This window comes from Bidens hawaiensis, unplaced genomic scaffold, assembly GCF_021521415.1.
Source record: "Bidens hawaiensis isolate Kalapana, Puna unplaced genomic scaffold, B.hawaiensis_p1.1 tig00006390_1, whole genome shotgun sequence".
Lineage (NCBI taxonomy): Eukaryota > Viridiplantae > Streptophyta > Magnoliopsida > Asterales > Asteraceae > Bidens > Bidens hawaiensis.
The window spans coordinates 1,093,984-1,166,072 of record NW_027491431.1 but is presented as its reverse complement, the minus strand read 5'-3'; the positions used below and the strand labels follow the sequence as shown (position 1 = coordinate 1,166,072).

The 72,089-nt window shown below is 35.6% G+C and overlaps 3 protein-coding genes and 1 pseudogene across 4 annotated transcripts; 2 read left to right on the top strand and 2 right to left on the bottom strand.

Moving 5' to 3' along the window:
* The first annotated feature begins 19,427 nt into the window (after positions 1–19,427).
* On the top strand, positions 19,428–24,269 carry LOC143632441 (mannosyl-oligosaccharide 1,2-alpha-mannosidase MNS3-like). Its single transcript, XM_077100963.1, has 6 exons — positions 19,428–19,508; positions 20,049–20,938; positions 21,825–22,077; positions 22,926–23,123; positions 23,201–23,349; positions 24,011–24,269. Exons 1-6 carry the CDS (start codon positions 19,428–19,430, stop codon positions 24,267–24,269), a joined length of 1,830 nt encoding a protein of 609 aa, XP_076957078.1.
* Positions 24,270–24,621: 352 nt separating this feature from the next.
* LOC143632440 (potassium channel KAT3-like) lies at positions 24,622–30,515 on the bottom strand. The gene is made up of 11 exons (XM_077100962.1): positions 30,342–30,515; positions 30,050–30,265; positions 29,822–29,977; positions 29,653–29,710; positions 28,884–29,201; positions 27,326–27,565; positions 26,647–26,745; positions 26,506–26,538; positions 26,252–26,437; positions 24,913–25,504; positions 24,622–24,805 (listed from the first exon to the last, which is right to left on the bottom strand). Exons 1-11 carry the CDS (start codon positions 30,512–30,514, stop codon positions 24,675–24,677), a joined length of 2,202 nt encoding a protein of 733 aa, XP_076957077.1. The 5' UTR covers position 30,515; the 3' UTR covers positions 24,622–24,674.
* An 18,351-nt stretch (positions 30,516–48,866) lies between these two features.
* On the top strand, positions 48,867–49,833 carry LOC143632439 (membrane protein PM19L-like; annotated as a pseudogene). The gene is made up of 4 exons (XR_013153515.1): positions 48,867–49,261; positions 49,336–49,554; positions 49,619–49,664; positions 49,740–49,833. The product of XR_013153515.1 is annotated as a membrane protein PM19L-like (transcript).
* Positions 49,834–50,134: 301 nt separating this feature from the next.
* LOC143632475 (uncharacterized) lies at positions 50,135–53,219 on the bottom strand. Its single transcript, XM_077100990.1, has 4 exons — positions 53,147–53,219; positions 51,847–52,394; positions 51,013–51,104; positions 50,135–50,236 (listed from the first exon to the last, which is right to left on the bottom strand). Exons 1-4 carry the CDS (start codon positions 53,217–53,219, stop codon positions 50,230–50,232), a joined length of 720 nt encoding a protein of 239 aa, XP_076957105.1. The 3' UTR covers positions 50,135–50,229.
* Positions 53,220–72,089: the final 18,870 nt, after the last annotated feature.

Here is a 72,089-nt window from a genome sequence, read left to right as displayed (position 1 = left end):
TGTATTAATAAATATTGACACCAATAGTGTCGCGAGTAATGAAGCAATATGTGGCGCCCCGATGTATAATCCGCCTTTGGTCGGGGTGTTACACTTTCCACCTCACCATTACCTTGCGGGTGTGCCACTGAGGTAAAGGTGTGGGTGATTTGAAGTTCTTTTAGCCACTGTTGTAGCTTCTTGTCAGCAAAGTTGGTGCCATTATCGCTCACCAAATTCTGTGGAAGTCCAAAACGACAAATAATAAATTCCCAAATAAATTTTTTGATATGTTTCGCGGTTGTTTGGGCTAAAGGTTTTGCTTCTATCCACTTAGTGAAGTAGTCGATGGCTACCACTAGGAACTGAACATTTCCTGCTGCTGTAGGAAATGGGCCTGTCACATCGATGGCCCACTTCTGAAATGGCCATGAAGAAGTGACTGGAACAAGTTCATTCTTCGGGCGGTGCGTGTTGGGTGCGTAAAGCTGGCAAGACCTGCATTTTCTGATGTATGCCAGTGCATCCGTATGCATTCCCGGCCAAAAGTATCCCGCGTTGTTTAGCTTGGCTACAACAGCGCGGGGACCTGCGTGTACTCCACAGATGCCTTCGTGTACTTCCCTTAGGAGGTAGTCAGCATCTTGGTTGTCCACGCATCTCAAGAGTGGGCCAAGAAAGTTACGTCTGTAAAGGATGTCATTGACAAGTTGATAATTCAGTGCTTTACAGCGTAGTTTTCTTGCCTGTGTTTTTGATTCTGGTAGTGTTCCTGCTGCAAGGTAATTTATTATTGGTGTCATCCACGTTTCTATACCGATTTGGATGACACAAATTTCCTTGTGCGGGACTGATGGTGCTTCGAGGAGTTCAATGCGGATGTCCTTTCCCAAGTGGGTGAAGGCTAGTGATGCAAGCTTGCTTAACGCATCCGCAGATTTGTTTTCGCTGCGCTTGACATGTATGACTTTACAATCATTAAAATCACGCATTAGGGTTTTTGCCTGGGCGAGGTACAGGGCCATTGTGTCGTTCACAGCCGTGTACGTCCCATTTATTTGGTTAGCCACCAGCATGGAATCCACGTGGGCTTCCAAGTTTTTCACTCCCATCTTACGCGCAATTCTCAATCCGGCCAAGAATGCTTCATATTCGGCTTCGTTATTCGTACTTAGAAAATCCAACCGAATAGCGTAAGTATATTCTTGGCCTGTTGGGTTGGTTAATTTTAACCCTGCGCCTGAACCCTCGTTACTGGCGGCTCCATCAGTGTAGAGTCGCCAGACATCATTGATGTCCTGTGCTGGGGAGGGTTGAGCCTCCTCCTGGCACTCTTTCTCCCGCGAAGCGGGGACCTCTGCAATAAAATCGGCCAGGACCTGGCCTTTTATGGCTGGTCTTGGCTTGTACTTAATTGCATATTCTCCCAATTCAATTGCCCATTTGGCTAGACGTCCCGATAATTCGGGTTTGCTTAGAACGTTTGAGAGTTTGAAGTTGGTGAGAATGGTGATTGGGTGGCCCTGGAAATATCGTCTTAACCTGCGTGAAGCGTGTATAAGTGCTAAGACTAATTTTTCGAGGGTAGAGTACCGGGTTTCTACGTCTGTTAGTACACGGCTAACATAATAGATTGGCATCTGGATGCCTTTTCGTTCTATTAGCAGGACTGCCCCGGTTGCTCTATCTGTTGCGGAAAGGTATAGGATTAACTCCTCTCCCGCTTGTGGTGCTGTAAGTGTTGGGAGTTCGATCAGGCGTGACCGAATCTCCTGAAAAGCTGCTTCCGCTTCTGGTGTCCAGCGGAAGTGCGTTTTCTTTAAGCAGTTTCTCAATCTTGACACGAAAGGAAACGACTTATCCGCATGGTTTGCCAAAAAACGATTAAGTGCGACTAGTCGTCCGTTCAGTGTCTGAGCCTGTTTGATGGTGGTAGGTGATTCCATTTTAACAATGGCTTCGACCTTTTCAGGGTTCGCTCTGAAGCCATCTTTAGTAACAATAACTCCCAAGAACTTCCCTTCTTCCATCCCAAATGAACACTTGCTCGGGTTGAGCTTCATGTTTATTCTTCTGAGCGTGTTGAAAGTTTCTTCAATGTCTTTCAACATCGCTTCTGGCTCGGGGCTTTTGATGACCAAATCATCCATATAGACTTCCAAGTTTCTCCCGATTTGGGCATGAAACTCTTTGTCCATCAGTCGTTGGTACGTGGACCCTGCATTCTTAAGTCCGAATGGCATCATTTTATAACAAAATGTACCATCGGGCGTCCGAAATGCGGTTTTGTCTTGGTCATCTACGGCCATGTGGATTTGATGGTACCCCTTATACGCATCCAGGAAGCATTTAAGGCGAAATGGTGCCAACGAATCCACCTTAAGATCAATTTCTGGTAACGGATAACAATCTTTGGGGCATTCTTTGTTCAAATCTTTGAAATCTATGCACATGCGCCATTGTTTGTCATTCTTCGGTACCATTACGGGATTTGCAACCCATGTTTGATATCTACTAACGCGTACGATGCCTGCGTCAAGGAGTTCCTTGACTTGGGTTCTACACGCGTTAGTTTGTTCAGGCCCCATTACTCTGCGCTTTTGTACGACCGGCGTAACAGCCGGATCGCACTTGAGCTTATGCTCCGCCTTACTTCGGGGTACACCAGTCATGTCAGCTGGTGCCCACGCAAAGATGTCAGCGTTTTTCTGCAGTAAGCGTTTGAGCAAGGTGCGTGTGGGATTAACGATTGTTGGTCCAATGGTAACGGCCTGGTCGGGGTATTTGCCATTGAAGGCCCATTTTTCCGGTTCGGTGATGGTTGGTTTAGCCATTTTCGGTTTGGGTTTAGATGAGACAGATGCAATGCATACCTGGGGAATGCCAGTGATCATCGCTACACCCTCAGCTGTTGGCCATCCCATCATGCCGTGGACTGAAGATACCACGGCGTTGAATCTTGCCATCCCGTCTCTCCCGAAGAGAATGTCGTACGTGTGGTGTGGCTTCCTCATCACGACAAAGTCCACATCCTCTGTGCGGGAGTGTTTTCCATCTGTAAGAGTGACGGGGAAAGATAGGATACCCAGGGGGGTTTCTGTACTGCCGTCAAACCCTTCCATTGAAGCGTAGACCGTTTCCAAGCGTTCTTTGTCTTCATCATCCAGCTTGTCAAAGAACTGCCTGTACATCACTGTTGACGAAGCGCCGTTGTCAACAAGAGTGCGGGAAGTGATGTAATGCCCCAGCTGGCTTTTGATGACGATGGGGCCTTCTTTGCTGGGGCCTCCTGGCACTCGCGGGAAGCGCACCTCAGCTTCCTTCCACGCGCATGGTTCTGTCGCTCGTCTTTTTCTTCCTCCGACCTTGCCGTGAACCATGTTGATGCTGATGTCGACGGGCTTTCGTCCGTTACCTCTGTACCGGTTGTCATTCCTTCCTCCCTTCCTGATTGATGCCACGAGATGTGCAAGTCTTCCATCCTTGACAAATGCTTCAACAATGTCTTTCAAGGATGTGCACTCTTCAGTACCATGACCCTTTGTCCCGTGGAAATCACAGGATTTGCTTTGATCCGCATTAGGTTTCTGCCGGATCAATGGGGCTTTTGGCCATGGCAATTTTTCCGTGGCAAATATCTCCGTGACACTCTTGGTGAGTGGCGTCCACCGGTGTTTTCGGTTTGAAGGGTGTGTGTTGTCCCTTCCGCCAACAAGAGGGCGAGAGCTGGATGAGGTGTCAAAGTTTACCCTTGACTGCCAAATACCTAGCCGCCTCTTTTTGTTCTGCCGGGCGGTCCTAACGTTGTTCTCCCTTGTCCTCTGCGTGTAGAGGTGTGTACTCTGGGGAAGATCTCTTCCCAGCTGCTTCTCCGTCTCGGCAAAGCGCTTGGCTGCCGTCATAATGGCATCCCATGTCGATGGCATGCCGTCCTTACCCGTCAATGTGCGGATAAGCTCTGGGTACTCGGCGCCCTGGATGAAAGCGGCGCGAACAAGATCTTCACTTATGTTGCCCAGACTCAGCTTCTTGGAGTTGAAGCGGGTGATGAAGTCTAGTAAAGATTCATCCTCCTCTCTAACGCAGTTGAGGATCGTCCACTGCTCTTCAGTATACTTCCTCTGCTGGCTGAAGTGCTGGCTAACCTTGTTCTGAAAGTCCGCCCAGTCATATATGTGGTGGACCGGTAAACGATCGAACCATGCCCTGGCTGCTCCGACCAGAGTCATCTGGAACATGTAACACCACGTGGGTTCCGTCCAGTTACTGACGGTAGCCCCCGCAATGAACCTGTTCAAATGGTCGTCTGGGTCGGATAGACCATCATAAGTACCAATGTTGGACATTTGTTTGGCACTTCTTGGGGCGATTGCTTCCGCAATGTCCCTCGCAAATTTTGACTTTCCTGCATTCGTAGCAGTTGGTCTAAAGGTTTTGGAGAAGTCACGCGGGTTTCTCTCCGCATTTGTTGGTTTAAAGGCTTCCCCAAAATTCCTTTTTGGCTGGGAGTCCGTTTCCTTACGCTTCCCTTTCGCCTTATGGCGAGGGTTTGCGTCGGTATCGGACTCCTCCCTTTCGTCTGAGTACTCGCCCTCGCTGTTCATAATGAGGTGTTGGCGAGTACTGCCGAATTCGTCAGCCTGTTGAACTGAACGCAAGCGTTCGTCCAACTCAGCTTGGAACTCTTTCTGACATTCTTCGGCCCACGCCTTCACTTGATCTAGTGTTTGGCGAGGGACCCTCGTTCGTTTTTCCAGCTGGGTATCGGTGAACCCCAGTGGAATATTTACTGCACTTGCCACGGCTTGGGTAGTCGGGGTAGTGTTCATAAGGATTGTATAACCGCCGGTGTTCCCCCCAATTGCTGGGGTTGTTACCGGGGTTTCTTGGTCGGTTACTGGCCTTTGGATCGGAGTAACGTTAACCATTTCTTTAGAAAATTTGAAAAAACTAAATTAGTTCTAGCTTTTATGCACGGATGGCGCCAATGAAGAAACACTAAGTGAACCCTGGACAGATTATAGATAATCTGGGGGTTAAGTAATGTTTCCCACGGATGAGGTCTAGCTGAGAAGGTTGTTCTTCAGGAGACCTGCAAAACAGACACCGTAAGCTCGTCACTGAGAAGGGGGGGTTCCTCCTTGTGACCACCCTCCGGCGTGAGAATCAGACTAGATTGCTCTGAATATAAATGTATATTAAGAGATTGCTAGATAACAGGATAGCAGATGGTCTTACCATTCCAAGATGTTGGAGTATTTATAGCCGAAGGTAGGTTTCCTAGAAGGTACAGCCGGCTGAATAGTATTCCTGTTCTACCAACAGTGGACTGTGCACAGGCCATACTGGTTGGTGGATAGGTTACGGCCAACAGTAACAAAGTCGGCTGCACTATTCCACCAACTGTAGATTATGCACGTCCCACCTACTGTGGATTATACGCCGGCCATGCTGGTTGGTGAATAGGTTACGGCCAACAGTAACACTATTCCACCAACTGTAGGCTGCGCACGCCCCGCAGTAAGGGTTGGTGAGTAGGCAGCGGCTAATAGTGACAAACAGTACTAGAGGGTGCTCCTCATCGTACTGTTGTCGGTGAGCTGTCACCCTGTGATTGGCTCATGGGCTGTTCTGGTCAGATTGTCTGTCCTATCCATACCTTGATAGGTATAGTACAGAAGATCTTTCAGAATCATACGGACTGGCTCATTTTGGCGGGATTGTTCCCGCCTTGCTCATTCCTTCATGTGACTACTGAAGTGTCTATTGTCTTGTGCGTGTAGCCCTGCTGTCTGCGGGTAGCCTTCCCTGATGGCTTGTATCCGCAACTGCGGGAACAGGCGGGGTACTTCACCATTGGGAGGCTTTCCCTGCGTGTACAGCTTGCATACTGCGCGTAAGGTTCTCTGAGCATGGTGGGTCCTGCGGGAGCAGATGGCCTTTGCGCAGACGTCCCTGTTCAAGGTGAGTCTTGCGGGACCAACTGGGCTCTGCTGGGACCTACCTCTTCAGGGGTGAAATGGTTGTTTGGATTGATAATTGGATTGAGGAGGTACCGTTATGGTATCAATTCCCGGCATTATTCTCTTTGGAATGATCGAAGATGTGCAGCGTCTCATAACGGTTGGTTATACACGAGGGGGTGTTATGTGGTGTTTGGACAATTTTTTGGCTTGTGTGAAGGAGTTACGTACTATTGGTTCCGGAAGTGATAGGCTAAGTTGGGGTCTTCACGAGTCGGGTGGGTTTACGATTAGTAGTTTAAAAACCAAACTGGGGAACTGTGTTGCACGGACCCGATTTATTCATTCATATGGAACAATTGAGTCTGAAAGAAGGTTTGAGTTTTGGCTTGGAGAGGGTTATCTAGTTGGTAGAGTTAGCAAAAACATACATGTGGGTCGATGTTATGTCCGATATGTGGGGAGCAGGATGAATCGGTAGAGCGCGTGTTCGTGCCATGTGGGTTTGCATAATACGTGTGGCAGGTTATATTATCTATGGTGTAGAATCCCTACGGCGTACTTGTTTAACATTTGGGACCTTCTGGAGCTTCATTTGTATTCGGGCCTATCTAGGGGGAAAAGGCTAAGTGTTGCATACGGGGTGTCTCATGAAATAAGGTTATCTAAGCATGATATTGATAGAAATAGAGAATAAGATGTGAGAGGTTTTTAAAAATTAAACAAATTTTGACAAAAAAATTATCCTTTTATTATTATTTTTTTTTAGTATAATCTTTAAAGACCTTTTGGATTACATCGAAACAGAAGGCAAGCGGGTAACAAGCTGCGCCGCTACCCCTTTTGAATCGCAAATGGAACGTGAATACCAACATATGCATTAGAATTCTAAATTGTTAGCAAACCCCAAACAAAGTTTCAATATTTATCTACTTCATAACATTAGTTATCCAAAAAACGACATGCATGCTACATTGCTACCCTTGACATTCCATCCAAAGGAATTAATCCAAAAGAACAACACGATATACAACTAAAGAATTGGTCCCAAAGGTTTTTATTTTTTTCTCTCTCTTTTAGAAAAAAAGGGTATTTCTAAGATAAATTAGAAGTGACTGAAAAAAAAGAATCTAACATTTTAAAAGCGATATCAAGTGAAGGGAATGATAGTTTGGCAAGTAGCAATTTAAGAGGATAGCAACATACAATTGTTCATATCATAAAGCTACTTTTGGGAACATTAGTATATTTCTCTAAAGCAAAATATTGATCTACACGTATAGGAAGCAATACTTGCTAACATGCTGCAACTTATTCAGCTTAGATCATAAAACATAATGTATTCAAAATCAAATCAGTTACATGTGAAGTTCATAAAATACTGATTACGTTTCCAACGATATTACAGTTTAGACCACCATCTGTATGCCAAAAGAATTTTACGTGGGAACATGAAATTAAATGCTTCTAATGTATTTGACAACCTAGTTTAGCTAAGGGTATGATAATCATTCACTGATATAATGTTAAATATACATGTTTTCCCCCGTATAAGTTTATTTAATATTTTATTAGTTTTTGTTCGTTTTTCATTTAGAATGTGTATATTACTAACTTAATAATGTTTTATAGTTCTTGGGTGTTAAACACGGTTCAAAAGAGACGAGAAGAAACGAGCTAAAATCATAACCCGAACAAACCAGGATTGAACCGTTTGAACCGGCACGCGAACCAGACAAAATGGAGCAAGTCGCGCTACGCGACTAGCCTCCCCTTTCACATCCGTAACGCGGCGTGGTGTTTTTATGTGTGTGTTTGGTTTTCTACTACTCCGCGCTACATGTCCAATTAAACCATGCTCGTCGCGTGACATGTAGAGGCAAAAATTCCAGAAATTTCCCATCATATGAAGGGTTTGGAGGCCTAATTTTCCCTATATAAACATATTATTATAATCTCAACATAACACACGAACTAGAGGATGCTAGAGATGAATTTGAGAGTAAGTATTGCATATTTTGGAGCTTTTGGAGGTTGATAATCATTCGGTGAAGTGCTAAATCAAGAGGGATCGAAGACTTACGGGTTTTATCATTTTTAATCTTTCGATTTGTATTCTTAATATGATGTTCACCATGATTTTTATTAGTGTTTTGTTTGATTTACCGATGCTAGGCTAAACTTAATAGACTGCCTAGGCTTTTATTATAAACCATCATTGACGTTTGATTTTTATTGGAAGAAAAAATTACAATTTTTGTCCTTTTGAATTAGCAATTCATGGAATGGGTCTTTTTTGAAAATGGCTTTCACCTTTTATCCTTTATTTGCATATTTGACTCGGTTTTAGTCCTTTACACTAACGGTCATCTAGAAACTCAGTTAAGTTTTGGCATGTGGCAAGCATATGAGGGTAAAATAGTAACTTTCAACTTTTATTATTATTATTATTGTTGTTGTTATTATTATTATTATTATCATCTACCTATTCTGATAAAGTAAAATAAATGTAGACACTTGTCATCTTTTGGTTAATTCTTACAATTTTTTTCCCTCCAAAACTAATATACCTTAATATATATGTAATAGATTAACAATTATTCACTTTCCTTTTACACTATATTTATATAATATCTATATATTTTTATAAATATAAATATTAACATATTATTTTACTATATATTTCAAAATACTAGGTAAATTCCAAAAATTAACAACAAATCATGTTTCTCAAATGAAAATTGTTCCGGGTTTGTTGTGAAACTTAAATTTGATTTTATGGGTCAAAAGTTGGTAAATAAATTGTTTGGTACAAGTTAACTACATTTAGGTCAAAATTTGTTACGGGTCAAAAATGAAAATTTTGAGTATTTTTAAAAGTTTGAGAATGCAAAATAAATTTATTTGACTGTTATGGGTTCAAAGTGTTAACTTGAAAATATCAAAAATATGAAAGTTAGAATTTTATACATGATTCGGGTTTTAAATTTATTTTTAAGGGCATTTTTTGAAATAATCAAAAGGTTCGGAATTTGACAAATTGACTATTTTTCATCAAACTATTAAAATTTAAGAAAAGATTGCTTATCAATGCTTCTAACTTTTATCAAATTTGCAATATTTATGTCAACATTAAATTTTCCGTCAATGGTGATCAAAACGTTGTACGGGAAGCATGACATGAAAAACTACGCTCAAATGAAACAAAATATTCATAAAATTGAATGGGTTAGCATGTTAGTTTTTATGTTGTCATTATGACAAAGTTAAGTAGCTCTCGGAAACTTATCAAAATCTTTTTCATGGTGTAGCTCAGAAAACATAGTTCTTGAAAAACATTCATCGTTACAATTTAATGTTCTACTTTCCTTTGATGGGTGGTAAATTGAGAAATATATCAATAAATGTAACGCTCCTTTTGTATTTAGGCTGAATGGTTAGAACTACTATCGTATGAGAAGTCTTATTTCCAAAATTGGTTCATAACCAAAATTCTTTCAATTATACATATATGACACCGTGAATGAATTTTTCAATAGAAGCATTCTCAGGTACGTTTTTGCACGGGCATTTTTTTTATTAAGTTCATTTAAAAAAATCATTTTATGATATAAATAAAATCAATTTAGACGGAATTACAGAAATTGTCCTTTATCTTTCACCCAAATTTCACTCGTTGTCCCTGATTTTCAAAATTGATTTTTTTTGTCCTTTACGTTTCAAAATCCAACAGCGTTTGTCCTTTTCGTCTAACCCGGTTAGATTTTCTCGTTAAGTCAGATAACATGAGGGCAAATTTGTCATTTTACCTATTTATTTAAAAAATAATTAAAATTTCACTAGGCTCGGCCCTGATTGGCCTCGAGGTGCCTCATTTCCCCTCGTTTGGCTGCCTACACCTCTCCTCTCCTCGCTTCCTCACAACACACTCCCTATCCCTCTGATGTCTTATATTCGATTATGGCAACACAAAGGTAGCTCCTATATCCTTTCATAGTTGATCGAAAACATCCCCACGAGGATGGTCTCCCACGAAATGTTACGTCCAGTTTCGAGATCTGGTCTTGGGTGCCGGTGGCCGGAATCCGGCCGATGTGGCAGTCGCCGGCGGTGTCAACGGTTGGGATTGAGACGATGATGACGTGGGTGATGAGGAAGAGAGCGTAAATCACGAGCAGATTGACGGGTTTGGACATTTTTGCAGGGGTTGAGGCTATGGTGTTTTAGGGTGAGATAATTGAGAAAATTGGGGAATGAAGAAGATGAAGATGTCCGGATCTTAGGAGAGAGCGAAAGAGAGAGAGAGAGAGATACACAGTATAGATACAAACATAAATGTAATACATTTTTTTCATATACGCTATGTAATTATTTGTTTTACTTGTAATTTTGAAATTTGAGTTATCCCGTGTATGACACGGGCTCTAAAACTAGTTATTATTATATAAAAAATAAATATTGTATTTTAGGTGTTAACCATCTTCATCTCCATTCTCCATCACCGTTCACCCTAACCAAACCCAACCCCAACCCCATTCTCACCGACGGCGACCGTCATGACGTCTCTGTCGCTCTCGATCCAAATTTGCCACTTTTCTATATCAAATTGATCCATCCACCTCATAAAAATTCCGAAAAAACGAATCACCGATCACCGAACAAGAATGATCCTATATCTCTCCACCATCACAACACCTTCGTCCCCTAACACACATCACCACCACCATCGATGCATATTTATGGTGTGTAACAAGAAATAAATAAAATGAATCCTTCATCAGATTAAAGGTGGAGTTAAGAAGCTGTGATGTCGTGGTTAGGGATTGTGTTCGGTGATGAAACCCTCATTTAATTATGAGTGTCGATTAACAGATTTGAGTCGGGCACCGGTGGTGATAAACGAGGAGGTGATGGGCATCTCTGATTTGTCGTTTGGAGCGCCGTTTAAGCATACACGGACTATATATATATTTTTGACAAAGATTTTATTTTGGTACCTAGTGTTCATCTTCTTCGTGAGACAAGAAAAAGGAGAAACAGAGCAGCTTGGAGATGGTGATTGGGAATGTGAAGATAGGGACCCACAACCTATATAGCATTTAATAATTTTTTTCATATTAACAATAATAGCTGAAATTAACATTTTATCCTCACATGTTTGTCACATGTCAATACTTAACTGAGTTTTTGGATGACCGTTAGTGTAAAGGACTAAAACTGAGTCAAACATGCAAATAAAGGGTAAAAAGTGAGTCATTTTCAAAAAGGACCAATTTCATAATTTAGATAATTCAAAAGGATAAAAATGTATATTTTTCTTATTGGAATTTGATTTTGTTTATGGGTTTTTATGAATCAAAAAGAAGTTTGATATTATTTATTTTATGCATATGTGTACTTGGTTTCATTTGATGGGTTTTATTGTTTCACAAAGTCTTTAGTGACTGTTTCATATGATAGGATATGTTAAGTCATTTACCGTGTGTTCTTGACTAGTTTGTGATTGATTTATAATAAGATCGTATAAACAATATTATTAATCAAATAAGTAAAAGTGTGTTGCTAATCTAAAAAGCTGTAATGTGAGATTATTTGATAGATCTTTGTTGATTAAGATTTCTAGATTTATTTCTTCGTAAGGAGTCTGTCTATGTTTGATTTGTCAACTTTGTCCATTAAATCGAATGAATTTATTAAACTATCTATGATTTCCGTGCTGTAAGGTTAGATTTCATTTAAAGGTACTCGATCATAATTAGTTGGACACTCTAATATTAGAACTTGTGTTTTTAAGAATTTAATAGAAATCCATATGTGTCTTCTTGAGAAGAGTCAACTTTCCTATTCAGGTTTTCTTTTAAGTGACTATTTTATGATCCCAACTCCATAACAAAGCATTTTTCGATCAACTGATAACTAGGACTTTGGGAATTCTAGCCTATGTGATTTTTCATCATCATCTGATTTAAATCAACCAAATGTCTTTTGTTTATTTTATTTGTTTTCTTAATTAGTTTAAATTTAAGTTTTCAGTAAAAACCCTCTTAAAATAATACTAATTAAATAGTCATGTCAGTCAGTCGAGTCTAGTTAGCAAGTTACGTAATTTAAAGAGTCTCGTGAGTTTGATATCCGGACTTACTTAACTTTACTAGAGTCGATCAGTTCACTTACCGGTTAGTAGTGTAGTCGAGTTTTAAAGAGTCGAGAGTATAACTTAGTGTCTATTTTAGGTTAAATGAGTTAATATTTATTAAACTACTTTTAGCACATCATTCACATTTCACAATGGATATGCAAAATATTTACGTTGATCATATAGTCAAAGATGCTAGTCACTTTCAATAATGAATTATCCATCAATCACTAAAGTTGCATTCATGTTAACTAAGAGATAAACAATGATTAGTCTTCATTTTAACTAAAAATAACTCATATAATTTACCTGTGAAGTCCACAAATAGTTGGTAGAACCGAAAACTTGAAAATTGAAAGTAAAGAATTGGTAGATGCTCAGGTTAAAATAGTTGAATTGAATAAAAAACTTAACAATTAAGAAGTTCATCATTGGTTTTAGACCAAATGATTAGTTCTCAATGATCTAACAAAGACACACAAGGGTTGGGATTTAATGAAGTTCCACCTCCTTTTAATGGGAACTATTCATTTATTTCTAATCATAGAATTTCTTGAATATGATTCTAGTGCTATGGGATTGTAAAAGCCCATGCTACAAGTTCAACAGATTCTCTGAAACTGGTGTTAGCAAAGATGAATAGGTGAACCTTTCCAAGTTCGACAACACTGAACCAGCTAATATGCCTAAGTTCTCCAGTACGTTAACCAGTGAATCGGTCTAAGTTCGCTGGTGCTAACCTAGCTCTAGCAACTCCTCGAAACATAAAATTTTTGAACCAATTAAATTTGTTAGAGGAGGTGAAATTAAAGATGAAGTTACTAAACTAAATAAAAAATCAAATGTAACTTTTGTTGAAAATAAATGGGTATAAATCCATTTGTTCAACCATATTATCAACATCAAAAGTTACAACTTCATCATCTAATCAAACTAGAGCAGAGGATGTTAGTCCTAGAGATATCAGTGACAAGAGATTTAAAAGACGATCATATTTTCATTGCTACAACACGGGTCATGTGGTTAGTGTGTGCCCGTTCAAGAATGGTGATAAAGGAATTAAAACTGAACCTAAAATATCAAATTCTCAAAAGACAACGGTTCAGAAGCAGCAACAGGGAGTTGTTGTTAAGGAAAAAGGGGCCAAGGAAGTAAATTCAAAATTTTACTCCTGAATTCAAAAATTATAAATACTTTAACTGACTTAGAAGTACTTCACCGATTTATAATAAATTTAAAGGTCAATCTAATTTGTCTCGATAAAAAAGTTGTGATCAACCAAGATGATTGTGAATAATGGGAATCGTCATTTTTCAAATAATAATAATAAATAATAAATAATAATAAAAGATTTAGAAATATGGGTTTTTATAAATCAAATTCTCAAAATTCAAATTTTCAAAACAGAAGATCGTTTAACATTGTAAGCAACTATGCATCATCAAACAAATCAAGGTAACGTGACCAAGACACAAGGAAAGTGTGACTCCTATTTGAAAGAATTTTCATACGTTAATGAGTTTGGACAAAACAAGATCGTAATGGCTTGGATACCTCTTTTTAACTAATTTGTTTAGCAAGTGTAGGAGTAGTAGTGTCACAGCCCCTGACCCCTATACCGTGAACATCGAGTGGTGGTATCAGTGTTTATTAAAATAATTTGCAGCGGAATATTTCATCAGGACTGTAGTTAGGAAAAATGATCAGAGTTATAAAAATACCATGATTCTTATTTCATAAATTGGGTTTAAAACCTATTTTTATACAAACATAGGTTTTATAGGGATAAACCCTAATTTAGAAAACACGTTTATTTATTCTGGTGACAAGCCACTTATTTAAGCCGGAAGCCCGCATGCATCATTATTTTGAATCTAACAAGTCACCTGAAACATGTTAAAAAATATTTGATCAGCAGGAAATACTGATGAGTACATTCATTTATAAATGACACATTTTACAGTTACAACATTAAGATAAGATGTTTTTACATCTGCCTGCTTACAAATTACCAAAAGGTACTTGTCACTCGATCTCTTGAGAAGACGTGATGTCAACAATCTTTACCTCTATCCCCGTATGTGTGTTAATTATCCCAAGTTAGGTTGAAACATGCCATTTTTGGTCAATTTATTTGATCTTTAGTATATTGTTAAGTGTGAGAATTGTGATTACAAAGATTTAGAAAGTTGTGCGAGCATCAACTATATTTAGATTTAGATAACACAATAATTTTTGAATAAATTGATTTAGGAGATTTTCAACATATGAGGCATTTTTGTTTTAAGCTTTTCACGGGTACTCTAAGAAGCTCGGTAATGTAAATCTTAGAATTCATTTCATTCCACTAGTTACTCGGATAATAAAAACTTGACTTGAACTTTCAAGACTATTTGATAAACACATAAAATACATTACCAATCATGTAGTTTGGTCATATTTCCTGCATCAAGATGACTCCCCATATAAAATCCATCTTCTTTAACCAACCAAACGCAAAAACTTGACTTGAACTTTCAAGACTATTTGATAAACACATAAAATACATTACCAATCATGTAGTTTGGTCATATTTCCTGCATCAAGATGACTCCCCATATAAAATCCATCTTCTTTAACCAACCAAACGCATCTTCGTCTTGTGAGAAATCCATATGGTGAGCAATATGTTATTAGACTATTTCTGAAAACAACAAAAGATGCAGTCTTTGACTGCCAATAAAAATGGGCATAAAATAAGGTATTGCCGATATTGCAAAATCCCCAATTTTGATTGTTGTTCAAAGCAAGTGTATGATTTCCTAGATCATCATCACCAGACTGTACATGAACGGTGATAGGATCTTTAATTCCGTTGTAGATAGTAACTGTGTAGTATCCACATAGCTTGAATTTTCTTGTGTTAGATATCGGAGTTGTTGTTTGAGTGTTTGTGATCAAAGACGCATTTGTTGTGATAAGAAGGTAAAAGAACAAGAAAAATAAACTCTTCATGACTATAAGTTTTGTATTGGTATACGAGTAAAAGAAAACAACTTTGTCATATAAAAAAAAGTTGTTATATAAGGAAAAAAAGTTGTTTTCTAACCTAACTATGTGTGTTTATTTTATGTCTTATTTAAGAAGATATAATTTAGTCAATAAAAAAAATGCAAATTAGGAACTGTTTGTATTTAATATGTGTCTTGTTTTAAGAAAATCATAAAAAAAAAACCTTTTCACTTAAAAAAAATTCATTTTCTTACTAAATGGAAATTAGTAACTATTTGTAATTATTATAGGTCTTGTTTTAAGAAGATATGTTTTAGCCAACAAGGAAAAAGAATATGTAAGCAAATAACTTTTCTTATTAAATGCAAATTAATAACTATTTGTATTTATTATATGTCTTGTTTTGTTTTAAGATGATAGGTTTTTCAACAACGTCTATTAGTAACCAACATTAATAGTACATAAATATAAGAAGCTAGATAGTATATGAGTCCGGGTCTAGGGTTTATGTGTAGAGAAAATCAGTATAGAATGGTGAATTACCGCGGGGGGGGGGGGGGGGTCTTCTCATTGTGTATGTAAGATTAAATATAAGAACCCTCTATTTATGTGGTCGCAATATTAATACAAACCTAATGGTAATCTAGGGGTTGGAATGTGGGTAGTTGCCAAATTATAGAAGTTTATAGCGTTCCCCCTTAACTATCTAAGTGATAAATCTACTATTCTAATAAAACAAACTTTATATGGATACTCAGTGACGGGTCTAAAATTTTTTTTTCATAGGAGGACGGAAATTTATTGGAGTCATTTGTTTTTGGCCATGTAATATTTTTTTATTAATTCGGTTCGGATGGGTCATATAAATGAAAATGAATGCCACATTTAGTAATAACAAATCAAAAACATGTTGATACAACCTCTCTCATGCAATCACACTTGCTAAAAAAAAATAACATTAAAAAAAATGTATTGTCAAATCACTTATATGTATTTTGAGTAAAGTAAGCATATAATGAAATATTAGGTTTAGGATAAACAAACGTTTTTACATAGATCCAATAAGTTAGCTTTTTTTTTTTTTATTATTTTCACTTTAGTGATCTTCCTCGCTCAACTTGAACCAGAGATTCATTGTAACTGGAAAATTCTTAGTGCTTCATCTTTCTTATTCATTTTTTTTTTCCTTTTCTCTTTATGCAGAGCATTTTATGGTGTTGGTTGCCAACCTTCATCAAAGCCTCGGTCCACCCCTACGGGCACTTGGCCCCTTTCGAGGGTGCAAAGTAGACTTCTGTCCATATATACAACAAAATCCAGAATTCCTTTTTATCATAATAAATAAAATAATTTCCAATACAACACGAACACGAACTTGCTTACTTCTTTTAAACCCATAACCCGGTAAAACCCATGATATCAATGACCCGTTTATGAACTCTAATTGATAATTACTTTTATATTAAAATATTAATTAACACTGACAATTCTCGGGGATTAAATGCACGGGTATTGGTTTACAAAATATATATTTTCATATTATAACTAATTAAATTTACCAAAGTTCGAGCCATCTTCAAGTTGCAAGCATCTATCTTCATTAACGTTCCTAATCCTTGTACGTGTTGCTTAATCCTAGTTACCTGAAATGCTTACGTCAACTATATGCTGGTGAAACGTTGACAAACTCTAAAATAATTTAACAAACTGCTCGTTAAATACGAAGATGGTGTTTTAGTATAGTGAAGCGGGGATATCTGATTTCTTTTCCCCGGGATAGTGTCACTGCCCTACACACACAATTCAAGGGTTTCCTAGGAGTTGCACCCAGTAGAGAACTGGTTGAGACTGATATGTAGCATCTCTGCTAGTCAGTTATGTTTGGATCAAGAGATATGTGTATTCGGTCTGAGTATTTTTATTTTCTGTTTTATATTTTAAAGGTTTAGAGAGCATGCAATCTCATGTAAATGTATTACAGACTCTTTAAGACAAACAATCCGTTTATTTTGTAGAGTATAAATCTATTCGACTGCTTGTAAAACTTTAACCTATTCACATGTGTTGTTGTCTGTTTGGTGTCTCGTTTGAAAACCTTCTTGTTTAATTGATGCTTAACCTATAACCGATAGGATTAAGTAAATACCCAAATCGTGTAATTGATTCAGCTGCAGACCACACTTGTTTGATTTTATCGTTTCGAACCTCATTTATAAAGACCGGTTCATTTTATACGCTTAAAACTCAATTTTAAATAAAATACTAAAAGTTATGTAGAGACAGACCATATCAAAATGAGAGGGTCCATATAAATTGTCTTTGACCCTTTTTATTGAACCTTTGTTGTGACTAGGTGCCAAAAGGATTTGACGGTCCATTTAGATGAGACAGACCATATCACTATGAGACGGTCCATATGAGCTTGTGACAGGTCGTCTAATCTTTTGACCTTAACCTGCAAGAAAATAGTTTGAGATGGACAGTATCATTGGTTAGACGGTCTGTCTAACCTTTTGTTTTGGCCAATTAAGTTTATAATCATTTTAAACATGTCTTCAAGATCCATTTACGTGTTTTATGATTCTAGACATACTTAAAAAAATACTTATGCAACTTTTATAACTTAACTTTACCGAGTTTCGATCAATTATAGCTCAATCATTTGCTAAAACAAATGAAAAATAAACTTAAACAAGTTCTAAATGTGTTATACATATTAACATATCTTATAGATTCATAAGATATATATAATTTTCTAAAATACATAGATTAGTAAGAATAATTTGTATACGCATTTTAAAAGTAATAAAATGGAAGGCTGTGAATCTATACTAATTAAGAAGAAGAGAAGACTAACATCAATTTATCTTAGTTGAGTTGGTAAGCCATAAACATTTTAGAAGCAAGGTAGTGAGCTCAATTCCCACCAACAACATATTTTTCATTTTATCATTCATGAATAAAAATTGTAAAAATGGAAACTTGTACACTTGAAACCTATGTGGAGCAGATTATATATAATTAGTATGCATAATAATACAAATGTTAGTATACAAAATAAATGTTAGCGTGCATAAACAAATGTTAGTTTCCAAAAAAGTAAAAGTTTAATGCATAATTAAAAGCTAGAGACGTAAATAAATGTTTGATTATAAGTACTTTAATAGTTAATAAATTTCATTTATAAGATGTCTTTTATATTTGTTGTACATACCATAGCGCTTTCCTTAATGTCTTTTTGCTTGGTCGACTTCTTGATTAAGATATGAGCGCGTCGTGCTGATAACGTGTTTTGGTATAACCATAATTAACACAAGATTGGTGTAGATTGGTCAAAATATTTGGGTGTATCTTTCATTGAACACAAAGGAGTATTTATACTATAAAATCCACCAAGATGCATTGCATATGTATACACATGTTTGAAAAAGAGTTACTCCACCTAACACCTATGGTGGTGATTCATAATGCCTTTAGTGGTGATTCATGTTGCCTACGTAGTGATTCATAACACCTAGTGATTCATAGCACAACACATTTCGGGTTCAACCTGGTTTGATAAAAAATGATTTCAAAAGTTAAGTTGTAAACTATACTAATATCTATCTGTCTCGGGTTGAACCGGTTCGGTTTTAAAAATTTGAGAGAAAGAAGTAGATCGGAGACAATGATAAGAATTTCTCGGCACGAAAATTACTCGAGCAATGTGGTTCGGGTTAAAAGGAACATTCGAATCCCGTTGTTTAACCCAAAACATCTCTAACTATCAAATGTCGTGCCAAGTAGGGGTATGCTCACCCGACTCGGATCAGACCCGGTTATTTACAATAGGTTCGGTTCTCAGGTCCTAAAAATACCATTTAACGGGTTCGAGTCTAGGTCGGGTTTGACCATTTTCTCTTTATAGAAACCGGGTTAGTTACAATAAGGTCGAGTCAGGTCCTAAGTTCTAAGAATACCACTAGCCAAGTGAATAAAAAATGATTATTTATTATGTCATTGACGATCGCAACCCGAACCGAATTAAACCAAACCAAGGTGTATTATAAATGTATTATAACTTAGGTCATAAGAATACCGCTAGCCAAGCGGATAAAAAATGATTATTTATTATGTCGTTGATAACCTCACCCGAACCCAACTAAACCGAACAGGACCTAACCTGACCTAACGGGAGCGTATTATAATTTATTACTGTTAACTCTGCCTGAACAACCAGCAGGAGGCACACAGCATAATAATAATCAGGTGATAATCGTCCGGTGATCGGAACTTCAGATCCACCATATCTCAGCTTGACTTCCGATTACGTTCGTCATATATAATATACATAGATCTGGAATCCAAAACCCTAGCTAATGTCATCCAAAACACTGCCGTACTCGATGAAAGATGTCCAATACGATAATGCAAAGTTTCGTCGTCGATCCTTCTTTCAGGTACCTTTGTTTTCTAGCTGATCTGAGAATTTTCAGCGGTTATTTCATAATTCGATTGAATCCGAACGTATTGTGAGCATTTGATTGTAACAGTTTGATTGACTATATGAGGTCAATGATTTTTTAGGTGCTGGTATTTTGTTCTAATTGCAGCAGGTATTAACTTTTCGGTCTGTAAGTTGAAAGTTACATGAATTGATGCTATGATTATTATCATAAATGATGAATCCTTGATTTATTATTAAAGTGTGAGGCGCTTCGAAGCGTTTAGGTACCGGCAATCACATGTTATATAATGTTTAATAGTTGAACCAAGGATCAGTCCAAATTGAATTGTAGATTTGCTTTCACTTTCCTGGAACAGTTGGATATACATTAATATGTGTAAACATGTAATACTAAATAAGCATTGAGTGATGTATAAAGCTAAATATGGTGATATTAGTCACAGAAATTTTTCTGATAATATGGATTCTTATAGGTTTGATATCAATAAATTACAAGTTGTCAATTATTAATGGTAATCCTATATTTATGCAGGTTATATCACAGACTTTTTTCACTAAAAAAGTGAAGCGTGAATGTATGTCTTGTAGTACAGGAAAGTTTCTAGCTTTATTGATGATCTGTGGGTTAACATATATTATGCTCAATCACACAACTCCTATACATTCTATAACTAATCATGTATCTGATGGTGGCATTGGAGTTAGAAGGTTTTGGAGAAAGCCACCTCAGCTGCCACCTAGATTATCTCCTGATGAAGTAAATAATATCAATAAAACAAATATGGGATCTGAATCGACAGCTAGACAAGAAAGTGTTAAAAACGCGTTTATACATGCGTGGTCCGGTTACAAAAGCTATGCAATGGGTTATGATGAACTTATGCCATTAAGTAAACGAGGTGTTGACGGTTTAGGTGGTCTCGGGGCTACTGTTGTAGATGCTTTAGATACCGCCATGATAATGAAACTCGATGATGTCGTGTCGGAAGCGGGTTCATGGATCGAAAACCATCTTCCCGAACGAATTTCCAATAAAGGTCAAGTCAATCTGTTTGAAACCACGATACGTGTTGTTGGTGGTCTTTTGAGTTCTTATCATTTGAGTAGTTTAAATTTTACAAAAGCGGGACCGAAACTGTCTGTTTATTTAGAAAATGCTAAAAACTTGGCGGATAGGCTTTTAACGGGTTTTACGGCTAGTCCGACTGCGGTTCCGTTTAGTGATGTTGTTTTGCATGATCGGACCGCACATGCGGCTCCTGATGGACTCAGTAGCACCTCGGAAGCTACCACTTTGCAACTCGAGTTTAATTATCTTAGTTTTGTTACGGGGGATCCGAAGTACGGGTTTGAAGCAATGAAGGTTCTAGAACATGTGAAGAATCTTCCAAAATCTGAAGGACTTGTTCCCATCTACATTAGGTATGAACTTTATGAACATTTTCTATATTAGGTATGAACTTTATGAACGGTTTTCGTTTTTCACAATGAGTTTGGTTTCGGTTTTTCAGTTGGGCTCAATAATCTTGGGCTGAAAAATGCCCAAAATTATGAATTTGGGTCTGAAACTTTGGGCCTAAGTTTTTTTATGTTTATTAATTATCAGGTGATTATTACATATTCTGGATCTAATCTTTTGGGTTGCACCTTTTATTAATATTATTTTTTTTACAAGTGACTTCAAATCGGTTTTTTCGGTTTGGTTTAGTTTGGTATTTGGTTAATGCAAAATCAAAGTTGAACCCAAAATTCGATTTTTAAAAAAAAACATAAAACCAAAACTTAGGTTTTTGATTGGGTTCGATTATTTTGGTTCACTTACATCTAGGGGTGCAAAACGAGCCAAGCCACTCGTGAGCTACTCGAGATTGGATCGTTTAATTAATGAGCCTGAGTCCGGGCTTCACTTATTGAGCTCGAGCTTGCTTGCAAGACCAAACGAATTTATTATTTGTTATCTAATACATTAAATATATATATTTTTTAATTACTATTATTATAAGAAATTCTGATAAAAATAATATATATTATGCTTTGTTTTAAAAGTTATAATGAAAATATGTATACAAATAGTTCTAAATATATATAAATCAATTAATAAATAATAAACGAGCTGAGCCGATCTTTAGAAATTAAGTTGGAAACGAGCTGAAATTGACTCTCATAAGTTAAACAAGCTGAGCTCAACCACAAGCCCTAGTTACATCAGTTATTCCGGTTTTGGTTGTTTCAGTTACTGTACAACCACAAGCCCTTTTCGTTACTACACCCTGACTGAAAATATTGGTTGACTTTTATTAACTGCCAGCCCATCATCTGGTGAATTTTCTGGAAGCAATATAAGATTAGGTTCTCGAGGTGACAGTTATTATGAATACCTTATCAAAGTGTGGCTTCAACAAAGACAAAGTAATTGGACATCTTTACATGACATGTATGTAGAAGCCGTTAAAGGCATCAAACATCTTCTTGCTAAAAAGTCAAAGCCCAATGGGCTCGTTTTTGTTGGCGAGTTGCCTGATGGGCTTGATGGTGGATTTAGCCCTAAAATGGATCATCTGGTAAGTTGTATATTGTCTTCTGGTTGTCATTTGTCACATAATACCATTACATCTGCAAAGATACCGAACGTTCAGTGAACTGTTCGGCTGGAAGTTTGTTTATGTACGAATAAACGAATGAACATTAACAAAAATTTTTGTTCATTTAGTTAAATGAATGAACATGAACACATGTCTCATTCGTTCATTAACGCTCGTGTATGCTCATTAGTATACATTGTTTTAAGTTTATTAGTGTATTCTCTTTTATGACTTTTTAAAACAGATTGATTTTCATGTTTACTTTTAGTCGGTGTTCCCTCTGTTACGTTGGTTTATCTAAGTTCAGTTATGTTCGTTCGTTTGTGTTCGTTTAACTTATTTACAAGCGAACGAACATGAACATTTTTTTTTCATTTAGTTAAACAAACAAACATGAACACGTTCTTGTTTGTTTGTTTATGTTTATTTAAATTCGTTTATGTTCTTTCGGTTACGCTTATTTATGTTTGTTCCTTTATACATTCATTTAAATTTGCTGGCTCATTACAGCCTAGTGTTTTTAATATTTTTTTAGATCCCACATGTTGTTCTTCATGTTACTCTTAAGTCTTAACTGGTTTTAGCTTAATTAGGTTCATCTATGTTCAGTTATGTTCGTTTACGTTCATGAACCGTTCGCTTATACTGTTAACGAAGGAACATAAACGAACATGAACATGCTCATATTCTTAACGAACAAACACGGACCAGAAATCCCCGTTTGTCTAACTGTTTGTGTTCTATCATTTGTTTGGCTAAAGTTAAACAAATGAACATGCTCCATGCGTGTTCATTCAGTTAATAATTTAATAATCTCACATATTCAGGTCTGCTTCTTACCCGGCACCCTTGCACTTGGAGCCACCAAGGGTTTGACCAAGACAAAGGCTATGGAAAATAATTTGTTAACTTTTGAAGACCTTGAAAACCTTAAACTAGCCGAAGAACTTGCTAAAACTTGCTTTGAGATGTATGCTGTCACATCCACTGGGTTGGCTCCTGAGATTGCTTATTTCAATTCCGAGGTTTGTTGTTTTTATTGTCCTTTTTTCCCAATAGTTTATTCTTCAAAATATTATGTTTCGGCATCTACTTTTACCAGGGCTATTCCGAGAACGGTCTTGATGGAGGAAACAAGACTTCTGAGTATGTGCATGATATTGTTATTAAACACCCCGATCGACACAACCTTTTGCGTCCTGAAACCGTAGAATCATTGTTTATCCTATACCGTATAACCGAAGATTCAAAGTACGTTTTAACACCTTTTTTGGAGATTATAAATTTATAATATGCGTTACCATTAGGCCTGTAAACGAACCGAACGAACATGAACGGTGCATGTTCATGCTCATCATCGTTTGTTAACTTTAACTGAACAAAAAATGATAGAACATGAAAAAAAATAAACGAATGAATTTTTCTTGTTTGTGTTCGTTCGTTAAGAAAATTAACTTGTTCATGATTGTTCATTAACTGTGTATAAACGAGCAGTTCATGAATGTAAACAACAAGCATAACTGAAGATCAAATAAAAGTAAACGTGAACATCTTATTATTGAGACTTAAAATTAATAATATTAGACTAAAATGTGATGCACCTAAAACTTTTTAATGAATATATAAACGAACAAACTGAAACAAACATAAACTAACAAGCATAAATTAAACGAATGAGCGTTACCAAACGAGCATAAACGAACAAAAATGAATGAATGAGACATGTGCTTTTAATTTTCATTCGGTTAACTAAGTTAACGAAAATTTTTGTTTGTGTTTGTTCAAACATAAGCAGACTTCCCAGTAAATGGTTCACTGAACGTTCGGCTCGTATACGGTCCATTCATCATAATTTGAATACCTGGTCATTCCAACATTTATTAATATTTTTTTTGGGATTCTGTTATTATAGATATCGTGAATGGGGTTGGTCAATCTTTGAGGCGTTTGAGAAGTACACAAAGGTTGATTCTGGTGGCTACAGTTCTCTTGATGATGTCACCGTGATTCCACCTAGACGAAGAGACAAAATGGAAACGTTTTTCTTGGGTGAAACGCTTAAGTATTTATATTTATTATTTAGTGACAGTAACGTGATCCCGTTAACAGAGTTTGTGTTTAACACCGAAGCACATCCCATTCCTATTATTACAAAAGACCAAAAGGAATGAAATCATCTATATTATACAAAGGATAGCCAAGAGAATTTAGTGAGCACATCATGATACAGTGAAGGATTTGACCATATTGATACTCAACTGCTCAAACATTTTGATAAACTGTGAACCTAAAGAACCCTTTGATGCATTTTTAACCTTCAAATGTGTATTATCATTACATATGTTTATCTATGATATTTTTACCGGGTGAAAAAGTAGACAGAACATATATTGTTGTAACTGTTTTCAAAGGCAATCAATGAGTCGGATATACTTACTGTCAAGATCACATCTTTTTAATCACTTTTGTTTGATTTTGATTGAATAGAGTTATAGAAACTTGCTGAAGACGTGAAGTACCCGTTCTAATTTCTCTTAATTTCTATTATACTGCGTCTAATGCTCAACAGGTGGCATTCAATTCTTACATTGACGATCATTTGGAAGGAAAAACAAGTGGTCATCATCTTGAATAACACTCAAATCATCTACTTCCGCACCCTCTGAGTTCACAACTTTTGCAAAATTTTGGCCTCCAAACTTTTGACCTGCAGTCGCACAATGCACAAGGTAATGAAAAAATATCACACATTATGTTTTTGCTGCGTGTTTACTGTCACTAAAACGTGTTTATGATTGATTATATAAAGCTTACCTGCAATGATCAACAATTCTTCTAATGAATCTGGTAGGATTATGAGCCTTGGAAGCTTCTTTTCTGACATGTTCTTCTGGAAGCTTGCATGAATGGTAACCCTTTTCATCTGTTTCTTAACTTTTGCATCAGTAGGCTCTGTGCATGAAGTGGAACAACACGGGTCCTTGTTTGTTGTTGGTAAGTGCCTAGTGTCATGCTCGATAAATTCTATTTTGTGTTCGTTTCTCTTATTTTCATGACTTAACAGAAAATCATATAAGTTTTTGTTTTCTTGCTGTTTAGCTAGAGATTTTGGTGTGCACTCTCGTACATCAGGCTTGTTTACATTTGCTCCTCCTTCTAGAGGGAGTCTTACCATTTCTAAATGGCCTTTGTTTACAGCAACATGAAGCGCCGTTTGACCTTCCTCTGCTGGTATGTTGACGTTCATTTCATTCTTATTTGATATATGATGGTTTATCTGTTCTTTCTTGTTTATATCACTCGCATTTAAATACTCCACATCACTTGATTCCCATGTGACCTGATTTTCATCCCGATAATTATGTAAATCAGTAGAAGAATTCTCCATGGATAGTCCTTTCATTTTCTGCAAATAAATAGATAAACACAAAGGTGTACATATTTCTTAGATTTATAATAAACTAAAGATATATGACTTTAAATTAGACATGACAATTGTGGCCCGTTTGAAACGGGTCAAGTAAACAAGTTTAGCTAAAAAGGGAAATTGTCAAATGGGCTGAAGGAGCTGAAAGTTGCCCAAAACCAAAATAGTTGAACCGTAACCGGAATAACTGATGTACTCGAACCAAAATAGCTGAACAGTAACCGAAATAACTGATGGTTAGGTTTAATGTTTGTTCAAAAATTATTTTTTGGTGGTTTTCGGTTTTACTATCAACCAAAAACACGAAAACACGGAACCGAATCAGTTGGAACCTAGCGGAACCAAACAAACCGATTTTAAGTAATTTGTAAGAAAATAAAGGATGTAGCCCAAAAGTTTTGGGTCCAAATGTTTAATAATCAATTAATCATCATTTAGTAAAATATTTAGATCCAAAGTTCAAGGCCCAAATTTCATTAATTTGTGCCATTTATTTTTTGGCCTAAAATTTTCAAACCCAAATGATAAAACTGAAAAATAGAAACTAAACCGAACCCATTGTGAAAACCGAAATCTGAAACCGAATGGTTTTCAAAAACCTAAAAATCAGGTTCGATTTATGCCCAAAACCGACCTGTGCACACTTAATTGTACATACAACATCCTAAATCTTAAGGGCTTAGATTATTATTGTAATAACACTGTTTCTGTTATCATATTTAATACCTTGTAAAAATTGTTCAAGATAATAAAACCGTCTTGTGTATTTGTGTGAATAATCCGCAGTAGCGTAGAACCTTCCATCCTTAGTATCTGAGAAATCTCACTTGTTTGATATGTGAATGGCTGAGGTGTGTTGTTTAAAACTCCTGTCTCTCCAAACATTTCTCCCGGCACAACCTTTCCTATGATCTGCAAGTTAACGTTTCAAAATTAAGGTGGTTTTCTTGTTTCTGAACCGATCAATAGGAATACAGTACCTGATCTTGCCCGTCTTTTTGTGCAATTATATCCTGCCATTGGAAAATAAATTACCAACCCATATGCTTTCTATATTCCTCAAGTTAATAGAAGATTTGAGATACTATGCATTATGTATTTAGCTAATTATGCTAACTTACCACTGCCCCGGTAACGAGTATGCACAAATTAGTTGGAATCTCATTTTGTAGAATGACGACTTCCTTAGGTGGAAAATACTCTGCTTCCATTTCAGAGACCTGTTCAATATAGCCAAACCCTACATTATTGACCATAGACTTGTAAACGAACTGAACGGAACATGTTCATGTTCGTACATTAAGAAATTGAGTGTGTTCGTGTTTGTTTATGTTTGTTTGTTAATAGTATACACAAACGGTTCACAAACATAAACAAACGAATATAACCGAACATAGGTGAACAGACATTACTAAGCGAACAACAGAAATTAAGCGTGAACATCAATCTTTCGAGTGTAAAAAATTAATAAAACTAGACTAAATTTAGTGGGTCTAAAAAATTTCAATGAATGTATAAACAGACGTCACGAACACACTTAAACACACATGAACTAATGATCATAAATTAACATAAACAAGTGAACATAAATGAACTAGACATGTGTTCACGTTCGTTCGTTTAACTAAATGAACAAGAAAATTTGTTCATGTTGGTTCATATATTAAATCAATGAACATAAACAAACTTCTTGCCGAATAGTTGATGAGCGGCTCACTGAACGTTTGGTTCGTTTAGAGGCCTAGTTAATTATGAAAAATGTGCATTGATATTATTATTGAATAACGAAAAGAAGATTACCAGCTGAAAAAGGCACTCGTGGGAAATGCCATTAAACAAATGGACTTTTTGTACGATTGGGTAAAATAAATGGCGGGATATGCTTGCACGTATGGCTTTTGGCAAACAGTTTAAGGTATCTTGCTGTTTTAGCCCGCGTGTTTTGTAATCTAGGCAGATGTGGGACAGTACTTGCTCTCTAATCTGTGGTGGAAGATGATTCCGTTTTGCAAATTCTGAAGCTGCAGTTACTTTATCTCTCTGCACCAAAAGGTTCGACTTGTAAGTAAAATTTTATGGTTATATCTCATTACAGTAGGTTGATATCCTTGTATACTAGTAAAATAAATATATAATGTTTTTTCTTTGCTAAGAGTAGGGGTGTAAACGAGCCGAGCTTAAGCTTGACTATTCTCAAGCTCGGCTTGTGAGTAGTTTTTTCATTTTGAGCTCGGCTCTTGAGTAGTTTTTCAAGCTTGATTTCGAGCTCGGCTTGATTATTATTTATTAATTAATTTTATATATTTATAATTTGTGTTTGTGTGTGTGTATTATAGCATATATATATATTATGCATATAATAAAAACCAAACGTGGATTGTGAGGGGAAATCACTATTAGTTGAATAGTGATTTTTAATATTCAAATAAATAATAGTTTTCTTTAGTTTCATTTTCATTCGCTGTATTATAAATAATATACTCTTTAACCCATTTAATTTTTAGTAATTTTATTTTTCTATGATAATTGTGTTCTTTAACTTAAAGAAAGAAAGTGAAATACATGGTTGTGATTATTTTTCTTCTCAACATTACAATATAAATTCTTTTAAATACGGAGTTGTATTCGAGATAAACATTTTTTAGTATTGTAAACTATACCGTGTACCGGTACCATACCACTATTGTGACAAACTGATATATGTTTTTATCATAAAAAGTTATATAAATAGTAGGCTCGTTTAGCTTGCGATGCAGCTCAAGCTCGATATTTTGAAGCTTGGGCTCGGGGTCATTTATTAAACAACCAAACAAGTTTATTTTTGGATCGAGCTCATTTAAGTTCGGTTGATTCGAACTTTTAACGAACCGATGTCGTGTCGGTCACGAGCGGTTTGACTTGTTTACATGCCTAAATTTTTTTTTTTTTGGAACGACCAACTAAGTAACGCCGGGTACTCTGTACGCGGCCCCCATTGGCTAAAGGTAGCCCGAGCCGGCCACGAGTCCGGACGGACGGAGCCCCTAGCGGTCCACCTAATGAGGGATTCCCCGGATAAAATCTGACCCCCACGCCCGCCAAACGGCACGACAACGAGGAACCAGTAAAACCGGGTGAGATCAGGACTCGAACCCTGGCAAGCTAGGGTCATCCCTCATATCTCCCATATAAATTGGTGATAGTGAGGTTTGAACGCTCTACCTCTCACTAGTAAAGAGTGCTCTATCATTGAGCCACATCAAATTTATATTTACACGCCTAGTTAACTTCTGATTAACATATGAATAACTTGTGACTAAACATTAATTATAGCTTTTCAACATCTTGAATATATGATCAAAAAACAGAAATGACTTACGAAATCTCTCGTGTTTCCCGTCCAATGAACAACAAGATTTGTCATGTTCCCAATAAGGTAAGCCGTTAATCCCAAGTTGAATAACATATAGCAGATACCAAACACCACCTCTTGTGTATTCTCAGCATGAAGATCCCCATAACCGGTAGTTGTTAAAGTCACAATTGACCAATACAATGCTGTTACATACCTATCCCAGATGCTTTCGGTTTTGAAATTCGGATAAACTGCACCGATCCATGTTTTATTCGGGTCCGGATATCTATCGGCTATTAAGTAGTGAAAGCATCCCGCACAATGCATCGAAAAGAGAGTCACCTATGTTTAAATATAATAGCCTAAATATAATTAGAATTTAGTTATACAAAGATTAAAATGATCATTTAGATGATTAGTGTTTAGGCCTGTAAATGAACTAACGTTCAATGAATAGTTCATGAACTGTTCGGCGAGAAATTCATTCACTTTAAAAACGAATGAACATAGAACGAAAAAAAAGTTGTTTATCTATGCTTAGTTGTGTTAGTTTGTTTATGTTTGTGAACAATTCGTTAATACTATTGATGAACGAACATAAACAGCCACAAACATGTTCATGTTCTTAACAAACGAAAACGAACAAGAAAATTCTGTTCGTGTTCGATTGTTTGTTCGATTAAAGTTAAACGAATGAGCATGAGCATACTCCATTTATGTTCGTTTGGTAAAAAAAAGGAAAAGACTAGGTAAGCGTTTATGTTCGTTTGCTAAAAAAGATTAGGTTGCTTACCGATATCAGCTTGGTGCATCTGACCCAGAAATAGTTAAACCTGATGTCCTTTTCAAGCCTGATTTGAACCATGTGGAGATTTTGTCACTTATTGTGTTTTTAGGTATGCTTTACACCCTAATAATGCAAAATTTTATGTCATCAAAAAGTTAATATATACACGTTATACCTTGCAAATAAGGAGCTAACCCTTCTAAGACGCCACAATCTAAGCATACTGAGTAATTTGAATCCAATCTCGCTTTTCCTATTTGTGCATAGGAGGATGAGAGACCGAAATGGTATGGTTGAGCACACATCGAGTATAAACCATGTTGACAAGTACCTGTTCACCATGCTACATTATTGTTATTAATAACGTGCATTGAATTTTAGAAAAAAAATGTGAAAAAATGACCTCACTGCTATTTTCTTGTGATCATCAACAAGAGCATACGTCTGGCTATCGAGATATGCAACAAAGAAAGTTAGAATAATATCAATGGCAAAGAAGCCATTGACAATGTTGTCAAAGATTCGTAAGGCGCCTTCTTTTTTATCAAGAAAGGCTAAATCAAATGGTGAAATCCATGCTGAGTAAATGACTAATATGATCAGAAACATCTCCCATGCCCTTAAGAAGAAAATAAAGGTTAGAAAGTGGAAAAAAAGGTGTCCATTACTACATAACCGGTTTATCGTATGCTCACCTATAGCGTCTATCAAACGGGTTGATTGTGTATTTTCTTAGAGCAACCGAACGGTTATAATTGGCTCCTAGAGATGGGAGTAGATCACTCGAGAAGAAGCCACTGTGTGTAGACTTTCCCGTTTGACAATCCTCGATACATATACATCTTATCAAGTTGTTGGAAAACGACATTTTGTAGCAACTAATTACTAATTAGAGAGATAAGGGTTAAAACTTAAAAGTTTGGTGATTGGTGAAGTTTATATACTACTACAAAAGTGGTGGCTGCTGAAATGATCACAAGATTTTCATGGGTTTTGGCCTTTTTTATTGGTGGAAAAAGAGAAGATGATGGTTATTAATTGAAGTGGTGGACATGATGCAGTTGAGAAATGGTCCTAGAATTGGTGTGGTGTGAGGTGAGGTGATTTCATGTCAAATTCTAGATATAGACCATACAAGAAGCTGCAAGTGTCTTGATATAAAAGCTATTTATGGGCCAATGGAATTGTCTTCTAGAGATGCTTCTCACCTCTCTAAAGGGCAAACCGGTACAGAAAGAGCAGGGGGTTCCACGAGCCGAATCCGTGACCTTCAGGCGACATGTCTCATGACTAGCCCCCTCTCATCTCCACATTCTAAAAAGTAATGGGTTTCGATATTTACTCTTAAAACCACGTCGTCACTTAACTTGATGGACTCCCGTGACCATTTCTTTACCGTCGTTTGTAGCTTTGTTCTTGTTTGTTTGTTTATTTGTTTTAGTAATCTGAATGGCCGAAGCATGCTACCATTTGGTAGACTGATGTTATATTTTGTGCGGTCTAAGGTGTGTTTGATAGACATAATGAGAGTATGGTTACCAATCCGTCCGGAATCTAATTGTACGAAGACATCAACACACAACTTTACGTTCTTAGATGCTCCAAGTCTTTGAAAATTTTCAAATTTTTTAAAAAAGGGTGTCTATGTCTGATTTGAAAAAGAAAAGATTATTATAAGGATCTTGTAAAATTAGGAAATTGGGGTGTTTGGAATATAAATTTGGTTTAGAAAGCAATGATGCATCCATCTTAGAATAAAACAAAAAAGAAGAATGTGACATGGTTTTGGCTACACCCTCTCCACTTAATCCTCTTTTTAAGTTTTAAACGTTATGCCTATCAACTTCAAGCCAGGCAAATCAAATTAATGGGTATCAAACGTATTCGTTTTTAGTTTAATCCTACAAACTATCGGCCTAGTGACAGGAGGTTTTGGTTCTTTCATGGAGACCTAAGTTTGATCCCCACTAATGGCACTCTGGTTGGATATTGACAATGAAGGATTTGAGCTAAGCCTTGCGAGGGTGTCCATTCGAATCCCGAGCCCACCTGGGTTTTAGTCCCGCCTTATGTTACGCCAGAGAGTTCTGCTTTTGTGATGTCACAACGACTGTCAAGTGACAATCAACGGTATGGTTTCTCGGGGGAACGCCCAAGCTAAACTCTGAAGCTAGCGTGGGCCCGGTTAAGACAATATAGCCTGATCAGAGTAAAGCAACGGAGCTCTCTAAATTGGAGAGTGCGGTAGCCCAATACACAAGAAAGTCGTCATTCCAAAAAAGAAAATTGAAACTAGTTGAGGTAGACACTGGTCAAACTAGGAGTGTTCATCATTTCGGGTCTCTATTTCCTTGTTTTTTATTAGCCTTTCACTTGAACCGAAAACCTTATCTAGGGGTGTTCATCTATTTAGGTTCCTTGGTTCGGTTTTCTCGTTTTGTAAGGGCCACATGTCTAATAAGATGAATAAATGGGAAAAATTCATAGCTCAATATCTTAATTTGGTTTTCGGTACAATCAAATTAAATTTGTTAAAGCCTGACCGAAAAATGAATAACAAGCAACCGAGCCAAAAACTAAATATGTTTTGGTTAGGTTTTAAATGGCTTTTGTTCTGTTTGATCAGTGCTTTAATTCAAACGTTGTTCCAATTCGATGTGTTACTTGAAATTACATATCACTTAATATTAGCAAAGTTAAATGAATACATAGAGGGTCTAGCCATGAATTAACTTCAGAATTTTACAAAATAAATCATCCTAAATATTCATTAACCAATTTAGTTAGCTGCTTTGCATATATTTTAGACATCATATGATTTAAACTCACAAAAACCATCAAATCTAAGTGTAGGGCAACTTTAAGATTAGGAAGACAATGCTGTATGAGTGTGATAATTATAACACTAAAAACTACTAAGTCAAAATGTGCCAAACCAAACTTAATTCAACCAACTAAATTCTCACCAAGTGCAAATCAAGTCCTCGCAATCCGAAAATCGGATGCTCCCAATTTAGTTGTGGGAACTGCAACTTGAGAATCGAACACCTTCAACTTAACTTTAGGAATGTAAGTTTCTGCCGTTTGAGAAATACCGAACTACATGTCTAACACATAAGGTCTAAAATTAGCACATAATTACATAGCATTATTTAATGTCCTTAAATGGATGATATGAGGGTATACTAACTTTTAAAAGTCTTATGTATTGTGACTATATGGTCCTAGCCAAAGTTAATTACAGATGTAATACTAGAAAACATCCAAACTATTTACAATGAAGTGGTAGATAAGTGGGCAGCAAGCTACGCGACAACCAAAATTTCAATAAGCGTAGTATCTTTCATAATAGTTATCAAAAAATGAATTTATGACCAAACAACTATTCATTGTTTCTAATCATTTATATATAGGATAGAACTAAGCTTAGTTGACTACTGGGTCCAAGATTTATAAGTTTATTTACATGACAATTTTATGACATTTTTGTTAAAATAATTTACACATTTAACCTCAAATTTTGACATTTTATGACATTTTTGTTAAAATTTTAAAATAATTAATTGAAATCACATTGCATTACACTAACCTAATAAAGTGGGATTTTGTCACCACTCTACGAATCATAGTATTCTCATCACAACAGGTTGGTAAAATCGGAATGTTACTATTCTTATACAATTATTAATAATGTCAAACATTAATATCTACCAACTACCAAGTAATTATCTTTTATGGGTTGTTTGGTGGTCTTTTAATCTTTGAATCGGTAACAGGTTAAGTTTCATGGAGCCTCTTAATGGTTAAGTTTCAGAGTCATGCTGAATGATTCAGAAGCTACCTCTTAATTAGTTAGGTCTTTTAGTGATTCAACACTTTGGCAGCAAAACCTTTAAACATCTTGAGTTGGAAGGGTTTGAGAGATCTTGGATCACAACAAAAACTTAAAACAAATTGGCCGTTAAAAAACAAAAAAGATTCAACACAAGATACCAAACAGTCTCATAGACTTTTTACTTCCTTTTCTTACTAGATAGATACCAACCAAATTTGTGATTATGATGAACATAATATGAGATACATACATCAACACATCAAAAGAGACCCAAGAAGGACGACTTCTAAGGTCCTGTTCGTTTCAAGGATTTGAAAGGAATTCTAAGAAATGGGATTTTAAATCTCATGAATTGATATGTTCGTTTCATTAAATGAAAGAATGAGAATGAAAACTAAATCCCATCAAATCCTACATTTCATGGGATTTCAAAATCCCACCTATTTTAAAGGATTGTTATGGAAAATAAAAACCCCTCAAAAAAAATTCAAAAAAATTAATAAAAAAATCATAACTCAAAATATAAATCAAAAACGAAAAATATAAAAAAACTAAAACGCTTCCTTCGTTGTCCTCGTTCTTCAAAAAAAAAAAAAACCCGAGAATGAAGAAGATTCCAATTCCAATACATATTAACCAACCAAACACATGAAAGGGATTCTCAAACATTCCAATTCCAAATCCAATTCCAATTCCAAATTCTTTAAAAAAAGTCCGTGAAACGAACGGGCCCTAAAAGTTTTCCAAGTTTAGAATAACAAAAAGCTTATAATAGACAATATTTGATTATTTGATGCGTCAAAATCATAAATTTGAAATAATATTCTTTTTCTTTTTTAGTGCTTTGAGTACGATGTTCTGTTTCATCAATGGAAATAGCAATCATCACATATTTTCGGTGGCGCTTTTCATTATATCCAACCAAAAAAGAATAAAAATATTTTGTGATAAGTATGTATAAGTTTCATTTTTTGACTTAGAAATACGATTGTGTATTATAAAATTAATGTACATTAGGAAACTATGCTCTATTGGTTTAGTGGTATGATTTTAAAAGTAAATTAAAGATTAGTATCGAGTAATAATTTCTTGTAAATCTTATCTCTAAATAAAAGATTATATTGTAGCCTACATAGGGGAAGAGAAATATTCATTCAAACCAATAATTCTTTTAGTGTGAATTATATTTTTGTATTGAAATAATTTAAAGACATCTATACTCAACTAGAAAAGAATTCAGAAGATGGGGTGGTCTAAAAGTTTTTTTCTAAAGGGGTTTGTCATATCTTTTATAGAATTAAAAATGTTGGTTGTCTAAAAAAAAGTCATGAAGATTTTAGATCGTATAAAATGTTTTAAAACTTTTTTTTATTTTCTTTAAATTAAGGGTTTGAATCCGTCTACTTTCGGACTTTCGGTTGGTGAATGTTTTTCCTTATTTGGATTCTAATTGAGCAACCTAAGTTACTAAACATTTAAGTGGATCAAGCTGTCATATGATCACAAACTTATGGCGGCCAAGAAGTTAAAAGAAAAAAAAAATTAGTCCCTAAAATTGGAATTGTTACGGTTATGTCAGGTTAGGTTGTAACTGAAGCAGCACGGTACCAAAGAAGCCGCACTTTGATAGCTAGATTAGCGACTATTGAAGTTCCAAAGTTGCTATCGAACTTCAAAGTCACTATTGGCCTTTTGTAACCACCAACCTATAGTAACTTTTAAAGATCATTTTAAAGAAATTTTTTCCTATTCACAAAATCTGGTCCCTTGATCCTGCTTGGGTATTGCCCCGGAACCGTCAAGGGGCAATGCCCCTTGGAATCCCCTCATGATAAAGTTATAGAGGTTCCTTAATACCGAAGTCATAATAGTGTTGGATAAATGTGTACTTCATATCTCCTAACTTGTATCATTTTATGCATTGTGAATACTTATTTCGTTTACAACTTAACCCAGGCTATCCGATTGCTTGATGCTACTAAAATCACTAACATTGTTTTCTCGAGAAAGAAAATAAGAATATAGAAGTGGGGTTGAGAAAAAAAAATTGAGTGAAGAACACAACTTTAGGGTTTAGAGAGGGTAAGATGGTCGGAATGTTACTAAAAGCCGAGTACTATCTTTGTTACGAGCTATCCTTATAACCTACCAAGTTGTGAAAATAATAGCTCTGATCACACTCTTAAATTTAGAAAACGAAGCCAACTCCAACCGCTCATAATTTGTCGAGGCTTCTAGCAGTCGATAAAATAATATCAAGCCACCTACCAATGTCATTTCAGATTCTACATGCAACACTACATTCCCCAAAAATATGGTCCAAAGATCGATTCCACCGTCAAAGAACACATCGGGCAAACAACGAACGGAATATCAAACGCTCTCTTATTCAAATTTAACTGGTAGGAAGACAATCAAACAACAATCTTCACACATGCCCGATTTATTCCACCCCATTGCATGATTTCCATTTGGAAGAATTACACTATCAAAATATCTTATAACACTAATAACCATGATTTTTTTCCCTCATGATTATATCTTTGGAATCAATCAAAATAACATCCAAAATCAACTACAAATAATTGACTTGAGATTCTTCAGAACCAAACCACCCCCCCCCCCCACCACCACCGCGGGCACGGCAACAACATTTTATCATCTCAATAACGAGGATTAAGTTGGGCATCAAGAGAGCAAACCTTACCTGATTCTATTATTTTTGTGTTGTTTTTGTGGTTTTCTAGTTGTTAGCTGGCTGGGTATGTTTTATGTTTGTCTTTAATAAAAAATAACAAGTGTTATCTATCCTCTTTAATTTATAGCTAGTCTGTAGACTCCGGTTGGTAAAAAAAATCAGGTTCTGTTTAACAGATATTATTATTCCCTTTTCATAAATAGATTTCTTAAACTACACACTTCATGCAAGATTGTTCTATTAAAAGTAATGCTTATTTAACGAACCTTTTTGTTATGGGCCCTTTTATTATTCCATTCAACCAATAATATATCCATACATACATACATCCATAAATAGCCCGAATCAAGATGGGTTCGATGATATCTCCATCACCGGAATTTGTTAATATTACTTTCTTTGTAAAATTACGTTTGCTTGTTTGTTGTTTTTATTATTATCTTTTTTTAGTTTTAATTTGAGAAGCGTGAGTTAGACGCCTTTAAGAAGAGAACTTTATGTTGACCCAATCAACAAGATCAGATTTATCAATAACCTTAACACATGATGAAAAACGACAATAAACCTTTAGGTCACATGCTTGTTACAACGGTCTATTTTTACACTTTCGTATAATGTAATAGACGTCAAAGTTACAACTCCTTTCCGTGTCAATACATCAATATATATGGTACACGCACTATATGTAACCTAACATATAACAATAATAATAATAATAATAATAATAATAATAATAATAATAATAATAATAATAATAATAATAATAATAATAATAATAATATACTGACGAGAGTGATACAGCCATATACGTAACTCTCCCATTTGCAATTCAAGTCAATCCGGTTGGTCAAATACGTGACCAATAGTTTAAAGGAACAATAGGTGGTGGAAAATATTAATAATGTTTTATTTGTGAGTGTTTCTTGTAAATTATAATTCGTTTTAAATTAGGAAGTATTTCATGGCTGGTCTAAATATCTAATTGTTTATGGTGTACTCTGTCTCGTTTTTGTTTCATTGATTTTTTATCTTGAGGTTTTTGCTAGTTTCCCACTAACGTTTTTTTATAAAATTTGCCATGCAACATAAAAATATATCTAACTATTTACTTTCAGTCGTTCCAAATTAATCTATCATATGATAAAAGTTAGACTCAAATGAACCCAAATGTAACACACTTTATTCAAATCAATCCATCTATAAATCGATCACTAATAACTGCCACTTTTTGCACCGGTTCATGTGTACTTGAAATTAAGAGGGTGTATATATGGATTTGGGACGGTTTAGGATAACCGAACCAAACCAAAATTTCACTGTTTAAGTTTTTAAATGTTTGCGGCTTTGTCGGGTTTTGGTTTGGGTTCCCTTCCGCTATAGTTTTTTTCTTTTTTTATTTTTTAATATTATCATTTGAGCTTGAAATTTTTAAGGCATAAAAGACTCCATGCATGATGAATTGATGATACTTTTAATTGTATGCAAAATTATTATATATTAAAAGGCAAAGTGGAAAGTTTAAAACTTTACACTTTGCCCACTAAATGTTTAGAAACAAAATTTTAAAGTTTAAACTTTGGCCACTAAATGTTTAGAAACAAAATTTTAAAAGTTTAAAATCTTTCAATCTGGCCACTAAAGGTTTAGAAAGAAAAGTTTTAAATTTTCAACTTTGGCCAACAACGTTACCTCTTCTTCAAACTTTAGCCACCTAAGTTTCACGCATTTATAGTTTTGACACAAAATTCTTAGCGTTTCAACTTTGTTCACAAAACTTTTATTTTGACGGTACCATAACAAATCGGCCTGATACCAACCGAGTTACCGTCTTGTCCCCACCGCAACGCGCCGGTTTAAAGCATCTATAGAGAGAGGGTGCGAATTGTAATGGGTTTTCTAACGTGGTAACCTGCGTAGACGTTAGGGAATTCATTTGCGAATAAAGTTTGAGGCGACGCGGGACGGAGTCTTTAACTAGTTTTTACTTTAAAAGATGAACACATGTTGAAAGTGTCACGATCACTGCTCTTTAACTTGACCTTTGGAAAAGGGAAAAAAAAACTCTTGATGATTCTCGTGATGAAAAGTATGGCCACGAGAAAATTGGTGCATGTACGTGGTCCTTTTTACAATCCTGTCTTTCGCAAACCTTCCCTTTGGAATACGCATATTTTCTTTCGTTTCAAAACCAACGAAACGCACCTCGTTAACAACGGGTTTGACTCCATATTTTCACACATCTAGATTCTAAACAAGAAGACTTCGTTGAGGTCCGCATAATTGCAATGAAGCAAGTCATGTTTTGTTAAGATATTAATTTTGTGTTGGAAATAAATAATGCCTTTTGATTCCATTATAATTACGCGGAAAAAGTTTTATTGTTTTGTGGTTGTACATGTTGCGTATTTTGTAAATCGAATTTTGATAGAAGAAAATTTTTCATCATCATTGAGTCCATTGGCCTGCAAAATAAGGAATGAGAAGAACTAATATCCAATCGTATGATATATAAAACTCATGGAGATTTAGAACAAATGATGGTTGATCGATCAACGACTTGGGTTGGTGACGGAGTCATAAATGTTTTTATCAATAGAGGTGTTAAATAGGTTGTGTTTACTGGTTTGCAAGTCCAACCCGGCACAAACCTAAACAAGGCCCAAACCTAAAAATCATGTCAGACACATGAATATAAAACCGACACAAATATTCACGAGGATCCAAATTAACTCAAAACTGTTTGACTCAAAAGACGCTTTTTTTTAATTAATTTTCACATGTTAATATTATAAGGGGACATTTTCACAGTAAATATATAAGTTTATATAAAACAATTATTATTATTATTATTATTATTATTATATATTTTAAATTGTAACTTTCTTATCACACTCATAATAATAATAATAATAATAATAATAATAATAATTATTATTATTATATATTTAGTTTTTATACTTATGGCTTCTTATTATGTACATTTTTCGTTCATTTTGGATGCTCCATGTGTTAACCAACTTTACACCTGCACACGTTTGTTGTGCTTTTCTTGAAAACATACATCTTCATCTTAGGGTCACTGCAAAAACATAAATTACAGCCACCTCACTCTCTCTCTCTCTCTCTCTCTCTCTCTCTCTTTTCTACTACCGGTTCAACCTCTACCGCTCTTTCTCTCCATTCTAGCGGTTCCACCGTCTCATTGCCGGTGATTTCTAATCAACCCCATAACCGTCGTCTTCCACCGTCGTCACCATCGGCTTTAGCACCACCTGATTTAGGGTTGTGGTGTTGCAGCGCTGGTCCGGTGACCTTTTGTGGTGGACACAGTCGGAAGGGGTTTGGTGGTGTGTTCACGGTGGTCCAGTGGCCGGTTGTGTGGCGGGGGCGTGGTGGTTTTTTGCATGTTTCGTTGTGTTGCAGCGGAAGAAAGTGGGGAAGGTGGTTGACCACTGTTTCGAAACCCTATGTGGCGGTGGTGGTCTCTTACTGTTCCTTTTAATGGCAGTTTTGTTGTGGGTTGTTTAGCTGTGGGTGGTTCTTGACCTATGTTGTCGGTTTCTGTTAGGAAATCCTACGTGGCCTCAAAACGTTTACTTTACACATCTGGGATTGTTAAATTTTGCTCAAAACTCAAAATTCATTCGGTTTAGAGTAAAAAACTCAAATTACTAGAATGTGTGTCATGGATTATTGGACTTATTCTACTGTTGTTTTAGTGATGGCTGAATTGTAGGTCGTAGTTGAACTAAATATTTATTTAAAGGGGATGGGTTAAATTTTAATTATGCAGGTTATAGTGCAGGAAATTTATAGTTAGTTTGGGAACTGTAGAATGCTAATTGCTTGATAAATAATTGGTAATTAATTTAAGCTTTAAACTTTGTTAAAAGATTGTGACTTTCATATGTTCTGAATCGAATCTTATGCAATTGTGAAAAGAAAATGCATCACTTTGATAACCTAAACCTTTGATTATATGCTTTATTTTGTACGACAAAAACACTTTGGATTTACTTATAAATTAATGTTTCTGATTCTGGATCTTTATCATCATTATTTCTGATATTTGGTTGTAGTTCACAGTTACTATAACTAAGATTTGTGTGGCTCAAAGGTTGATTTGGTTGTGGCTCCCTGTTTGGTGTGACAAGATTTGGTTTCTTTCTCTTTTAGTCGGTGATGATGGTGGCAGGTGGCGTGGCAACTTTAGTTGCACCCGTAGAGGCGTTGCGCCATACTTTGTTGATAATGGCAAAAATGAGAAATTGTGTAACGACTATGATGATCTATTAGTTGTTGTAACCGGGCTCATCCCTACTCAGCACAACACGCGGGGTTCTAAACTAAGCACCCGTTGTATTTTAATTATAAACTCTCATATAAATTTCTATTTTAGTTTTAACTATTGTGTTACCCGGCGCTTTGCACCGGATAGGTCAGAGATAACGCGTCGGGTAGGTCGGATTTGTTTATATCCCGTTGCTTTGTAGTGGTGCACTAATGTGGGTTCGGTTGATTAACATATAAAAAATTAAAGTAATTAACAAGGCATTTATTTGGCCGATAAAACCCGAGCCATAGACATAAAACGTTAACAAATTATAATTATAACTATTATTAATAATAATTATAAATTGTAAGATATTCATAAAAGTATATGTCTTCCTTTAAAATAAATAAAGGAATACCTAATAACAAAGCAAATACACATGTAATACTAGCTGAAGAAAGAGAAGACCACCACCTACTTGAAACCGGATTCTAACCTGCGTCCCACACCATCATTGTTTTAACACATAGATCGACAACCACTGGACCAAAATATCATATTGGTTAACCTCCCAAATAATTTATCTAAAACCTAAAACAGCAAGCTAAAGTTTGTGACATCAATCACCACTTTTACTCTATAGATAATATCACATAAGATGCCTTACTAATTAAACTTATTTCATATTTTTTTAGCAAACTAAAATAAAAAAAAAACATGGGCTGGACAAGTTGTGTTAAACAGATTCATGGGTTGACCAGATCCAAACCCGAGCCTGACTCGTTTAATTAAACGGATTCATGGGTTTGACCCGAAACTTATTCGAACCCATTTATGCCAAACCCAAATCTTCGAATTTCTTGCTAGGTTTGTGTTGTGTTTTCTTGTTGTATTAGAAATTTACATCCCTAGTAAAAACGCTATTCATCGATTATGCGGCTATCATGCTATCCACCACAATGGGGTGGGCCTTGATGAGATTGGGCGCCTTGGAAATATATGAAATATATAAAGATCTAATCTAACTAATATATTAAAGGAAAACCAATTTATCCACTTGTCTTTCTCCGAGGATGTCCATCTAATGTTTCATGTCATTCACTTTCTATACATATAATTTCCACATAATTAATCAAATAATTTTAATTCTAATGCTAATCTTCTTACTATACTATTAAAGCAAAACAAGATATTCACATGGCCATCAAATAGGATGTCCACATAAGCTTACAAGGTTTCTATCTCTAGAATTGCAACATAATTCACTAATTAATATTTTCTAGAATCATAACCTCACTAACTAATGTTTTCTAAAATCATAACCATCTATTTCTTTTTCAATGATTTAAAAACCGATTTTGACTATTAATTATTTATAACTAATTAAAGAATTCTTATGATAGCTATATATATATATAAGGTTAGGTTAGGATAAAAACCCACTTGAGTTGTGAAAACTCTAGATACCCATTCTCAACCACATGTTTTTAATTAAAGATCAAATCTTGTGGTCACAATTAAAGTTAATAAAAAATGTAAAAGTTTATTTACATTTTCTCTCTCCTGAAAACATATATAAAAATTACTAAAAAAATGTAAAAAAAATAGCAAAATAGTTTTTTTTTATGTTTTCGATGTTTTGTATTAAATGTAACAACATATATTACATGTAACAGAAAAAAAAAACGATTTTACATAGGGTTTTCACGGATTTTCTCAACTCAAGAGGGTTTTCAAACTATACTTCTCCTATATATATATGACGTTTGAAATTTTTTTCACCCGTGTGTAACACAGGCCACTATCCTAGTTATAAACTAGTACAACATTCCAATCTATTGTTTGAATATGTAGTTTTATTTCATTACTTGTTATCTATACTTAGCATTCTTGAACCATATTGTTCATTCTAGACAATTTTCTATCAATATTTTTATAAAAAAGAAATAACGGTAATGAAGAATCAAATAGGAGGATTCACAAAGTCAATATCTACTTATGAAATGGTTACATTATTTACAAAAGGAAAGAAAAAAGTAAAAGGATCAAGAGTGGGTAGGATGAATCATATTTTACACAAAAATGTCCCCATTTTGGTGTCAATGTACTTCACTCGTGTAGCAACTTCCTACTCCTTCCTTCGATGGTACAAAACGCAAAATGTTTCCGTCTTTCTAACCAACATGGTTCACATGCGAAATTTTATTTTTCTTCTGTATATATATGCTTAATAAACATATTACTTAGTTTTTTTCCCTATATTTTTTTAATTTGATACATTATTACCACATGCTTATTTGTATATACACTTCAACACAATTTTTACTACAACTTAGTTGCATTCAACATAATGAGATATTTCAATCTCAAAACATATCATAATGTATTCTACCCTATACGACTCAGTTTGTTACAAAATATATATTGGCATGTAGATGAAAATAAATAAGCCTCAACACTACATCGAATTTACAGAAAACGTTATTTATTTATAAGTTATAAGAGAAAACGTAAAAGAATAGTGAAAATAATAATAAAATGTTAAAAAGCAAACAAATCATGTTTTGTGCCACCAAAGGATAGGGCCATAACCCTAAGAAGAGGACAATTTGTGTGAACTTTAGAAGATACAAAATCACTGTTTTCTTTCATAACTTTCCCTAGTTTATAACATGTCAAAGCAAATAAAGAAATGTTGAGTGGTCTCTCTTAAATATCAACCATAAGTCTTGTGGCCCTATGAACAACCTTGAATGATCATGGATTTTAATTGACTTGCAATCCCTTAAGTCTTAACAGATTAAATGTGTGGTCAGGAAGTGTTTTAGTTATGATTAATGGATAGGAATGCTGCTTCAAATATCAACTACTCTATTCTTTTAGGTCCATTTCCATTATCAATTATGGGCTTCTGTGATTTTCTTCCCACAATCTAATGTGGGCTTCATAAAGGGTCCCACGTAGGACTATCAATATCATGTACATGTGAGAACTGAGAAGATATATAAAGTCTATCCTGTCTTATATTGAAAACCAGAGTTATTAACACAATGCAAAGATACATAGTAGGCAACAAGTAGTTGATTAAGATCTTGACATAACATCACACATGAAACTATTTAGTGTCATGACTCATGATGTCTAATCTTTCACCCATGTCGCAACAAGCCATATGCGTGTCATTTGACCCCTTTCAACCTTACAATAAGCATAAATTCAAACTTATAATACAAAGCCGGTTGAATTCAAACTAGTGGTATTGGATCTAATAGAAATCATATACAGGACGACTTTAAAGTAGAAGCACAAATGTGGGACCGCATGCCGACACAAGTGAAGGAATTTTCATATGGTTAAGACTTCTAATACCTAGAAGATTGGATTTTTAACATCCTTTCCTACATTAACGGGTTTAAGATTCATATATTATCGCAGCATACTAAATGTGCATGTAACTATGTAAGCATGCTTGAAAAGGGAAAATATGTCTAGTCAAGAATGCACTTACATGGTGGAAGGCAAGTGTACCGTATAGCTCAGAAACCATGCCTTCAAAGATGGCAAATACCATAGTCAAGTTCATAATAATGCCACAAAAAAATATTCCGGTTTCATATCTTCATTGCAAAGCTAATGAAACCATATATCTTACATCTTCCATTTGAGTTTCAAGTGTCCAATGAGTTGCTCTTTGATTTCATTAGTAGTCCGGAATTGATCATTTGTTTTAATGGTTTTGTCACTATTTTCTGTAATCAGTAGCTTCTTGTTATTAATTTATAAGTATCTTTTATTTTGTTATTGTTTTGATTCCTTGTACCACGCTTTATGTTTTCTTGAATACATGAGGGTCTCAATAAGAGTAACCTCTCTATCAGCCTCTCTATCTTCAGGGATATAGAAAATGTTTGATTTAACTTACACTCTGCAGAACCTACCAATGGCTTGCTATTAGTGTGATTTTACTTGGCCGTTTGTTTTTTCTTATAAATCTCATTAGGTTGATTCTAACATTTCAAGAAGCCATGTTGCATAACAAAAGTAGTATATATAGGCTACTTTTAAACTTCAAGAAGCTATATATTACATGACAAAAAGAGTGCTTTTAGCTACCCAATTGGCACCTATCTCTCATGTTAAAGAAGCATGATTTGTTTGATATCATCATATATCATAGCCATATACCAAAATACCATGAAAAAGCTAAAGTTATATATGGAAGAAAGAATAATATATAAGATCAAAAGACAACCATGAGGCCAAATAGAACACATACAACTATACAAGGTCACCCTTTTGAGAAATGATGTGATCATGGTGCAAGCTAGCAACATCCACCTCACTTATCCTTATCTTGTACTAAGAGTTTCTATGAGGCATTCAATCTCCCAACCACGAATCATATTTGCACTCCACTTACACCAGGATGGAAAATAATGTTCTAATCTTGTCCCAAACTTGTATTTTTCAATAAAGATGACAAATTGAACGGTTGGCAAAGGACTACCGTTAAATCTTTTAATAGTCGTTATTAACACGAACCTTAAGGTAGTGAGATCCACTTAGAATGTCGTTTCGTACGTCAAAGAGGGTTGACATGATCCAAACACACTGACAAACAAGATGCTTAGAATGAAAAGAGCACTTGCTTTATAAATTAACCAATATGAATTTTTTTTAAGTCAATATCTCATCAACATTATCAGTGATATCAGCATTCTATCTTTTGTGCGTAGTTTAACTGGAAAGGAGTGTTTTAACTCATGAATATAAATTAAATATACTTTGTACATATGATTACAATTCTAAAATGAAAAAATAAACAAATAAATAAAAAAATATTAAACGCTCGGTTCAATTTAAACAGCTGGTTTTAAGTCCCAAACCGTAAACAAAAACGTAAACCGTCAAACTGTAAATCGAACCGTGAACCAACCGACTGTAACCGAAACCAGCTGACTTGCCTTGGTTTGACAATTAGGTCAATAATTCTTAAAGTTAATTTCAGGTCAATCCCTCTCATAGCTTAACCAAATTCTATTCGAGTTATGATCCGCGTGCTTTAACAGCTTCAAGTATTTGCATGTGCTTAGTTATCTACTGAATTGAAATTTACCCCGCTAACTACTAATTTTGGGCCAACAGGCCCAATATGATACATTTAGTTATATTATATGAGCCCACGCTGAGTTTTTTTTTTTTTCTAGAGTTATTATTTACATGCTTTCTTCCCGTGAATGCTTGATCGCAGTTGCGTGCTTAGGGGAGTGTTTGGGTTCCTTATTTAACCTCCTTATAACTTATATAAGTCATAAGTTATAAGTTACAAAGTTGTAACTTATAACTTATTCACTAACAATTTTTAACTTTTTCAAACACCTTATAACTTATAATGTGTAAGCTATAAGTCATAAGGAGATAACATAAGCAATCTCAAACACCCTTAATCCGCATACATGAATTCTCTCAACATCTCTGTCAAAACTAAATTCCATAAACAAGGCTTTCTTTGTTTCTTTCCTTTTTTCTTAAAAACAAAGACCATACACCTTGACAAACTTGAAACTTGTAAGGAAGAAACACTATAGTTTATGAGATAGTTGGATGGGAACTTTTTCAGAGTATGCTTCTCCTTACTAGCTTGGATCCTTGTGTATCTTTTAATACGAATATTTAAATGAACACAGCTAGACAAACTGATTTATTTATTGTATTTGTTTATCAATGAAGAAGACGTTTTCGTGTTTGTTTATGATTATTTGTTAATATTTTAAACAAATACAAATGAACAAAACGAGCATAAATAAATATGCCAAAATTTTCAATGTAACAATAATAATATTCAAATTAAACTAAGTTTAAACATGATTGAAAAAGTTAAATTTCGAAACCTAAAGGAATGATTAAAAGTCTGAAAATCAAATTGTTACATGAATGGTATTTGATGGGTGTAACTTAATGGGACGATAACTAGTTTTTTGGGCGATTTTCGCCCCCCCCCCCCTACACCCGATATGTGGGTTGATAGGGGTATAAATTTATCGCCTGTTGGATAATGAAAAATAATAATAAAAAATAAAATCAATGTCACCAACGGTCAAAAAAAATCAAAACAATATATATATATACACACACGCGCTATCTTCTTCTCCAAAAATAGAAACTTCATCTCTAACATTTCCAATTTCAAACAAAAATACCGCACCACTTCTCCAAAACTACTTACGAAAATGAATCCTAGAAACAACCCAAACCATCCATGGCTTGGTTTCGGGCAATATCATACTCCGAACCTAAACCATGGATCGGTTTCAGGCAACACCGTACTCCGCAAAACCAACAAACCAACTCCTCGAACACCCAAAACCAATCGAACCTAAACTATTTATATCTTTTCCCAACCCGAACTTAAGCATGTACGCCAACTTTCTCAACCCCGAAAACCCCATGCCTGTTTTAGGGTTAGCCAACCGGATCGGGAGCCGGAGACGGTGCCGAAGACTCAATCGGTGCAAGCCTCCGATCAACCCGAAAGGGGGGCGTAAACACAAAAGGAAGGAGCTGGGGGAGACGGCGGTGCCACGTGACTACATGCTATGGATAGCGGAGGAGGAACTAGCTCTCACGCGGGATTGGATCGCCATTTCGGAGGATTCCGAAGTTTGTAAGTTATTAATATTAAGTATTTATTTAAAACTAATTTTAATTGTAAAAATAGTTTTAATTGTAACAAACTTTCAATACGCCGGCGTATTTTGGATGAAAATCTTTGAAGCTTAGGTCCAGATCTCGGGCAAACCGGTTGATAGCCGAGGTAAAGAAGGGGTTCAAGCTCATTGGAAGGTCATAAACGCTGATTGACAAAAATATAGTGGGATATATAACCGAGTGAAGCAAATCGGTTGGGGGGTAGCAGCAAAAATGGCACCAACATTGATCCAAGCTCGAGCGTTAGCCGACTATCAAACTCAAGGGCAACAGGAAGGGCTAAGGGAAGACATTTAAATATTTAACTTCTTGGGAGAGACTTCAGGTTTGCCCAAAATGAAAAGGGGAACCCACCGTTCCGGTAGCTCGACGATCTGGCGCATCATCTTGAGCTCCAAAACGGTTGAAGACCTCGTCTTTGACAAATCCGAGCACACCTACAACACCCTTCGATGCTCATAACTTCCACCTCGTTGACGAAAACGAGGAAGACGAGGTTAATTTAGGGGACGACAGCGTACAAGAGTTGCCTCGAACCCCCGAGAGAGGAAGAAAAAAGAATGGAAAAAATGTGGAGGGTTCGTTGTCGACACGATCCGATGTGGGGACCCGCGAAGAATTGGACCACTAAACGATATGTTTGGTTGTTTCAGAACTCAAAACGTGGAGCGTTTTGCTACCCTCCGTGCTAGCACCGACACCAATGATCGGTTTGTCGGTGTATATGAATTGCGGCAAATGGAACGAGACCTCGATTACCTCATCTAAAAGGGGCTTACCAAATAGGCCGCCGTATTATTGGAAGAACGACGGTTACAAAAAATACGCGAAGCTCACACAACCTATGAAAGTAGTTTTTAGTTTTATGGTTTTTTTTAATATGTATTTTTTTATTTTGGTATTTCTTTTTTAATTTAAATGTATTTATTTATTTAATTTATTAAGTATTTATTTGTTTAATTTAATTATAAAAACAAAATAAAATAAAGATGGCGTGATAATGTGATGGGGCCACAACACCACTACACACCTAAAATAAAAATCGTTTCTCTGCTAACTTCGTGACACGTGTCGAAAATCTCCCCATTTTGTAGCTCTTTAAAATACGGTATAAGAAACAATATACCATTCTTTTTATATATTATTATTGTTGTTGTTGTTGTAGTATATATACTGAGCATAGACTCCTTTACTACTTTATACATTTTGTATACATAATTACATGAGCGTGAAGCTTCATAATCCAACTTCTTTTCATAACATTTTACAAGAAAGCAAAAGTGGTTTGGCATTAAAATAGAAGCCCAACACTTTCACTTTTCACTTTTTCACTTTTTTGATCATTCTAGAGAGAATTAATGCAAAGATTGTTGGGAATTCCTGAGTCGACCTGTGGTTTGGTGTATGGAACGGCTAGGATATTAACTTGGCGTGCAAGTTAATGATTAAATAATATTAATCAATTTATGAATGATTATCTAGTTTCCTATTTGATGCATGTTAGGAAGATCATTATTATGGAATTGATTAATTAGAATCCCGATTATAGTGTAACGTGTTAGGTTAGCTATAAACACCGTGTTTAGGGTATGGGACAATTTGCATCAAGTTTTTGAGTCAGATTTCTTGATCAATAAAGTTTGAGTGTTAGCCAAATATTGTTTCGTTGTTCTCGTTCATAACGTGTCTTTGATTACCATAAAGATTGTTTGAGCAAAAGCCTTACCAAAGAATATACCATCTTTTGACTTAGCCTTACTTGCATGAAACAGTAATACAACCTCCTTTACAACCCCACAAAACCCTTTGCTGCAAATATCCTTAACAAGCAAAGAACTAATTTAACAAAAATAATAAACAAAATTAAATGGGCCCAAATCATCTATAAGAACATATATACACCCCTCAACCTTAAGCTATACCACACCAAGATTCGACGATCTCTTGTCTTCAAAACAAACAAAAAACCTAAAAATGGCCAACGGTCAAATGAGATCCGTGGTGTCACTTCTTATGGTCTTGAACTTTTGCATGTATGCTATACTTTTAGGCATCGATGGTTGGGCGATGAATCGAGCCATTGACCATGGTTTCATCATTGGTACATTTTAACTCTCTAAACTTACCTCCTATGCATTCGTATTGATTGCTAATGTTTATGTGTGATATAAACAGGTCCAGGACATAATTTGCCTACTCATTTTTCGCCAATTTATTTCCCGATGGGAAATGAAGCCACTGGATTCTTTGTAACTTTCAGTTTGATCGCGGGAGTTGTTGGTATTGCGTCAATTTTGCTGGATTGGACCATTATAGTTCTGCGGATTCCACTAGCAGGCCTGCAGCAGTATCATCTGCTCTAATTGCATGGGCCCTTACTGTTCTTGCCATGGGGTATGATGATTAATACATAATTTCCCATTTGAACTCAAAAGTGTGTAAATATGATTTAATGCAGGTTTGCATGGAAGGAAATCGATCTCGAAGGAAGAAATGCCCGTTTGGTGAGTGCATTAACAATAGAAAATCTCATAAATACTAGTTCAATAATTAATTTGTTCCTTTACTTTGTAATTCAGAGAACCATGGAGGCCTTCACAATCATCCTTTCGGCAACTCAACTCGTATATGTAGCTGCCCTTTACGGGTGATCAGCGTCACAAGATCTCATCATTTGTTGTGTGCTGAAGAGTTTTCGTGTCCATATTGTGCTTGGATTTACAAGCATTTTAATGACAATTGTTATGATGCATTTGTACCTATGTGGTAAAAGAATTGTTTTATATCAATCATATAGAAAATGATTTGTGTGTTATTTGGTGATCGGTTTTAGTAAAAGTTGGCACGGAAAATAATTACCGAAATATGTTAAATCACGAATACGTAAGCTTACATATTTAAACCAGGTTTTGTAAACCACAAACCGAACCATATAAATCTCTAGTTGGTTGAAACAACATAAAACTCCATAAAAAAAAAAGAAAACTAAAAAAGTAAGTAAACCAAGAACGACCGAGGTGGGTCGAGCTACCTACCGACTAGCAGCCCCATGGCGCGATATGATCAGTTTCAGTTTCTGTATTCAAACAAATGAACAAGAATGTCAAGCACAAAAAACACTATATAATCCTCCGTACCGTCATAGTAATTAGAAAATATCCTCAATAGTCTTTTAACAATAAGATATGACAATATCATACAAGATTTGAAGCGAGTATGTTATCTAGGTGTGTAAACGAGTCGGGCCGCTCGTGAGCTGCTCGCTAGAGGCTCGAATCGAGCTGAGTCTAAATGAGCCCGAGCCAGAACTCGAGCCTAAGAATAGGCCCGCTTATTAAATGAGTATGAGCCCGAGCTTCACTTATCAAGCTCAGGCGCAAACCTATTACATAATATTTTTCTAATTATATTAAATATATATTTACATAAATATATTATTATACATAAAACTATGATAAACGTAACTAAACAATTTATATTATGTTATAATAAATACAATAACTATAAATGCATATAAAAATTTTATCAATACATACAAAATAATTAAAAATATATATAATAATAAATTAAAGGAGCTGAGCTAGAGCTTGAAAAATTACTCACAATCAGAGCTCGAGCTCGAATAAGTTAAAGCTCGTTTGCACCCCTAATATTATTGGTCAAATTTGGATCAAATGAGAAAATAGCATAATGTGATTGATGATGATGACATGTGGGCAATGGGTCATGGATTCATGATCTGATCTGATCCAAGATCCAGCATAGTTGGGTAATGGGTCAGATCCATGGTTTTATCAATATTAATACTAATTTAACTCAAACCCGTGTCTTGCAAATAAAAATGCACCTAACCTCTCTGACCCTGAAATCAACTCAAATATTCCACAGCAACTCTTCCACGTGGTCGTCCTTTGCACTGCTACTGCAGTTGAAGCCACTGGGGCCTGCATATATTCAAAAGTGGTCATACTCTAAAAACAATCACATTTTGTAGCGTGTCCGGCTGAAATGGGTTTAGTATTGCCTATTTTATCCATATTTATAAATAGTTTATGCCTTATGTATTATAAGAAAAAGTTATGTTATACTGTTTTTACTTATTAGCTGTCTTCTTACAAAAGGAACAATTTAGTAGGTTGTGTGCACTATAAACGAGTCGAGCTGAGTTGTCATGGTTTGTAAACAAGCTGAGCCTAAGCCAAAGTAAGATTGGCTTGTTGGCTCGTTCGTTAGGCTTGTTTAATTGGCTAATTAACTAAAACTCAACTTTTAATATACATAAACTATAACCAAAGTTTTAATATATATATATATATGTAGTAATAAATTTTGTAATTTATTAATTATGCATTATGTGCATGTTGATAATAATTCTTTTTTTCATTTTATATATATATTAATAGGTGTAAAAACATAAAAAAAAATATATTTTAAAATATACGAGATGTGGTCTGACAGCTATGAGTTGGCTCAAGCTTTTTTCAAGCCAATTCAACCTCCATACGTCAGCTTGTTAACATAAAAAAGCTAACTCGGCTCAGCTCGGTTTGTAAACGACCTGAGCCCAACATTTCAGCTCATCAACAAAAACAAGCCAAGCCGGCTCAGCTTGTTTATAGACCTACATAATACATTCAAAGATCACAAATACAAAAAGATAACACTTACAAACAATAAACAATATACCTGTTTATTATAATCTCCAACCGTATCAGTTTCATTCACATGATTCGCACCATTAACTTCAGAACTCACATCTCTCATACCCGTAGAACACGCCGCATCATCCTTCAAAACCAAACAACCATCTTCACCAACCGAAACCCCTTTTTCCACCTCATTTTCTTTCACAACGGGTTCAACAATTACACTAGAAGTCAAGCAACCATCCTGCACAACCATTTCACTAGCAACCACTAAATCTTTCTTCTTCTCATTCTGTATTTCCTCAAACACTTGCGACACTTCATCTAACAGCGAATCCACAGGCTTAACGGGTTCACCAATTGGGGAAATTGTTTCAGGCACGGATTCTAGAACAACCACATTCTTGTCGATAATATTAGACTCGTCATCTGAACTGCTAATAGAACTCGAACTAGTGCTGTTAAAATTCTTCGTTTTTTCGTTAATATCTTTAGATTTGTTTTCAGATAAGTTATCTTCTATCTTCTCCACTGATGGATATTGTGAAGTTGGAGAATTAAGTTTCACATTATTATTATTATTCTCTCCTGCCATAAGTCATTATGTTCAAATTAGTAAGAAAACTATATAAACAAACAATGAGACAAACAAACGTGCATAGTAAAATCAAACTCACAACAAAAGCTACTTGTAGGGTTTGGGAGGGTAGGACCCACGCTTCGATTTTAATATGCGCGCGTCAACTGCAGCAATGCGATGCGGTTTGATGCGCCAAAGTATCTAGTTGACGACTATTTGAACAAATTAGAGCATCAAATCTGACTGAGTAATGGGTTTAAGTCTTTCAGTAATATAAACCATTGATTTCACAGATCAGAGATGAAGAAAATATCTTATATGTTAGTGTTTAAAAGTTAACAAATGAAAATATTAGGTATTAATAATTTTAACTTTTGGGATCAAAGTGCTACATTAAAAGCAAGACGAAAGTAGTAATAATAATAATAATAATAATAATAATAATAATAATAGTAGTAGTAGTAGTAGTAAGTATGATGAATAAGTAGTAATAAGATAAATAAAGAATGGCAAGTAGCAAAGGTAACTATATAACAAACAAAGACCCACTTCACTTCACATCAATCACAAGATCCATCAAATCCAAGTTCAAAAAAGCCCTAAAACAGCAACCGAAAATCATCAAAATAAACGAATAAACTCGACAAAGAATTTAATTTAAATCACTCAACTTTTAGCAATACATTAATCATTTTTAAGAGAAACTGGGCCATGCCCAGTAATTATAATTAAAATGCATAAAGAATTGAATAGAGGGTACCTCGATGAGATTGAGTTGTGGATGATTTCTTCTCTTTAGCAGCAGCTTTTCGCTTCTTAGCACCTGAAGGCATGATTGATTGGGTGGTCGGTGGCTAGAACTAGAAGCACCGGGAAGATGATTAATCTCGTGTAAAAAATATTCAAAGTTTCAAATAGGGATGAATCTTGCTTGGGGTACAAGGGTCATTTCATTTGGTATCCATGTGACTTTTTTTATATTATTATTATTATTTATCTTTTTTTTTCCGTAGACCTCCCGCTATGGGCGCCGTTGGCATCGTTGGGGAACGGAACACCGCCGGGGGGCGCCAAAGGTTGGGGCGCGGATGGATTGGGCGCGGAAGGGTGATGAGTGGTGGGCCCTCCTTCAAATGGCTATATGACCGTTTTATCTATAAAAAAAAATTAATTTAGCCATTTTCTATACAAATTCAAACCATTTTCCATTTTTTACTCAAACAACTCTCAAATTTTCACACCATCATTTCACTCAAAAAATCTCAAATTTCCACAACTATGATCCGAGCTCAAACCCAAATCCAAACCTGAACACAAGCTCGAGCTCAAACCCGAACCCATGGGATCCGGCTCAAATGTGGTGGGCTAGTTTGCTCGCAAATAACAACAACCCTAATAACCCTTTTCTATGCCAACCAACATCGACCCGTAATGCCTCCACCCATGCAACCGTTTACCACTGATATGTTCTTTCGACCGCCAATGCCGTATATGTTTTCGCAAGTACTCGAAACCCAAATACCATAAACCCAAATACTCGAACCGTATGTTCTTCGTAAACGAAGTCACAACAAAAAGAATCATGCTGACAGTCAAACAACTAACGAAAAGGTCGAAAGACAAAAGTGGGAAGCGGATGAGGAATTGGCGTTGGCGCGTGCGTGGATCGACTCATCCGAAGACTCGATTCAAGGTAAATTATTAAAATATTTATATATATTTCATGTTTTATTTTTTTGTTGACCAATACTAAGCTTTTATATGTATCGAAGGTGACGGTAAACATACCCCTGAGTTTTAGGAAGAAATACGTACTAAGTTCTTTACTATAATGGGTCGAGGATTCTACCGCGGGAATGATTTCATCTACAACAAATGGAATGCAATATGCACAAAAATAACCAACTTCACCAACGTCCACACCTGCATTACAAACAATAGAAAAAGTAGCATGAGCGATACCAATGTGATGGAGGCTTACTTAAAACAATACAAGGCTGTTTGTAATGCATATTTCAATACGATGGAAATTTGGAGACAATGCACAAGTCGTCAAAGTGGCATCCGGTCCCGACATCATCACCACGACCGTCCAAACGGTCAAAGACAACGTCTAATTCAGCCAATCATGTCACGCCCCAACCTAAGTCGAAAATGTCGGGGTGTAAGCCGATTGTTCACAGCTCAAAGGTACTATCATAATATAAAAGTGACAATATCTATAAGTTAATTATTTTATTTCAAAAAGTGCACACAATATCCAAATATAACAAAATATTCCAATTAAGTAAATATAATCCAAATAAACTTAAACAATGATTGTCTTCGTTAAATCCCAAGGTCTTGTCTAGGTATCCAAACTTCAATCTTCAATTTACATGATAACCTGCATATGCGTAGAAAATACAATACATTTTGTCAACATAAAGTTGAGTGAGATTATCACCAGTTTTGCAATGATATGATATCGTATGATAAATAAGCATAACGTAGTAAATTGCGGTAAATAAATCAAACTATAAGCAAGTAGTTAGATTGTTGCCAAGAGAATCGAGCGTTGGTCAATAATATGAGCACCCTATACAAGACGATATGTTGGACCCCTCCGAAATATACGAATGAATGAATATTAGCACAAGTAAGCATGTAACAAGTATATTCGATTAATCACACACAATTACACAATTGCTATATTTGAAATATATATATATATATATATATATATATATATAATATGAAATACGAATAATACGCATATGCCCCTAAAACGTTAGAAACTTAGTAAAATAATGGAATGATAAAACTCACCTTAGATTAAAGGCAGGTGAATACAAATATGAATAAACGAGTTAATGATTAAGTGAGTCGTCCACTAACGTGTCAAACGAAATAAACCAACAGAACCTGAAACTTTGAGATATGAAAATATGAGTAAAAACGAACTCGTTTCCGCTGGAATCATTCCAAACGGATGTTTAGAACTTTGGTTATGTTACATTTAAGATTTAAACGAGTCAGTACTGACCAAAATCCGAACAGCGATTCGAAAGTCGGGTTTTAGTCAGTAGCCTTAAAATTTTGTTACGGGAATAAAAGTCTTCTGGACCGAACATTGGTTCTGACCAGAAGCATGAAAAAACGAATAGTCAAACTTGTTGGCTGTTTTGCCCTTTAACGGGTTTTAAGCAAATTGACCAGTCAACACCCTTCAACCACCGAAATTGATTGAAGGTTATTGACTAGGGAATATGTATGAACGATTTCTTAGTTTACAACTTACCCGGAAATTGAAAGGATCAACCAAAACGAAGAGTCAAAGTCCAAAAGTAAGCAACGTCAATCATTTATGCTTGTATCTTCAACAATAATGAAAAAACCTAAGGATTTTACGAAGAACAGGGGAGGGTGACGGCTGAGGATGATATACTAGGGTATGAGAAAGTTTATGACAGATAATATGAGGTTTGTTTATATAATATATGCAAAAACGAACCAATTTGGTTAGTTTGCTCGTTTAAGTAACCGAATAAGTATTAAATGACGAAATCAATGAAAGATCAGTAAAAATTCATTCTTGGACAATAAGTAATGAACATGGACATTTATCTTAGTTATATTCCTTTTCTTGGACCTTAATTTACTCGATTTATGCCAAAAATAAGCGATTTGCATGCTAAAAACGAACTAGGAAAGCAAATCAAGCATGTAATCTGATCAGGTGGGTCATGGCGCTGCGTGGCCACCCCATGGTGGTGCCATCATGCAGCGTCCCGGCTCTAGGGGCGTTGGAGTTTGATATTTGTCATATATGGTCCTTGTAGTTTGGGATTTGGTTAAATATTGAACATTTTATGCACAAAACAAGAAATAAACATGGAAAGTATAAAGGGTATAAAATGAACATGAGAAAACTTTAATACTTATAAATATTTGGTTTTGATTAATAATAAAGATCTAAAAATGTTCTTGGGTCGGGTTAAACGTAAACAAATACGAGTTCGAAAAATTCGAGATATTACTGTTGGGATATATTTTGTGGTTTATGCTTGTACTTTGGGCTTAGTTTGGGGTGCATTATGTAAACCGAGATCCTTATGGATCTCGGTGGGCTTTAGGCTTTTGTTGGGCTAGTATGTTGGCTACCTTATATATAGATCTCTTTGTATAGGGTTCAGGTCGTTCAATTAAGTTTTGGCCGTCTAGTATCGTTGTTGGTAGAACGAGTATTGTAAGCATAGTGCTTAAGCACCCGACGTTAATAATAACATGTGTTTTGAAGCACTCCATCGTGTGTTTTACGTGTTCTTGCTTATTGTCTTGAATAATCTTGTGTTAGGATTCCGCACTAACATCAAGATACTTGATATCATATTGTAGTGATCCAGATTCGGGACTTACAATTGGTATCAGAGCCTTTGACCTATTCAGGCTCGTTATTGTGATATCAACGGATTCAAGATCTAAGTGTTTGGTGGTTTGGTTGTATTTCCGGCGAACTGTTGATCGGAGAAGAGAAAGGATTGCTTTTGGTGAAAGATTGATTTTGTTTTGGAAACAAATCAAATCCCACTAAACTAGGGAGTTTGTTATACTCAAAATCCAACTGAATCTCTAGTTTTCGGCCAAGGAAATTGGTTCTCGGTTAGTTTTGAGGGTTTTCTTCTGAAATCTGATCGTTTTCGGTTAGATTTAAGGGTTCTCGGCCAAAATTCTGTGGTTCTCGGTCAACAATCTCTGTTCTCGGTCACCAACCTTTATTCTCGATCAACATTCTTTTGTTTTCGGTCAACTCTTTCAGTTCTCGGTCATCTTTGGTTCTCGGTCAACGCATACTGTGAACGTTGTTGGACCTGATCAACTTAATTTGGGCTTTATGTATTGGACTTTAGAGTTTTCTGGACTTAAGATTTGTTTTGGACTGATTAAAAATAAAATGGATCAATTAACTAATAATAATGGGTCATCCAATGCTTCACTCCATCAAGAACTGGATTCCATAATGGGGACCACCACTCGTGTGCCTCGTCTACTGTCTCATGAGGGGTTCAGCGAATGGAAATGTCGATTCGAGAAGTACGTCAAGATGAAAGATGCAAAAATCTGGAGAAGCATAGTTAGGGGACCCCAAATCATCACGTATCAACGTGAGAACTCAACTGAAGTTGTTGTGAAGCCTATTGCTATGTACGATGATGATGATCTTGCTAAAATTGAAGAGGATGAAAAGGCGCTCTCAACCTTAACTATGGCACTCTCACCTGAGATTTCTCTGGGTTTTAGAGAACTTCAATCTTCTAAGGAGTTGTGGGAGGCCTTAATTGAGGTGTATGAAGGAAAAGAAGACATGAAGAGAAGTCGCCAAGACCTGCCGCGACAGAAATTCAACATGTTTATTCATGTTTTGGGAGAGTCGTTGGAAACTCAACTTCAAAGGTTCATAGCTCTTGTGACTGAGATGAGATCTGTAAGCATCTATCTAGCAACTTCTGAAATAAACAAGTTGGTGAACTCACTGCCTAAAAGTTGGGATATGAATGTTGCCGTTATCAAGAAGACAAAAGATCTCAACAGGATGTCTATATCTGAGATGTTGGCTACCATTAAGGCATGTGACGTGGATGACAAGCAACGTGCTATAAATCATGCAAACTCCTACAGTGCAGCTGGGTACAATGTTGCTTCCAACAATGCCCTCATCTCACAAGACAGCTTCTCAATGTTTAAGGCCACTCAGCAACTTCCACCTCAAGGAAACTTCCAAATGTATACGTCCACTCAAGGCAAATCTTCTTCCATCCCACCTCAACCAGCTCCAGTATTTTGCACCAAGTCTGCTCAATCTCCTGCTGCTAATGTTCAACCTCAATCATCTGGTGTTGCTCCCAGTCAGAACTCCAGTCAGATTCCCTCTATCCCAAAAGAAACTCAAGAGAACATAGCTTTAATGGCGGGATTCATGAACTGCTACAATGCATTTCTAGCTGGTGATCTGGTTCAACCTGTAGTTGCTGCTGAGCTTGATCAATTCCATCCAGATGATGTTGAAGAAATGGATATCTCTTGGCAAATCACCATGGCAGTGTTTCGGGCCAAGAAATTCACTAAGAGAACGGGAAGGAACAATTGGAATATGCCAAACAATCAGAAAGTGGGTTTTAACAAGGACACTCTGAGATGCTACAACTGTCACGAGGCGGGTCACTTTGCTCGTGAATGTACCAATCCAGCAAAGGAAGGAAACACGGAGAGGGCGCTGGTTCCAGTGGGAAATGCTAGAGGAGAAGTTGGGGGTAGTTCGGGAAATGGTGAAAGAGGTTTGGTTGCTCAACAATTTTCTTGGGATGATCAGATGGCTCCTGTCAACATTGGCAATCAGACCGCCAATTATGCTCAAGTAGAGGATGTTGAGGAAGAAAATGCTGCTGAGGAGCAAATCAAGGAACTTCAATTCGCATTCATGGCCTTCACTCTTCCCAGCTCATCTGACGTAAGCTTTCAACCATGTTCTCAAGATTGTGTTGATAAAATTAATTTATATAAACTCCACAATGATAACTTGATTAGAGATATGGAAAGAGTGAAATCTGAAAATTTTAAACTTAAGAAAAATGAAAAAGCCTTCTTAGATAAAATAGAAGCAAATCAAAAAGATTTTTCTAAGCTTAAATCTGAATTCAGTATAAAGTGTTGTCACCACTTAGATGCCAAGCAGGAAATTGCTGAATTAACCACTAAACTGGAAGCCTCCAAAATAGAGATTTTGAATTTAAATGCTAAATTTGAAAGAGCTGAACTTGATTTCAAAAAATTCGAGGGTTCCAGTAAAGTAGTTAGTTCAATGATTGATAATCAGTTATGGTGGAAGGAAAACAAAGGTGAGGGCCTAGGATATAGTCGGGTATCCCCACCTTACAATGACAACTATGTTCGACTTCCTGTCACTAAAGAACAGGAAGAAAAGGTACAGGGCATGAAGTACGGTAAACAAGATAAGAATGAAAAGTCTGATCATGTGAATACAAATGTATCAACTCCAGGAGTGAACGATTCTAACATGTTTGCTTCATGTGCAGAGAAAGTAATTGTTGAGGAATGGACTGATGAGGATGATGACTCTTGTGTTTCGTTTAATAAAGACATTAATTCTGATGTTTCTTTAAAACTGCCTGTTTTGAATTCTGTTAGTTCGACTGTTTGTGTGGGCTCTGGCTTTAAGAACAAAGACAATTGTGTGGTTAATTCTGTTAAAACTGTGAAATCTGATGATGTGGTTTTTAATAAGAAAAATAAAAATAAAACATTTGCTAAAAACTACCCACCACCCAAGTTCATTAAAGAGGGATGCTCAAATGAACAAAAGGGTGTCGAACCGAACGACATGTCTAATGGTAAACATCAAGCTAAGCGACCTGACCCACACAATAGGTCAAGACAAAAGGTTCACCACAATGATTTTTATATAAAACGTCAAACTTGTTATAATTGTTGGATTCCTGGTCATATTGCTATAAACTGTCCACATCGTCCATATGTTCCTTACTATGGATTTTATCAGAGGAATATGCCTCGTGATACCTATCGACGAAATTTCGGGCATCATAAGGCAAATCCCTCTGTCGGTGATTGGAACAAGAACAAATCTGGTAGGTTTAGTCCTCATTAGACCAAGCCTAAGCTGTCTAGTAGAAGTGATAGAAACCATGATTCGACTTCAAAAACTAACTCGATTTCTAAATCACGGCCTGTCGGGAGAACAAATTCGTCTGTTCCCTCTACACGCAAACCAGAGACTGAACCATCCATTCGTACAAACAACAGTAAATCTTACAATGGTAAACATAAATGGATGCCTAAGTCTCCGGTAAAGAAGGTTTCTTCTTCCATTTTAGATAATCGAGAAGATATGTCATGGCAGCCCGTAACGAGTATAGATGAGTCAGGTGTACCCAGTGTTACTATGGACTGGGTGCCAAAGTCTAATTAATCCCGCACTTTGTGCAGGAGCAGCTATGGTGGAATATCATCAGACCTTGGTATGTTGATAGTGGTTGTTCCAGGCACATGACAGGAGACATTTCCCATCTACACGACATTCAAATTTTTAATGGTGGGTATGGTTCTCTGCGGGTGGAGAAAAAGGGAAGATCACGTAGAAGGGTACTGTAAGTAACGGTGTTCTAAAATTCGAAAATGTTACTTTTGTTCAAGAGCTGAAGCACAGTTTGTTGAGCGTGTCACAAATCTGTGATAAAGGGTTTTCAACTCATTTTACTAAGAAAGAGTGCTTGATTTTGAAACCTGGTATCATTATACCAGAAGACTGGATTCTTTTTCGATCACAAAGAAAAGATAATGCTTACGTGATCGACATGAACAAAAATGTTCCTGATGAAATAACCTGTTTGTTTTCAAAGGTGTCTGAACATAATGCCATGCTTTGGCATCGTCGTCTTGGTCATGCTAATATGAAAAATCTGAATCGTCTTGCTAAAAATGATTTGGTGCGAGGTTTACCCGTCAAAGATTTTGTTACTATTGAAAAGTGTGTGGCTTGTGCTTTGGGTAAACATCATCGAAAAACTCATAAACCAAAATTGCTTAACACCATTTCATCTGTGTTTCAATTACTGCATATGGATCTTTTCGGTCCGGTTCATGTTTTGAGTCTTTCTCACAACTCTTATTGTCTCGTTATTACTGATGACTACTCACGTTTTACTTGGGTGTTTTTCTTGTCAATAAGAGTGAAACTGCAGAATTGATCAAGCGATTTGTTGTGCTTATGGAGAATCAGCTGAATCTGAAGAGCATTTGGTGTGACAATGGTACGGAATTCAAGAATGCATCATTGAATTATTTTTGCTCAGAAAAGGGGGTGCTCCGTCAATACAGTTCAGCTCGGACACCACACAGAATGGTGTGGCTGAAAGGAGAAATAGGACTCTTATCGAGGCGGCAAGGACCATGCTGTGTGATTCTAAACTGCCATTATTCTTCTGTTATGTTCAGAATCGGGTGATAATTAACAAATCACAAATGAAAACTCCATATGAGATCGTATATGGTCATAAGCCTACTGTTGCACACTTCAGAGCCTTTGGTTGTCCGTGTACTCTACTGAATCTCGAGTCTACTCCGAACTTTGGGGCCAAAGCTGCTGATTGTTCTTTTGTTGGGTATGCTGGTCACACCGCCTACAGAGTCTACAATAAGTCAACTAAACAGATTCTAGAATCCTATGATGTTCGTTGTTTGGAAGAAAACAAGACTGATGCGTGTGTTGGTCCGGACTGGTTATTCGATTACAATGAACTCTTCAAACCGTTCAATGTGCTTCCGGTCATCAACACAGAAACTTCATGTGGTGCTACAGCAGATACTGAGAAAGAAGACCCACATGTAGTATCTCACATCTCTCATCTTCTGGATGATGATGTCACAGAACCACTTGATGACAACCCACCTGCGTCCGTCAGTCAGCCGAAAGAAGTTACGGAAACTGTGTATTCTCCAAACTCTTCAGAAAGTGCTTCAACAGTTGAGGGGGAGAGTCCTATTCGTCAAATCTTCGGGAGCACCTTGTTTCCCGATGTCATTCCAAATGAATACGTTGCCAGCACTTCGTACTCACACAGTACTGCGGCATCTGGATGGAAGAATCCCCTCGCTGAGATTGATGAGAACCTGTCAAACTTACCTCCTACCGGTACCGTTCCCAAACATGTAATTCCATCAAGGACCCAGCGAAATCATCCAATTGAGAATGTCATAGGTCCTCTTGAAACAGGTGTGTCCACTAGAAGTCAGACGGGACATATAAACAGTTGTTTGTTTTCTTGTTTCATCTCTAGATTGAGCCAAAGTTGGTGGAAATGGCTCTTTGTTGGTACATGATGTCAGTAGTTCAGTATCTAGTGTCTGTAATCGAGTTAGTATGTTTTGTATTTAGAATTAAGCGAAGTTGTCTCACAAGTTCGCCTGATATAGGCGAACTTGTGGAACAAGCGAAGTTAGTGACAACTTCGCCTAAACATGTTAGGCGAAGTTGTCGTATGTTATAAATGTTTAGCTGCGGCTAGGTTTTGGTGAAGTGGTTCAGTTTTGTGTAATCGGTGATTGATATATCACGTGTTATCAGTTGCAATACAACGTGTTCTTTGTTTATTGTAACGTGTGTTTGATTGTGTTTAACGTGTTTCGTCTTCTACGCTCGTATCGTCTTACGTAGGGATTCCGCACCTACGTAGAACGAGATATTCCGTGTAGATCCGGCTGGGAACCTACACTCTTCTAGAACCAAGTTGGGTGGATGCCATGCACGAAGAGTTGAATCAGTTCGATAAATTGAAAGTGTGGAGGTTAGTTGAATTGCCAGAGGGAAAGAAAGCATTAGATATGAGATGGGTTTTCCGAAACAAGCAAGATGACACGGGAGTTATTGTTAGAAACAAGGCACGGTTAGTTGTTCATGGTTTTCTTCAGGTTGAAGGTTTAGATTACGCAGAAGTATGTGCTCCTGTAGCTAGACTTGAGGCCATTCGGATTTTTCTGGCTTATGCGTTTTTCATGGGTTTCACGGTACATCAGATGGATGTTAAGACCGCGAATCTGTATAGCGAAGTTAAGGAAGAGATTTACGTGGATCAGCCACCGGGGTTAATAGACTCTAAGAATCCTAATCATGTCTACAAAATGGATAAAGCATTGTACGGTCTTCACCAAGCTCCTCGGGAGTGGTATGCTACGTTGACGGCACATCTTCTGGGTCATGGCTATACAAGGGGGACCATTGATCAAACTCTGTTCCTTAAAGCCATTGGAAAAGATTTGATTCTGGTTCAGATTTATGTGGATGATATTATCTTCGGGTCTACCAGTGCTGAGCTGTGTTCAGAATTTGAAGAGGTTATGAAATAGAGATTTGAGACGAGCTCGTTGGGAGAGATGACAACATTTCTAGGATTGCAGGTTCGTCAAAGCTCGACAAGAATTTTGCTGCATCAAGGAAAGTACGTTGAAGATATGCTTGCAAAATTTGAATTTCAAGATTCCAAGAGTGCCGCCACTCCAATGGCAGAAAGGCCTCTTTTGTCGTCTGATCCTGAAGGGAGTCCCGTAGATCAAACGTACTATCGATCGATGATCGGGTCTCTGATGTATCTCACCGCCAGTCGTCCCGACATCATGTTTGTAGTTTGTCAATGTGCTCGTTTCCAGCCTAATCCTAAACTCTCTCATTTAATTGCTGTTAAACGCATTTTTAGATATCTAAAGGGACAACCAAAGTTAGGTCTTTGGTATCCCAAAAACTCAGAATTTGATCTTCATGCTTTTGCTGATAGCAATTATGGTGGAGATGACATTGATAGGAAATCCACATCTTCCGGCAGCCAGTTTTTAGGAGATCGTCTCATTTCATGGCAGTGCAAGAAATAACAAACAGTGTCTACTTCGACTGCCGAGGCGGAGTATGTTGCTGCGTCAGCTTGCTGTTCACAGGTTATTTGGATGCAACATCAATTGCTGGACTACGGTTTGGAATTTCTTAACCCTCCCATTTTTTGTGATAATGATGCTGCTATTGCAATTGTTAAAAATCCCGTTCAGCACTCCAAAACCAAGCACATTGACATCAAAGTCCATTTTATTCGTGACTTTTAAGACCGGAAACTGATTCATCTTGAATAGGTCCACACTAATAATAATGTGGCGGACCTATTTACAAAATCGGTTGGAATAGCCAGATTTAATGTGCTTGTGGGATTTCTTAAGATACTTTGTTTTGATGACTGAGTATTTTTGAGGTTTAAATTGTGTACATAAATTTTTCTTCGTGTCATAATTTCTGTACAAATTTAGGAGGAGAAAAAGGAAAAATACAAAAAGAGTGTGTTTGTTTTTTTTAAAAAAAAAAAGAAAAAAAAGAAAAAAAAGTCAAAAATAGTGTGTGTGCGTTTTTATCATTTTATAAAAATCAAAAAGTTAAAATGTGTGTTTGTTTATATTCACTCTCGCTTAAAATTATGTCAACTGCTCAAGTTTGAAGAACATATACTTGTATATGTTTGGTCCGGTAATCTACTCGTAGATTCACAGGATAGCCATTTATCTAAAGATTGAAAGCATTCGGGGCGATTGTGATGTGTTTTATGTTTTGAACTCTTTCACATAAAATTATGTCGGTAATTCCAAATTGGAGGGACACGTATTCTCATATGTGTTTGGTCCTGTTAACCACTTGTGGTCATACGGGATAGCCATTCACCTGAAAGCTAAAGAGTGACCGGGGTAACTGAGTTCTTAACATGTGTGTCTTCTTGGAAATGATATGATTATTCAGTCAATAGCTTGATGAAGCTTAAAATTATTTTCAAATGAAAATTGATCCAACCTTTGGAAAGTGATGGATAAATTGTTTTTGTGTGTCTAGCGGGTGAAGTTATTAAGCTTAAAAGGCCCTAGAACAGTCACTGATTTGTATGGTAGCTTTCCATGATGTGTAAAAGTTGAAGTGATATAAACTAAAATTGTTAAACTTACTGTGGAGAGTCATTTTGAAGAAATGTGGATGCTTTCATATACATCTCTCCAAAGGATAGGCAGAAAAGCAATTACTTAGTCATACACAAGCCCGTTAGTGTCTTGATCACCAAAAATATTGTATTGCTTTGATTATTATCCAAAAAAAAAGAAATTGTGTTATTATCTGTATATATATTTCTTAAACAAATTAGTTTTTAAAAGGCTTAAAGGGTCATACTAGAACTACAAGGGTGAGGCACTCAAGTAAGTCCTAAACACTCTAAATGAAAGGCCTGTAAGTCCGGACGGCTTGTAAGTCCAACGTTCAACCTTAAAGCCTAAAATTTTTTGTTGTCCATAAACTTATGATCAAGCACTAGGGGGTTGGAGTCAAATTGGGGTGATCTTGGGAAAGCCAAATACGCTTTGAGAAGAGATAGGAGGCATCACATGTCCATGAGTGATGTCCATCTAAGCTTTATGCTGAACTGAACCTAATTCATATCACTGATGCAATGAAAATCATGCTAAGTTCGGTATACCTACTATCAGCCTGTCTCTTTGTGTCATAATAATGTTGAACATGAATCCTAGTGACAGCACCTTAAACAATATGATTTCATGTTCGGATCTTTTCATAAAAAAGTGTTGTTTGTTTTGAAATAGCTAAAATTTGATCCCAAAATATGTTAAATCTACTGACAGCCAGATAGGTAATTCATTTTTGTTTTTGTTTATTTTTATTCTAATTATATTTTATTTTTAATTTTTAAATTTTTACCTCATGTTTACTCGTGTCGAAACAAATGTCTTAAGAAATCGGTTTCACATGGATCAGGATCTGGTTTTATTTGACGGTTGCAAAATGTCATGGGCCGTTCAGTTGGGCAAAGTGTGTCCATAATCTCTGTTTTCTCGGTCCTGTCAGCTCTGGCCCAAGTTATTTGTGTTAATCATGTTCTCGGTTCTTCTTTGTTCTCGGCCAGATCATTTTGGCCCAGAAAACTCAATTTTGTGAGTTCCCGATTTTCAGTACTTGGTTCTCGGCCATATGTTTTCGGTCAAGTTTGATGTTACCAGGTAGTTTCAAAGGCACTAATTACTACTTATTGATTATTCTTGAAATTCACAATTTCTATAATCTTCCAAAATCTTCTCTCATTATAACCATCATATCTTTCACCTACTTGTCGCCATACATCATTTCCTGTCTGCTTGTTCTTTCAAGTAGACATCTTTAAAAGGTAAGCAAATCTATTATGGTTGAAGGGTTTTCGGTGGTTATTATATTTGATCGATTAATTATTTGGAAGGTTTGTTTGTTCTCTGTTGAAGTTACTGATTATCGGTTTAGTCATTGATTGTAGTTACAGGTTTGGTCATAAATGGTGATTGGTGGTATGATGAAGATGATGAGTAATTCTATGAGGTTCTCGGCATGGACTGATTCTTTTGATCAATCAGAGAGATCTTCGTGTTCGAGATGTTTTGAAGCATTCTCGGTCAATGTGACATTCGTCAATTTCGGGTCTTGTTTGTATTCGTTTTTGTATTTGTTTATTATGTAAACCGACCCGATTTGTAAACCGAAGCTTATGTTATAATCAAAATGATGGATTTATGTTACAATATTGTTTCACACTTGTTGGCTCTTGAAAACATCATATTTTTAATTTTATTTTTATTTATTTATTATTTATTATTTATTTATTTTTTTTTGTTTTGTGTTTTTGTCTTGATCCATTTTGCATGAAAACTCTTGTGTCTCACACCCATATTTGACCACCAACATTACCCTATATATACACCACCTTTCCTTTTCATTTTCCCTTGCTACAACTCAAAAAAAAAAAAAAAAACTCTCTCAAACATCAAAGATTCAAGGTTATCTTCTTAAGTGTTCTTGAAGGATTTTGGTCTTTCATCTTAATTAGTTTATGTAGCCTTATTAATACTTGTTTATGGTTGTGCAACATATATATATAATATACACCCCTTGTTTACCTTTGGTAGTTATTTCTCCGATTCCGGTCAGTGAGGTTTCGGACCCCATAAGGCAAGGCTTCATGGAGGACTTCGTGTCCTTGATATATATACATCTATATAACTTGTTCATACATATTAATCTTGCTTATTTTAGTTTGTTGGTCATGTTTACAAGTTCCATGGTTATGGGTTTTTAAGAGTCTATGCTTCGGTTTAACCGTAAATAGCTCTAAACCGTAAACCGAACTTTGTTACTAGTTTTGTTTGTTTAAACATACTTAGTGTTAGATCTAAGTTTCTAAAATCATTTTTACAAATTCTATGGTTATGGGTTTGTAGAATCTTACCTCGGTCTTAACCCGAAACACGATCCGAACCGAAAACCGAACTTTTGTTTAAAGACTTTATTGTTAACTTTTGGTATTTTTTTATTTGTACATTATTATACAAGTTATTTAGTGTTTGGACATGTGGAAACCATCTATGAACTTGTTGTAAGATGGAAACCGAACCAAACCGATTCTTGCTCGCTTAAGACACACAAGTGTGTTTTTTTTAGCCATCAAGACTTGTATATTTCTTTAAAAATAGTTACAAATTTTTTTTAGCCATCAAGACTTGTATATTTCTTTAAAAATAGTTACAAATTGATTTTTAAATATTTTCTTAAGTACTTGGAAATGTTGGATCCAACTTGATCTCATAACAAAGTTTGGACCGACAAAACCGAACACTCGCTTAACGTGCGTTGTTAGTTCTAAAACAATGAAACTACATACTTGGTTAAGTCTTGTTAAATTTTATTGAGTTATCTCATAACATTTAATATTTTGGAAAGTTGACTTTGGGTTTGACCAATTATCAAGACCCGAACCGACAACCCGAACACTCGATAAAAAAAACCCGTTTTAGTATCTTTATTCCAAAGGGATTTGCATTCTTGCATTTTACCCACCTTATTACTTAACATAGGTTGAGTAAATATTAAGGTTAGATACTTTAACCCGGTTTCGAGCAAACTTACATTTTTAAAGGGTTATTATTATAAATTCTTAAATAGTCACATTTTAAACCTTGAACTTTAATTATTTACATTTCTCAACATTTATTTTGTTTAAAGTCTTTCAAAACAACCTTTCTAAATTCAAGACTTCTTTTCTTTTTAGGCATTGTGCGTTAAACTCGTCGTTCCGACAAATCTCCAAATTATCATCTTTCAAGTTTACTACTTGAAGGTGAGTACTTCATACCCCATTTTCCATCTTTTATTTTGGGGGTGACATTTCATACTTATTCAACAAAATGCTTTATATTTGAATCTTAAACCACAAACGTAGTTGTATACTTTACCTAAATAATTGCTCGATTTGGTGTTCTATGCTTATATGCCTATGTGTTTATTGCTTTTGGTTGGTGGAACTATAAAATCCTAGACTATTTGGCATCCCCTTATAGCAAGGTGTCGTTAACGTAATGCAATTAACGATAACTATAAAATTCTAGACTATTTGGCATCCCCTTATAGCTAGGTGTCGCTAATGTGTTTAGCGATATCTATTTATCCAAATTACCACTTTTATTTATCGTTTCGTATGCAAGTTTTGTGGCTATCTTTATTATATACTAATATGATTAAACTTATGAATTGCTCACCGACCTTTGTGTTGACAAACTTTATTTTATGAAATGTTGCAGGTTTGCATCTTGGTTGATTTATGATTGTGAAGAAAACGACATCAAAGACCTTATGATATTAGTAAAAATGAACAATATCAATTTGCCATATTTGTGATATCTTGTTTATGGTTATTTTATGGATAATTTTTATGTGACATTTTCGATGTTGTGAAATGAAATGAGTTTATTAAATACTGTCACTTTAATTAGTGTCATGTGCTTATGGACAATCGTACACCTCGGCATGTTCCGCCGCCTTTGGTCGGGGTGTGACAGTCAAACCTTGACCGAGGACTTGTTGGTTCTACCAAAGATACATCGTGTTTGACTTTTCTGAGTCAATCAAGCCTAACACTTGCTGCTATTTATGATGACAAAAATCATGTTCATCTACTTCATATGGGTAGTAGCATGACCTGCGCTGGATTACTAGCTAGGTTTTAATAAAGGCCCTAAATGTTCATTCCTATACATAAAAAATACATCATTCATAGAACTTAATAAAAAGCATGAGCAAGCCGGTAATCCAAATAATGAAATTAAAAAAGAATCAATTTATTCAGGAAACTTAAAAAGATCTAAACTATAAATATGAACATACAAACAGACATATCAATTTGATCAAACTGTTATATAGAAGATTAATATATTTTCAATTTCACGGGTTGTAATGAAAATAAATGATATTTGCAAAGAACATGACACTGACCTAAAGATGCAATATTTTTCATCTCACTTAAAAGGAATTCTTATTTCAAAATCAATTTGACACAAATTGAAATCGTTTTATCAATTTAATTGGTCGCAAGTTCATATAATCGAATTACAAATATTGATATTGATGATAACAGAGGTTCTTAATAAGTCCCTTTTTTTACAATATGAAATCGATTTAGGGTTTATATAATACATGAAAATAGATTTAATGAGAAACGAAAGATTGTTGTTAGAAGATACCTATTCCATTTATGAAAAATCTGTAGATGAAATCTGTGAATCGAAGCCGGCGATGCAGATGAAAGAGACGAGCTGTAAATCGTGTTTTTGTTTTATGCTCATAGAATGATTTGGTTGAATAATGCGAACATAAACCCTAAATAAGATTAAACACACAAACAACAGAATTGAAAACACAAACTCTACTTGGATCTAAAAGAACAACGATGCGAATAGATTAAAGGAACCTGTTGCGATCGAATGAAGAAACTTGTTGCAATCGGATGATCATTTTAGAATCGATAATTTTGTGATCCAAAGCGTAATCATGAGAAACTTTTATAGGTAACTATCGAAATTCATATTCCAATTTTCCTTCAATATCGTTGGATATTATGAACTCCAATTGTGAAAAGGCGTTGCTGGAGAATACAATCAGTGAAAGAGCATAAGCGTAGCAAAGCCTAATATTAACAACCCGTGGAAATAAAAACCCTAAATAAGTATGGGCGGGAAAATAAGAAGTTGGATGAATATTAATGGTTTCTTTTATTATTGAGTGTAGATTTATTACGTAAATAGTTTCTCATTCTTTGTCTTTAAACGAATTTTATTTATTTATTTTTAAATCAAGGGTGGGCCGGACCTAAATAATTTGGAGGGACAAGTCTCAAACAATCTGGTTGAGCTGAACTCAATACAGATATTTTTTATTTTCGGAAAAAAATACACTACTGAGCACAAAAGCTGGTGGGTAGCAACCCGGTTTGGCTCGTGAAAGGATCCGCCATTGTGTAAAAACAACCTGTTAGCAACCGATAATAAATAAGAGAGAGAGAGAATGGAGAATGGTAAACTCTTTTCAATTATGTGTGTTTACATTAAAATAAGAGTAACTAAAGAGCCATGCTTTATGTATATGGAGAGTCATCACATGATGGATGTATTCATAACGCTCTCCCTTGATTATCCACATGATGAAAGATTAATTTTTAATACGATTGGTGATGCTTGCTCGTTAAAAACCTTGCTGAGAAAAGCCAGTAGATCAGTTAAAAACCTTGGTGATGCAACACATATTTTCTCCGCCTGACACTTCTGGAATAATTGTGTTGCCTTGTTAAAAACTTTGCTAAGAAAACCGTTGAATACCATATATATTAGCAATATAGAGATAAAATAAAAATAATAAAGAGATATATAAAGGTTATGTATCTGAAAAATCGCCACATTATTATTCATTCACAACATCAACTAAATTGCTGTTTAACCAGCCCGACTGTAGGCTCGTTCTTAAAGTTGATTATAACCGTCACTATAACCATAATAATAATAATAATAATAATAATAATAATAATAATAATAATAATAATAATAATAATTAAATGAGTGGATTATTAGGATTAATCTACAAAAAAAAACACGTTTGAAACTGTTGCACAAATATTTTAAATGCGTGTCTAGAAACACTTCTCGAAAAAAAAGGAGGCATCTACATGCCAAGCAACTTTTTCTGTTTTAAGTATAAATAAATTATAGTATCATTTGTTTTAAGAGCCACAAATCATTTGCTTATTATTTTTAACTTGGGCATTTTTGTCCCGCTTGATGCTACGGGTTACCGACTCTCAGTTTATTATTATTATTATTATTATTATTATTATTATTATTTAAATTTTAGGCTTTAATGAATTTATATATACTTAAGAAAGATTTTTTTTGGGGGGAGAGGGGGGGGGGGGGGATTTTAGACTAGTAAGATGCCAACACGTTGTAGCAGGATTTTATATATGCAAGATGTTTTTCTTGCTTTCTTACTTTTTTTTTTGGGTAAATGGAATGACACCCCGATGAATTTTTTTAAATTTAAAAAGCAAATTCAACGAAAAGAAAAAAAGACCTTAACACTTCTTATGACTAATCCCAAATAAGTGATAGTTTTCAACATCTAGCCTGAATACCCACACTACGTCCGTGCAAGCCCACTATTATTTTTGTGCATAACAAAATTTATGTCATGAGATATGTTAAGGTATAGAGGGGTGTCTGCACGATTTCCGAATTAAATAAGAGACTTGTCCAAAATAATAAAATTCAAATAAGGTTCAACAAATTTTAAAAATAAAATAAAACTACAATAAATTAACCTCTAATGTAATATGCTGATTAATACATGTGCGATTCATTAATTTGGATTGAATCTAGTGAATTGAATTTAGAGCTAGTGACCAAAAGACCATACCCTTTCAAAACATTTTAATTACTTATAGTAAATGCATTAAGTATTACTATATGAATAAATATTTGTAAAACTCTTAACATGCCATTCAGGCATTCACAAATGTTTTATAGTATAGTATAGATTATATATTATTTACATTTAGAAATATATATAAAACAATAACAAATGAATAATACCTATTATATAATAACTCAAAACCCAATAATAATAATAATAAGAATAATAATAATAATAATAATAATAATCAAACCGAACTGATTCTAAACCGAGTTTGTTTTTTAATCGAACCCAAACCTGTGAATTTCTAACCAACCCTATTATTTGATTTCAAAGGTTAAAT

Bases quoted from the DNA above. Each gene is read 5' to 3' on its own strand.
- LOC143632440 (XM_077100962.1), bottom strand. From the start codon at position 30,514: ATGTCGTTTTCCAACAACTTGATAAGATGTATATGTATCGAGGATTGT. The intron at 29,202-29,652 runs GTAAGCAACCTA...ATTTAAACATAG, and splicing joins GATGCACCAAGCTGATATCG to GTGACTCTCTTTTCGATGCA. The intron at 26,539-26,646 runs GTAAGTTAGCAT...TTCCAATGGCAG, and splicing joins TACTCGTTACCGGGGCAGTG to GATATAATTGCACAAAAAGA.
- LOC143632441 (XM_077100963.1), top strand. From the start codon at position 19,428: ATGTCATCCAAAACACTGCCGTACTCGATGAAAGATGTCCAATACGAT. The intron at 19,509-20,048 runs GTACCTTTGTTT...ATATTTATGCAG, and splicing joins GTCGTCGATCCTTCTTTCAG to GTTATATCACAGACTTTTTT. The intron at 22,078-22,925 runs GTAAGTTGTATA...TCACATATTCAG, and splicing joins GCCCTAAAATGGATCATCTG to GTCTGCTTCTTACCCGGCAC.
- LOC143632475 (XM_077100990.1), bottom strand. From the start codon at position 53,219: ATGCCTTCAGGTGCTAAGAAGCGAAAAGCTGCTGCTAAAGAGAAGAAA. The intron at 52,395-53,146 runs GTACCCTCTATT...GACTTATGGCAG, and splicing joins CACAACTCAATCTCATCGAG to GAGAGAATAATAATAATAAT. The intron at 51,105-51,846 runs GTATATTGTTTA...GAATATATGCAG, and splicing joins TTGGAGATTATAATAAACAG to GCCCCAGTGGCTTCAACTGC.